The sequence below is a fragment of the Nuphar pumila genome, chromosome 8, assembly GCF_984573655.1.
Source record: "Nuphar pumila chromosome 8, dmNupPumi1.hap1.1, whole genome shotgun sequence".
Lineage (NCBI taxonomy): Eukaryota > Viridiplantae > Streptophyta > Magnoliopsida > Nymphaeales > Nymphaeaceae > Nuphar > Nuphar pumila.
Window position 1 is genome coordinate 124,747,319 of NC_143256.1, and position 72,089 is coordinate 124,819,407.

The 72,089-nt window shown below is 37.3% G+C and overlaps 1 protein-coding gene across 5 annotated transcripts; it reads left to right on the forward strand.

The window, feature by feature from the left end:
• The first annotated feature begins 23,621 nt into the window (after positions 1–23,621).
• LOC149830603 (protein argonaute 10-like) lies at positions 23,622–32,755 on the forward strand. Of its 5 annotated transcripts, none has more exons than XM_090016630.1 (24): positions 23,622–24,255; positions 24,378–24,429; positions 24,593–25,126; positions 25,381–25,589; positions 25,993–26,142; positions 26,272–26,405; positions 26,513–26,622; positions 26,709–26,815; positions 26,924–27,062; positions 27,176–27,292; positions 27,497–27,604; positions 27,717–27,788; positions 28,012–28,134; positions 28,626–28,785; positions 28,882–29,003; positions 29,212–29,349; positions 29,427–29,569; positions 29,764–29,826; positions 30,540–30,603; positions 30,704–30,839; positions 31,110–31,183; positions 31,326–31,420; positions 32,157–32,188; positions 32,454–32,755. In XM_090016630.1, exons 3-24 carry the CDS (start codon positions 24,701–24,703, stop codon positions 32,639–32,641), a joined length of 2,910 nt encoding a protein of 969 aa, XP_089872756.1. In that variant the 5' UTR covers positions 23,622–24,255; positions 24,378–24,429; positions 24,593–24,700; the 3' UTR covers positions 32,642–32,755. The 5 variants fall into 5 exon arrangements, with proteins under 5 accessions (XP_089872756.1, XP_089872757.1, XP_089872755.1 ...); XM_090016631.1 differs by having other exon boundaries at positions 23,653–24,255; positions 24,392–24,429; XM_090016629.1 differs by having other exon boundaries at positions 23,653–23,904; positions 24,392–24,429.
• The last annotated feature ends 39,334 nt before the right edge of the window (positions 32,756–72,089 follow it).

The window sequence follows — 72,089 nt, forward strand, 5'->3', positions numbered from 1 at the left end:
GTCGGGTTGCTTGGGTACAAGTTCCCATGTATCATTGAGATGAAGAGCACACATTTCCTCAACCATAGCATCACGCCACCTATCATGAGCGAGAACATCCTTGAGACTCTTGGGTTCAAGAGGCATAGAGATAGCAATAAAGTATCTGGGATTAGGTTTGACTATGCCATCCTGTATACGGGTCACCATGGGATGGATTCGAGACACCAGAGTGCTATCAAGTGCTATGGAAGTAGCACCCGTCGGGCGAGTACTAGGAAGAGAAGAGTCACACGGCTGAATATCCATAGTGGGGTGACTGGACAGATCGGTTGGAGACTAGTCACACAGCATAACTGAATCCACATAGCTAGAGTCACATGTCACATTACGTGGATCAAGAGAGTCAGTCATTGTGTGATCATTGTGAGCAGACCACTCTCCCAGACTCATGAACTCACTTCTATGGTTGTTAGCAGAAAACAAGAGTCTGGGGTTAGAGTAGAGAAAGACACTTTCATAAAAAAACAATGTGTCATGAGTATAGACTTGCCCAGTGGGAGGAAAGAGACATTGATATCCCTTATGATAATCACCGTATCCCAGAAAAACACATGGTAGTATTTTTGAGTCAAATTTATTGGTTGCATAATCCTGGAGGTAGGGAAAACACAGACATCCAAAGACCCTCAAACTTGCATAATCTGGTTTTTTGAGAAAAACTTTTTCATATGGGGTTGCCATAGATAAAGTTGGCATAGGTAGTTGGTTGAAGGTCCATGCTGCCATTAAGAAAGCTTCGACCCAGAATCGGGTTGGCAAGTTAGCATGAAAAAGCATGGTTAACCTTAGTTCAGTGATGGATCAATGTTTTTATTCAACCATACCATTTTGTTTTGGAGTTTTCAGGCAACTTTTATAGTGAACAATCCCGTTGGACTTTAAATAAGTCATGAGTTCATTACTCCCGAACTCACCCCCTTCATCGATTTGAAATATCTTGAGATGTTTTTCAAATTGAGTTTGAACATACTTATGAAATTCAATGAATTTTTGGCAGAGTTTAGATTTGTATCGTAGAGAAAATATCCAAGAAAATGGGAGCACTCATTAATAAAAACTACATAAAATCGAAACCCTTAATAAAAAGTAATAGGGACGGGTCCCCATAAATCACAATGAATTTTGCCAAATAGTTCTATGCAATGATCATTAACTGAAAGAAAAGGCAGTCTACTTATTTTTTCCATTTGGCAACTGGCACATATAGTACCGGTAGCCAATTTCAGTGTTATTGAAATAAATTTATTTTTGTCCAAAAAACCAACAACTTGTGCATGCACATGCCTAAGTCTTTGATGCTAGACGTTCCAACTTGAGTGTCTAAAATGAGAGGAAAAGAAAGTTTGTTGTTGATGAGTAATCTTGTTCCTTGGCCTGCCAAAAGCATACAGATCTCCCACTCTACTCTCTGTCGCCACCTGTTTGCCCATCCTCTTGTCCTTAATTACAAAACCATCAGATGAAAACTCAAATAAACATGGCATATCAGAAGTTAACTGACTAACGGATAACAAATTCTTTTTTATCTCAGAAACAACCACACCATTACTTAACAGAAGCGAGTAGTTACCATTATCAATTTTTATGGTACCAACGTGAGTAATATTCAGTCTGGCACCATTGTCAACCATAACTTTTTTGAATCCATAATACTTGAAGTAAGTGTCGAGATTACCTAGATTGGCAGTGATATGAAAGGTAGTTTCTGTGTCAGGAAACCATTCTTGATCTTGGCCATCTGCCAATTTCATGGCCGTAACAGCCTGTGAAACGTCATCAACTTGATAGGCATTGTTAAAACGATGCCAATAGTTAAGAGCACTATGATCCATTTTCTCACATATTTGACATAACACCTTTTTCCTTTCCTAGATTGCCTTTAGGATTTGGTGGATTAAAACCAGGTTTTGGTTTGTTCTGATTGAATCGTGTACCACCTTGGCCGACCTAGAGAAAGCCTCATCCTTTTGAGTTAAACTATTGCTTAGAGTAGAATCAATTTTTCTGATTGGTAAACTTCTGCCTAAAAAATGCAGAGTTTTCATTGACACCGTCTTCATGAACGGTGTGCATGATTTCTCGCCCTTAAAGCAAACCAACCACGTCATTATGTGATGGAATAGGTGGTTTTAGCATAATTGTAATAAAGGCATCATGTTCATGGCCTAGCCCATTGAGGAGTCAAAAAACCATGGTTTCATCTTCTACAGGTTTGCCAATGGCTGCAAGTTCATCACAATTTTTTTTTAACCCATTGACATATTTATTTATTGAGAGTTTTTTCTTCCGGTATGACTGCAACTTTTAGGTTAAAAAAAATTCTCTTTCTTTAGAGACATGAGCAGATGCTTTAATGAGAGTATTTCATACCTCACTTGATGTTTGGCGACCAACGACGAGACCCAACACTTCCTCGAAGAGAGTGCCTATGATTCATTCTCATAGCAACCTATCTGATTTCCTCCAGGCAATGAATTTCGGATTTGAGACTCCATCAATGGTTTGCGTTGGAATGGGAGTTTCTCTATCAACGAAGCCGATCATGTCTTGGCTCTCAATGAGCTCGAGCAACTGTGTCTTCCACAATAGAAAATTTGAGTGGTTGAGTTTGATGGTGACAAAATTTGCCACATTCAGATTGAAGGGATATGAAAACTTGATAGATCAATCGCTAGATATTGACACCATTGAAAGAAGAATTCTGATAAACCAGGATGCAAGAAGCTCTGATACCATAAAAGAAAAAGAATTACATACAATTTTTAACGTGGTTCAGTGTAAAATAACCTACATCCATGATACTTCACTCAACACTTCTGTTGTGAAGTTTTTTATTATTTAAAGATATTATAGGATTGTCGACTACACTTAGTCGACCATCTAGTTTTACCATTTGTTTACATTTGGTATTACATTTGATACTTGTAACTGAATTATCCTCTTGTTTAATATTATCGATAATCTCTAGATTATCGCTATTCTTGATCTCCTCCACATTTGCCTCACACGTGATCTCATCTTGAGTGTTCCATTTGACTCAATCGTAACCATCTGTTGGAGTCCCAGTGTGCTCATCAGTTGCACATTTGTCTCTACCAGAATCACTGTGTGAGTCTCATTGATGAATCCAAATTTATCTTGATCTTGATTGTAACCACATTTGATCATATCAGCGTCTCTTATGAGAGTCCCGTGCCAGATATTATCTCTATTGTTAACATCTATCCCAGTAGATGCGTTCAGTAAACAATACTTAGTTTGATAAAAAATATAATTTTTTAAGCTTTAAAAATTTATAAAAATCTTACACTGCAGATTTTTAAATCTTATAAATACTTGTGTGTTGGAATTGGATGATCCAAAAGTTGATTCCTATAAAATCAAGCATGTACAACACATTTGTGTGAGTTTTAAAAAAAACATGCAAAAACCCTTTCAAAATCCTGATAATATATACACCGAAGAGGAACTGTCCAACCAAAAGAAGGTACAAATTGTTCAGTATTTTTAAAAATTATATTTAAAAGCATTTTTTGACAAATATAACCATACAAATATGATCTTCATGATAAAAAACCTAACAGACTCTAATTGCAAACCTTTTTTATTCATATATTGTATTTTTATGATCTAAAAAACTTTAAAAACTTTAAACCGCAGATTTTTAGCACATTATAAAATCCTACGTACACATAAAAGAATCACTATAAGAGCCTGTTCTTAGGTTTTTTACCATAGAGATTACATCTTTGTAGTTATATTTGCCAAAAAAATACTTTTAAAATCAATTTTCTAGAGTTGTTTAGATAGTTTGTTCATTCTTTTGGTTGGATATATATATATATATATATATATATATATATATATATATATATATATATATATATATATATATATAGAGAGAGAGAGAGAGAGAGAGAGAGAGAGAGAGTCTATGATGCAGATCTGCATAGGTATCAATCAATTGAAACTCATAGGTGCAAGTTGTTCTGACTCAATGTAATCACGTAGATGTGTGAGAGATCAACTTTTGGATCGTATTTCTTGACCAAAAATACCTTAAGTTGTAAAAAAATTTAGTGCAGTTACAGCCTTTGGTTTATTAATCACCAAAAAGCTCTGCATATATACCAGATTTTGGTGATTCGAGAGTTAATTCCCATCAAACAGACCATGTAGATCATAACAGTAAGGTCAAATTCACTTAAAAGAAACCAGCAATAAGACATTGCTCATTTCAACTCATTAATATTGTATGCATATTCGAACCCGAGGCTTATCATATATATATATATATATAAAGAGAGAGAGAATCATTTTCCCTTATAGAAAAATCTTGAACTTTTGTAGGGAGAAAGATAAACCTTTATTGATTACATAATTGAATAGACATTTTTAATGTTCATAGCATGGGAGGAATATTCTAGGTGTCATGATTCAACCATTTGAAACATGAAATAAATGAAAAGGATAGCAGTGTGCCCGCAACCCAAAGTCCAAAAGGAAAGTGAAAAAGAGTCTTACAAAAGAAGGTGAAAACAGTCTCTGATGACTTCTTAATATTTATAATTTCAACCATCTAAAGATACTTGTCCTCTAGAATTGCTTTGTTTTTGCAGCTGCAACCCTTGAGCTAAAAACATGTTGTGGTTGCCATGGATACCATTAAGTGATGACTGTTTTTCCAAAAGGTTTAAGATTAAACAGGGGTTTTTAGTACTTGCCAATTCATTGACTAATCTCCATAAGTCTTTCCGTTGCTTTCAAAAGTTGTTCATCAGCCTGATCATTTGCTTTACCTCACACCTTGACATATCCTAATGTTTATAATAGTGTCATGATGTTGTTGAATCATTGTCACAAATATCGGGATATTTTGAAAATATTATGATTTTGTTGTCATTTTATTGGTCAAGAATGACTATATGAAAAAATGAGATATGTTCATAATATTTTTTATTTTAATACAGTGCAATTTATTGCAATATGTTAGTGATATTGACATTTTTTGTATTTTTTCTTATATGAATATGTATTCACAATTTTTTTTTATTTTATGACAATTTTTTCTAGTGGAGAAAATCTCATCCAGAGATTCGTGGCACTAGGTTGGACCTAATGGTAGACCAAGATGAATTTGACAACATTGTGGATCTTGAAATCTAAATCCATGGTTGCCTTTACAAACTTATACAAGCAAAAATTTAAAAAACGCATTAAAATGTTATTCTTTTCATGAAGGATGAAGAAACCACTCCCAGAGCAAGAGACTTGGCCGCTCCAGACTTGTCCTGCCAAACCTAAAGTCTCTTCAGTGGGATTTGAACTCAGAACCACCCATTTAGCGGCCTACTCCCCCATCCCACTGCACCAAACCCCTCTGAGGCAAGCACTAAAATGCTTTTGCTTCCTTTTTTTCATGCAAAATTGGGCAAGCATGTCCTTAGGGATGACACTTTGATAGGTGACAACAATATCGCATGGACACGATACAATGGTCTCCTTTCTTGTGTAAGCAACACAAGACACGTGGACACGCCATTGACATGTTTATACCGCCAACATCATTTGAACATTTTAAAATAAGTACATTGTTATATGTAAAACATCAAAAACATTTTTAATCAATTAAAAAAATAAAAATATATATTTGTGTAACCTTGTTTCAAAAATTGCACATTTGTGTCTCGAATGCGTATAGTGTCCGGATTCATGTCCATTAGGGGTGTCAATGGGTCGGGTTTGGTTTGGACCTAGGTGAAACCAGACTTGAACCTGATTTTCGGGTATGGTATCAGGTCCAGACCCAGTTCTAATCAGGTTGACTATAAGAAAAATTATACCCGGGCCCGATAAAAACTACATGAACCACCAGACCCAGTAAAGTCATATTTTTTTTTATCATTTTTACAATGAAAAATTGTGGGTCTTAATCAGAACTCGGGTCAGGTATAAAATTTTTCAAACTGTATTCGGGTTCATGTATTAATCGGACCTTCAGGTCTGGACCCGGGTCTTAATCGGGTCTTCTTATTTATCACCATACCCTGACAATATAGGGTTTGGTTTGGGTCAGGTCAGGGTAAACGCGACCTTTTTACACCCCTATTGTCCATGTCCAGTTGGCATTAGTTATCAGGCTCCCAAAATACCACCCACAATCAGGAGAAGTCACCATCAACCTAACCTAGAGTGAACCAACGGGTCACACTTGCAAAGACTTGGCTGGATGGACTCAACCAAGTGGGCAAGACAGTACCAACAAACAAACAAACCAGACCTGACCCAGTGACTAATAGATATGGGACCCACACGTATCGTATATCCATTTTTTGTGAAACCCAAAGCAGAAGGGCCAACTTGGGTTTTTGGTCAAAAAGAGAAAAGCTTGAACTCAAGCAACAAGACAGAGGGTGCAGTCCAGTTTTGGGGTGAAACAGACAAGACACCACAAACACGGATTTGCTTTTACAAATTCAAAATTCCCCAACGTACAAAATTTGGACCAATGGGATTCCGTATACACACGTGTCAACTTTATTTAGAAGATTTTCTTGTTTAATTACCATTGATACGGCAACCAAAATTAGCAAATTAATGATTATGAAAAGCAAAGTCTTTTCTTTTTCCTATTTTCCAAGCGTGCATTGGATTTCACCCAAGGTAGAAATGGGGTGTGCTTATTTATTTATTTATGGTGCGGTGGAAATAAAAAAATTAGATAGACCCATAAAGAAGTGACACGTGTATCGGAGGTGCCCCTCAATGGGACCAACGTGAGCTTTTTCTCTCTTTTTGTTTTTCTCTTTTCCCGGTTTCCACTGACCGTATATGCCTTCCTACTTTTATCAGCACCCTCAAAACTCCTTTTCCCCAACATTCCTTTTATTTGGAATGCATATCAATATTCTATTCAAGGCTTGTGAGTGACATAAAGGATCTCCTTTAAGTTACAATCATAGCCTTAAGATGCATTCTTAGGTATTTAGTGAGAGAAAGTTGTCATATGTTTAACCCATATAGAGAAATGCATTATTGTTAAATAAACAATGTTAAATAAAAGATGTTAAATGAGTTTTTCAGGGTTTTTTGTTTTATTTTTAAATTTTGATCATACAGATGTAATCTATGTATTGATTTTATAAAGATTAGTTCTTGAATTGTTCAATTCCCAAACATGGTTGGGTTTTTATAAGGTTCAAAAAATCAATGGTCCAAAATTTTTGTAAAATCTTGAGGCTCTAAATATCATTTTTTCATAAAAAAAAACACATGACTGAAGTGTGTATTTCTAGTAAATCAACTATGCCAACACATTTATGGGGACAAAACCACAAAAAAGCACCCAAAAGGCCAAAAAAAACCATTTAGCATGTTTCATTTAGCACAAATACCCATATCTATATAAGAAAAACCATACAACCAAAGGAGTATCCAAAATCTACAACATCGTACGATCAGACAACTCCCCTTCTCCAATGTTTGAGCATCTCATCGATCAGACTTCATATAATTGTTATTTAAAATTTATTTAGTAAGAAATATGCTTTTTGCAAAGACTTACCACATATAGGCATGTTTTTTGAAACATGAAAAATCGATGGCTCACAATACATTTAAAACTTTACAATACAAAGTATTGCCGGCCGTTGATTTTTGTGCTTTCAATAACACATTTAAACATCGAAAATTCATAATCCAAAACATGTTGCTCACTAAATGAATGATAAAAATCCAATGTATAAAGTTTGATCAATGAAAAACTTAATAATTAGAAAAGGAGCACAGTTGTTTATCATGGTTGCAGATTTTGGACTTTTCTTTGGTTGCTCCCCTCTCCCCTTATATATATATATATATGATTTGTTATCGTCGTGGGTAAGTAACCTCCGAGTTTAAACTTGTATAAGGAGGCTGTTTTGAATAAATCTGGCATCATGGATATGTTCAGCATGGACAAAATAGTAAGAATTGACCCTCAGAACGAATATAGCTGGTGAGATGAAAACATTGGTTGAACAGAAGGCCTAATTAAGTTTTAGCTTGCAGTTAATCCATTTGAAGCAAATTTGCTTGGGGAATCTATTTAAGTGGGAATGTATATCAAAGATTTGAAACCATGTAACTCTTGGTTAAAGTTTGCTGTATAGAGCTTTGATTACCAGAAAAGAAGTATAGAATACAGAAAATGATGATAAGAGCATACTCTTAAGAATAGTTCAGAATAATGTGGCTGCCAGATACAGAAATATGGTATATTGGCTATATGTCATAGAGTTCAACGAAGGGTCACTTACCAAAACAATCATTTATAACCTTTTACAGATGTTCTCTAAATTTAGATGTTGAAGGAGTGGGGAATCTGTTTTCTATCTGAATATAAATTCTTAATTTTGCGAATCCAACTTTAAGTTAAGTTGATGGGAGTTGTAGGGAGGTTGAGCTTATGTTCGTAAGATGGGGGTTTGGAGGCATCAGCCCCCATGCTAATTTTATGAAAAGTAGCTCTGTAATTTTACCTTAGACTCTTTGTTGTATACAATAATAGGAGTAGACTCCTTGTAATACTCATAGATTCTTTTTATTTAAATGAAGTAATTCCGTTATTATATTGTATCTCAATCAATAAAAAAAAGGCTTAATGCGGTCATGAACGTAGACAATTATTGTTGAATCATGCAAAATCCTTGTTCTTTTTGTGTTAGGTGGAATCGTTGTTCCCTAACATGACAGTGAACCCTCTTATGTAATACAAGTTCGGGTCATCCCAGTTTCAGTACTTTACTACACACAAGAAAAGAATGTACACTTATCTTAAATTCATCTATTGTCAGTTTCTTCATTCCATTTAGCAAGTAGCACGTCTCTCTAAATGGGTCTATGCAAAGTATGGTCGCAAGTGTTTGCAGTATATTGGTCGCTGTGCAAGCTCAAAAGATCTAGTTCTCTCACCATCCCTAAGATGGTCCCAACTCCCAACTTGTGAATGAAAATATTCAATATTTAACTAAAAAACAAATGTATTTCACTGTAGTAGTTTCTTCTGGCCTTTTCAAGAGATCCAAGTGACAAGAAAAATTCATCACCCCTAACCAAACAGACAAAAGCCAGTAACATCCACAAGAGTACACCATTTCCTCTTCCCCATGAATTGATAGTCACAATGGACAAGTCAGTAATTTTTTTAAAGCAGATCCATTTGTTACACATTTTCTTAGGAAACCACCCAGCAAACAAAATTAATGTTTATCCACCAACAAACCCATCAGTGGAATCATCAAGCTTTATTAGCCGCCTTGGCCCCATCCCACGTCAAAACCCTGTCTTTAGGGGTGTGGGTCGGGCCCAGGTAGAACCAGTCTTGGACTATATTTTTGGGTATGGTATCGAGTTTATATCCAGACCTGATAAGAACTACATGAACCAAACCCGTTAAAATCATATTTTTATCATTTTTATATTAAAAATTTGTGGGTCTTAATCGAATCTCAGTTTGGGTCCAAGTCTGGTATAAAATTTCACAAACTATACCTGGGTCCATGTATTAATCAGACTTTCGGGTCCGGACCTAGGTTTTAATCGAGTCTTCTTATTTATCACTTGGTTCAAGTTGGGTCGGGGTAAACAAGGCCGGCTGACACCCCTACCTGACTCTAGCACACACCACAACCTCTTCCCTCAACACACCATCTCTCTCTCTCTCTCTCTCTCCACTACAAGAAAATACGTTGTTAGCGACGGACGTTAGCGACGGCATCTTTCCGTCGCTAGTTAGCGACGGATTAGCGAGCGACAAATATTCGTCGCTATAATTAATGAATCTTATGAAAATAGCGACGGAAGATAGTCCGTCGCCTAGTCCGTCGCTAATTAGCGACGGATGTTGCGACGGACTGTTTTATCGTTACGATCGCACCATTTACCAACGACGTTAGCGACGGAACCTAGTCCATCGCTAAATAGCGACGGATGTGGCGATAAAATATAATCCGTCGCTATTTTCACGAATTTGATTTTACGTTGGCTTAGCGACGGAATTAATCCGTCGCTAAGTCGTCGCTAACTTTTGAATAACCCTAATCCCAGACAGCTTTTCCTTTTCTTCTTTCGCTGCTCCTGCCGTTCGCCGCTCCCGCCGTTCGCCGGTCCCACCGTCCGCCGGTCCCACCGTCCGCCGGTCCGGAGAAAGGTAACTCCCTCCCGTTTTCGGCAGGGGGTTAACCCCCTCCCGTTTCCAGCATGGGGTTAACCACTTGCCGTTTCTGGCAGGGGGTTAACCCCCTGCCGGAAACGGCAGGGGGTTAACCCCCTACGTGAAAACGGGGGTTAACCCCCTACCGAAAACGGCAGGGGGTTAACCCCCTCCCGGTTCACGCAAGGGGTTAACCCCCATTTTCACGCAGGGGGTTAACCCCCTCCTGTTTCTGGCAGGGGGTTAACCCCCGTTTTCACGTAGGAGGTTAACCCCCTGCTGTTTCCGGCAGGGGGTTAACCCCCTCCCGGTTCACGCAGGGGGTTAACCCCCTGCCGGAAAATGCAAGGGATTAACCCCCTGCGTCCCCTGCTGTTTCCGGCAGGGGGTTAACCCCCTCCCGTTTTCGGCAGGGGTTAACCCCCTTCCGGAAAACGGAGGGGGTTAACCCCCCCCCGTTTTCCGACAGGGGGTTAACCCCCGCGTTTTTCGGCAGGGGGTTAACCCCCGCGTTTTCCGGCAAGGGGTTAACCCCCTGCGTTTCTTGCAGAGGGCTAACCCCCTGCGTTTTTCGGCAGGGGACCCTTGCCCCCTGCCTTTCCGGTAGGGGGTCGACCCGGGCAGGGGGTCGACCCCGTCAGGGGGTTAACCACCTGCCGTAACAGGCTGGGGGTCGACCCGCTGCCCGAACAGGGGGTCAGTTAACTCCCTATGTTCCGTAAGGGGGTTAACCCCCTATGTTTCGTAAGGGGGTCGACCCCCTGCCGGAACAGCAGGAGAGTCGACCCCTTGTCAGAACAGTTTTTTTTCCGTGGTGACTTCATTTTAAAACAGTGTTTTTTTGTGCAGATTTTTCAACGGAACTCGCTTGTGCCCCGCCACCCGTGGTAAGTAAGTGACAAAAACAATGCAAATCGGGTAAATACCCATGGTGAGTAAGTGATGCAAGCGCATTACATGTTATTTAATTTATTGAATATAACACTTTATTGTTCACACACTCACTTAGTTGTTGATATCTAGGACTGCTTTGTTGGAGTTTGGAGATCATGCTGAGCATGATTTTAATGTATGAATATGGAAGTGTTCTTATTTTTGGAGTACGAAGTCCATGCTAGGCATGGTAGTAGTTAGTGGGATATTGAAGTGTGTTTGCTGCAGGTACATGTTTGACATTTGTTTGATATGAATTATTTCGATGTATTGCAATGTTTGATGTGATTGTATTCATGCTTACATGTAGTTACTTTCAATTTGATTATGTCTTCCATGTGAAATTGTATATTGAAAGCATGCTTCAAATGAATGTATCGTGTCATGAATAGTTTGCACATGAAAATATTAAGTTATCAATACATACATCATAATTCTTGTGATTGTATGACATCATATATTGCATGATAAATTTGATATTTTCTTCATCATAGCATTCTGATGGTTCTCTTTTAACTGGTTAGGATACTATTCATAACATCATACGACAAAATGACTGCAAACCGTGAATGGATGTATCGTAGGATAGTGGACAATGAGTTATCGCATGAATATATGGATGGTGTTGACAGTTTTATTGAATTTGCAACGATAAGTGTCAGTACAGTAGATCCCACAAGTCAGATTAGGTGTCCCTGCAAGATTTGTAAGAATAATCGATTTGTAGAACCTCATGGCGTTAGACATCACCTATACAGGAAGGGTTTTGTGACTGATTATCAGAACTGGACGTTTCATGGAGAAGAATTTAGAAACGATTTTGATGCACGGGTGAATGTGGTGCACGAAAATCCATATACGAATTTGATATTTGATGCCGCAGGAACAGAACTGGGTTCTGCTATGAGTTCTAGTGATGTAAGAACTGTCGTGGATGAAGAATCACCAAACGATGCAGCTAGTAGATTTTATGATTTACTTAGAGATGCTGATGAGCCACTTTGGAACGGTTGTGAGAGTCACACTATCTTGTCTGCAGTTCTTCAACTAATGAATTTGAAGTCCGAGTATAATTTGAGTCAATCATGTTTTGAACGTATGAGCATGCTATAATCACATATAAAGTTTTTTTGTCTGCCTTAGAGCACATATGAGCATGATAGAATCACATATAAAGTTTTTTTTACTGCATTAGAACACATATGAGCATGCTATAATCACATATTCAGTTTTTTGACTGCCTAAGAACACATATGAGCATGTTATAATCACATATTCAGTTTTTTGACTGCCTTAGAGCACATATGAGCATGCTATAATAATATATAGAGTTTTTTTATTGCATTAGAGCACATATGAGCATGCTATAATCACATATAGAATTTTTTTGCCTGCCTAAGAACACATATGAGCATGATAGAATCACACATAAAGTTTTTTTGACTGCATTAGAACACATATGAGCATGCTATAATCACATATTCAGTTTTTTGACTGCCTAAGAACACATATGAGCATATTATAATCACATATTCAGTTTTTTGACTGCCTTAACACACATATGAGCATGCTATAATAACATATAGAGTTTTTTTACTGCCTTAGAACACATATGAACATGCTATATATCATTTATGATAGAATCACATATAAATTTTTTTGCTTTGCCTGCCTTAGAGCACATATGAGCATGCTATAATCACATATTCAATTTTTTGACTGCCTTAGCACACATACGAGCATGATCGAATCACATATATAGTTTTTTGCCTGCCTTAAAGCACATCTGAGCATGGTAGAATCACATATAGAGTTTTTCTAGATGCCTTAGAACACATATGAACATGCTATAATCACATATTCAATTTTTTGACTATCTTAGCACACATATGAGCATGATAGAATCACATATAAAGTTTTTTTGACTGCATTAGAACACATATGAGCATGCTATAATCACATATTCAGTTTTTTGACTGCCTAAGAACACATATGAGCATGTTATAATCACATATTCAGTTTTTTGACTGCCTTAGAGCACATATGAGCATGCTATAATAACATATAGAGTTTTTTTATTGCATTAGATCACATATGAGCATGCTATAATCACATATAAAGTTTTTTTGCCTGCCTAAGAACACATATGAGCATGATAGAATCACATATAAAGTTTTTTTGACTGCATTAGAACACATATGAGCATGCTATAATCACATATTCAGTTTTTTGACTGCCTAAGAACACATATGAGCATATTATAATCACATATTCAGTTTTTTGACTGCCTTAGCACATATATGAGCATGCTATAATAACATATAGAGTTTTTTTACTGCCTTAGAACACATATGAACATGCTATATATCATTTATGATAGAATCACATATAAATTTTTTTGCTTTGCCTGCCTTAGAGCACATATGAGCATGCTATATTCACATATTCAATTTTTTGACTGCCTTAACACACATACGAGCATGATCGAATCACATATATAGTTTTTTGCCTGCCTTAAAGCACATCTGAGCATGGTAGAATCACATATAGAGTTTTTCTATATGCCTTAGAATACATATGAACATGCTATAATGACATATTCAATTTTTTGACTGCCTTAGCACACATATGAGCATGATAGAATCACATATATATATATATATATATATATATATATATATATATATATATATATATATATATATATATATAACTTTTTGTCTGCCTTAGAGCACATATGAGCATGATAGAATCACATATAGAGTTTTTTTATTGCCTTAGATCACACATGAGCACATGATAGAATCACATATAGTGTGTAATTTATTTCATTATATTTTGTTTATCAATACTGACTGTTCTTTTCTTATGTAGGCTGCTAGCGATAATCAACGTAGTGGAGCTGAAGGGACAGATAAAGACAATGAACAAGAAGACGCACAAAATCTTGGCGATGATTAGAGGACTGTGTTGAAGAAGTTCTATTTTTTTTATGTTTCCTAATTGTAATTGTTGAATTGTAAATAATTAAACTTCTTAATTTTAAGGTGGAACGATTAATTGTTGTAGATTCTTGTTATATGAAAATTTTTGTGTGGTTTGTTTTTTATTTACAGGAAATATAAATTGTACAGGAAATAGAAATTGCTCGGTATTTAATTTTCAAATAATTTTTTTTAATTTTTTTCCTGTTTATGACAGATTAGCGACGGAACCATCCGTCGCTATTCATATTAATCTAGCGACGACATAGCGACGGAAGTAAATCCGTCGCCAAGCCGTGGTCGCCGTTTAGTACCGGCGGATTGGCGACGGAATATAGCGCTTGTTATTCCGTCGCAATTAGCGACGGACCTGGCGACAAAATAATTCTGTCGCCAGTTAGCATCGAAATATTCGCGACGTAAGCATACTGTCGCCTCGTTGTCGCTAATCCGTCGCTAACCATGTTAGCGACGGAATGTGGTCGTCGCTAATCTACTGCTTTGTTGTAGTGCTCTCTCTCTCTCTCTCTATATATATATATATATATATATATATATATATATATAAAGTAATGATACTGTGTTCTTCAAGGACCTACTTTCACCTAATAGAAGCTTTAGAATGTCCAATTTCTTAAACTTTTTTAGTTGATAAAACCCTGTAGATATGATCTATACGCAATATTTAGTAAAAGCAAGTTTTGGATCATGTGATTGATTATAGTATATATGTATGTTTCCTTTGAAAAAAATCAATGGCTTACAATGTATCAAAATTTCATGACTTTAAAAATCCTACTTTTATGTCAAAAAAATATGATCCCCAAAGCATAATTTTTATCAAATAAACTATGTTGAGTACATCCATAAGGTTTAATTGAGAAACCATCATCAACAACAACAACAACTACGCCTTCATCCCAAAACAATTGGGGTCGGCGATATGAACCAAAAAAGAAAATCATTTTGGGTCTTCTACATGAATCCTTCTCCTCCAATCATTTCTATCCAATGCCATGTCCTTGGTGAGGTTCAAAGCATTCATATCCTTTTCTATCACCTCCATCCATGTCTTCCTAGGCCTACCCCGACCTCTTTTAACTAATATATTTTCTCATTTCTCCATCCTTCTAACTGGAGCATCATTTGGCCTTCGCCGAATATGTCCAAACCACTGTAAACGATTCTCTCTCATCTTATTTTCAATGGGTGCAACGCCTACCTTCTTACGTATCTCCTCATTCCGAATTTTATCTTTTATTGTATTTTCACACATCCATCTCAGCATACGCATCTCAGCTACACTTATTTTTTGAATATGATGTCTCTTGGCAGCCCAACATTCTGTATCATATAGTAAAGTGGGCCTAATAGTCGTCTTATAAAACTTTCCCTTCAACAGCAATGACATTCTACGATCGCACAACACTCTAATTGTACTCTTCCATTTCATCCACCCAACCTTTATCCTATGATTTACATCTCCATCAATTTCTCCATACTTTTGAATGATAGATCTCAAATATTTGAAACAATTATCCACCGGTATTTCTTGCTCCCCAAGCTTCACTACACTCCCATCACTACTTCGTTGCTTACTAAACCGACATTCCATGTATCTTGTCTTACTCTTACTTAACTTAAAACCTCTTGCTTCCAATGTCTGTCTTCATAATTCTAACTTAGCATTAACCCCAGCTCTAGACTCATCAATAAAAAAAATATCATCAGCAAACAACATACACCACGACACATTTTCTTGAATTGATCTCGTAAGCTCATCCATCACTATAGCAAATAAGAAAGGGCTTAAAGCAGATCCTTGATGTAACCCAACCGTTATAGGAAAATTGGTTGTCACCCCTCCACAAGAACGAGCATTGGTTACTACTCCTTCATACATATCTTTAATTATACTAATGTACTTGAGAGAAACACCTTTCTTCATCATTGTCCACCAGAGAACGTCCCTAGGTACTCTATCGTATGCCTTATTCAAATCAATAAAAACCATATGCAAATCTTTGTTCCTCTGTCTATTTCTCTCAATAAGTTGTCTAAGAAGATGTATAGCTTTCATAGTTGATCTTTTAGGTATAAAACCAAATTAATTCTCCGATATCATGACAACCTTCCTCAACCTAGACTCAATCACCCTCTCCCAAAGTTTCATAGTATGACTCATGAGTTTTATACCACGATAGTTTGTGCAATATCACTACAACAAAGCAGTAGCTTAGCGACGACCACATTCCGTCGCTAATCCGTCGCTAATCATGTTAGCGACGGATTAGCGACAACGCGGCGACAGTATGCTTACGTCGCGAATATTTCGATGCTAACTGGCGACAGAATAATTCCGTCGCCAAGTCCGTCGCTAATTGCGACGGAATAACGAGCGCTATATTCCGTCGCCAATCCGCCGGTACTAAACGGCGACCACGGCGTGGCGACGGATTTAATTCCGTCGCTAAGCCGTCGCTAGATTAATATGAATAGCGACGAAATAATCCGTCGCAAAAATGAAAAAAAATCAAAAAAATTTTATTTAAAAATTAATTACCGAGAACTGTACAATTTATATTTCCTGTACAATTTATATTTCCTGTAAATAAAAAACAAACCACATAAAAAAATTCATATAACAAGTATCTATAATAATTAATCGTTCCACCTTAAATCTAAGAAGTTTAATTATTTACAATTCAACAATTACAATTAGGAAAAATAAAAAAAATAGAACTTCTTCAACACAGTCCTCTAATCATCGCCAAGATTTTGTGCGTCTTCTTGTTCATTGTCTTTATCTGTCCCTTCAGCTCCACTACCTTGATTATCGCTAGCAGCCTACACAAGAAAAGAACAGTCAGTATTGATAAACAAAATATAATGAAATAAATTACACACTATATGTGATTCTATCATGTGCTCATGTGTGATCTAAGGCAATAAAAAAACTCTATATGTGATTCTATCATGCTCATATGTGTGCTAAGGCAGTCAAAAAATTGAATATGTGATTATAGCATGTTCATATGTGTTCTAAGGCATATAAAAAAACTCTATATGTGATTCTACCATGCTCAGATGTGCTTTAAGGCAGGCAAAAAACTATATATGTGATTCGATCATGCTCGTATGTGTGCTAAGGCAGTAAAAAAATTGAATATGTGAATATAGCATGCTCATATGTGCTCTAAGGCAGGCAAAGCCAAAAATTTTATATGTGATTCTATCATAAATGATATATAACATGTTCATATGTGTTCTAAGGCAGTTAAAAAACTCTATATGTTATTATAGCATGTTCATATGTGTGCTAAGGCAGTCAAAAAACAGAATATGTGATTATAATATGCTCATATGTGTTCTTAGGCAGTAAAAAAACTGAATATGTGATTATAGCATGCTTATGTGTTCTAATGCAATCAAAAAAACTTTATATGTGATTCTATCATGCTCATATGTGCTCTAAGACAGACAAAAAGTTAAATATATATATATATGTGTGATTCTATCATGCTCATATGTGTGCTAAGGCAGTAAAAAAAATGAATATGTGATTATAGCATGTTCATATGTGTTCTAAGGCATCTAGAAAAACTCTATATGTGATTCTACCATGCTCAGATGTGCTTTAAGACAGTCAAAAAAACTATATATGTGATTATACCTGAGAGGGACCTGGAATCGAAGATCCCCTATCCTGAACAGCGGCCTTGATCTCATTTCGGAGAAAGGGGGCGACGGTGTATTGGAAGTAGTTATTCAGTGATTCATTAATGATCTCGCGTACATCATCACCGGAAAGAATAGTCGGCTGCTTGGAGCTTATGTCGGCGCAAGAAGTTGGTGAGCCGTAACTGGAAGAACCAATAACTGGTGAAGTGTTCATATTACTCCCAAACCCGAACACGCGACCTTTTTTGGGTTCACCTGCTGCAGTCACCCATGCTGTAGGATCAAATGATGGATGCTGAGTAGCGTCTTCGCCATATCGCTCTACCATTTGTTGCTCATATGCCTCCTACAAAATAATGTTTAAAGTATTCATTAATAATTAATGATAACATTATGATGACTTGCATATATATTGCAATGATTATTAATAGAATTAATACATACCGTTGTCGTTCTCGCCTTCTCTGATACAAAGACTCCCGTGGTCTTCCGTTTATGTGTTTCTACAAACACATCCTTATATGGTACACTGCCTCCTTTTTCTGCTTCCTGCGAAGTTAAATGACAAAAGATTTAGTACACAAATTTGCAACAATACTTATAAAATTAATATTATATATTGATGAGTTACCATTTTCTTTAGGTGGCTCCCAAATGTCTTAGATCCACTTGTGTGTAGATGGGCTTCAGACATCTTCGATCGATTTTGTGAAGCCTTCGCAGAACGATTTTTAAATGCATCTCCCGCCCACATATCGCACATTTCATCCCAGTAATCTCTCCTGATAGTAATAGGACCATGGCCCTTCCACAGTAATGGATCATCTACTACGCCAGATGCTTTTTTTGCTGCAGTCTTCATAGTGTGCAGCATGTCTGCAAATCGATTGGCAGCCACCTTCTGCCACACCTTCCTTGCATCATTTTCTTCCACCGTAGTTGCAAAGCGATTCGAAGCCTACAAATATTTTCAGAAAGTTAGTAGACATTGCTTAAATAAATTAAATATGAAACACATTAACTATGAGGAACAACTGTATACCATGAATGAGGACCACAATCTGTCTAATACCTCCTTTGGGTACTCTTTCCATTGAGCAACTGGTCCTGGTAGATGTTGAAGAAGTGAATTCCTAATCTCCTGTACTACTTCTTGTGGCTCAAACCTCGTGCTGCACATGAATTGTTACACAGTAAATATCAATATAAAATATTTAAAAGATATGCAATAATTGAAAACAAAATACTTACGGTCGATTATCGATATACACTATTCGAATGAGTCTTCTTGTGCCAGCCTGAGAAGACCCTGTTTCCTGTGTTGGCTGTTGACTTGTGCGATCAACTGGTGTAGGTGGGTCGTGTACAGGCGCAACATCATCTGTAAAAAAATACACACCAAGTTCTCAGAATGTGCATTTGAACTAATCAAGCATCTAATTAGTTATATGATATACCTATCACAGGAGCCCGTGAAGATGAAGGTTGAGCTTGACTACTACTGGATGAGTGACCACTATAACCTCCACGAACCATATTCTAACAAATAACATATGTCATACAATACATTCAAATAATTCACATCAAGTATTACAATGCATTCAAGTCATTCACATCAAGCATTGCAATGCATTCAAATAATTCAAATCATTGACATCAAGTATTGCACTAATTCAAATCATTCGTTAATTGCATAAATTATAATACATTCAGATAATTGAAATCATTCACATCAAGTATTACAATGCATTCGAATCATTCGTATCAAGTATTACAATACATTGAAATAAAATTTTTAATCATTCACACCAAGTATTGCAATACAACTCACATCAAGTATTACAATGCATTTAAATAGAGGTTTGTAGTATAAGATTTTGCTCACTAGCTTGAGAATTCTTCCTCGTCACTAGTTTGACTTTCTTCTTCTTCTTCTTCTTCTTCATTGTTTGCCCATCCACTTGGTACATCATTTGGATCACATTCCTCTATGAATGTTTCATCAGCCAATGGAGATATGACATGCATATCATGCGCAACATCGTGACCATAAGCGAAGTCACAGACATCATCTGATTGATAGTAATCACTGTCTTCAGCTAACTCATCTTCTTGTAACTGATCATACTCGGGGTATAGTTTGGATTTCACCTTGCAAACTGCCCACCATTCATTTCTATCTGACTTTTTTATACTCGGATATGAAGTATAATAAACTTGTTGAGCTTGCGAGGCTAATATGAATGGTTCATATGTTCCAAACCTGGATTTATGATTCACCTCCACAATGCCTGAAGCTGCATCGTTTGGTGATTCTTCATCTACGACAGTTCTTACATCACTAGAACTCATAGCAGAACCCAGTTCTGTTCCTGCAGCATCAAATATCAAATTCGTATATGGATTATCATGCACCACATTCACCCGTGCATCAAAATCGTTTCTAAATTCTTCTCCATGAAACGTCCAGTTCTGATAATCACTCACAAAACCCTTCCTGTATAGGTGATGTCTAACGCCATGAGGTTCTACAAATCGATTATTCTTACAAATCTTGCAGGGACACCTAATCCGACCTGTGGGATCTACCGTACTAACACTTGCCATTGCAAATTCAATAAAACTGTCGACACCATCCATATATTCATGCGATAACTCATTGTCCACTATCCTACGGTACATCCATTCACGGTTTGCAGTCATTCTGTCGTATGATGTTACGAATAGTATCCTAACCAGTTAAAAGAGAACCATCAGAATACTATGATGAAGAAAATATCAAATTTATCATGCAATATATGATGTCATACAATCACAAGAATTATGATGCATGCATTGATAACTTAATATTTTCATGTGCAAACTATTCATGACACGATACATTCATTTGAAGCATGCTTTCAGTATACAATTTCACATGGAAGACATAATCAAATTGAAAGTAACTACATGTAAGCATGGATACAATCACATCAAACATTGCAATACATCGAAATAATTTATATCAAACAAATATCAAACATGTACCTGCAGCAAACACACTTCAATATCCCACTAACTACTATCATGCATAGCATGGACTCCGTACTCCAAAAATAAGAACACTTCCATATTCATACATTAAAATCATGCTCAGCATGATCTCCGAACTCCAACAAAGTAGTCCTAGATATCAACAACTAAGTGAGTGTGTGAACAATAAAGTGTTATATTCAATAAATTAAATAACATGTGATACGCTTGCATCACTTACTCACCACGGGTATTTACCCGATTTGCATTATTTTTGTCACTTACTTACCACGGGTGGCGGGGCACAAGCGAGTTCTGTTGAGAAATCTGCAAAAAAAAATGATGTTTTAAAATGAAGTCACCATGAAATTATTCGACCATATTAAATCATAAAACCTTAAAATACAAGAAAATAAATTATAAATAAACCAAAACATCATAAACTATAAGAAAAATAAACCATAAAATTAAATAAAAAAGCCACAATTTAAACCTTAATCAAACAAGGAAAAAACCTGCCCAAATCAAATACAAAAAAATCCTTAATCAAATTAACTAAAAAGTATTAATTAAAAAAATGTGATTTAAATCCCTAATTATAGAAAATAAAAATAAAAACTCTAAATAAATAAAAAAAACCTAATCAAATTAACTATAAAAGCCTTAATTAAAAAATTTTGATTTAAAGTCCTAACCAAATTAACTAAAAATCCTTAATTAAAAAAATTATGATTCAAATCCCTAATCATAGAAAATAAAAATAAAAGCTCTAATCAAATCCAAGAAAACCCTAATCAAATTAACTATAAAATGGCCTAATTTTTAAATTTTGATTCAAAGCCCTAATAAAACAAAATCAAATAAAAAACCCTAATTAAATTAACTACAAATAGCCTTAATTTAAGAAATTTGATTCAATTGCTTAATAAATGAAAATCAAAATAAAAAATCCTAATCAATGAAAATCAAAGAAAACTAAACAATAAAAATAAAATAAAAACCCTAATTTCTGAAAAAAGAAAAAAGAGAGCAAGAAACCAGGGGGTCGACCCCCGGCCAGACATCAAAAGGGGTTGACCCCCTGCCGGACAAGGCAGGGGGTTGACCCCTGGCCGGACACGGCAGGGGGTCGACCCCGGCCGGACAAGGCAGGGGGTTGACCCCCTGCCGGACATCAAAAGGGGTTGACCCCCTGCCGGGGTTGACCCCCTGCCGGACACGGCGGGGGGTCGACCCCCGGCCGGACATGGCGGGGGGTCGACCCCCCCCCCCCCCGGCCGGACACGGCAGGGGGTCGACCCCCGGCCGGACACGGCAGAGGGTCGACCACCTACCGGGGTCGACCGCCTGGCAGAGTCGACCCCCTGCCGGAAAACGCAGGGGGTCGACCTCCAATCCATTTAAGGTGAAATACGTACCTGCGGTTGCTCCGGGCAGCGACGGCGGCAGCGGAAGGTTGACGGAGATCGACTTCCGGCGAACGGTGGGGGCCGACAGAGAGGTCGACGGGATGTATAGGGCAGCCGAAGGAAGAGGGCGGCAGGAGGGAGAGGGCGGCGGGCGGGAGCAGCGAAAGGAGAAAGGAAAAAGAGGGCTGGGATTAGGGGTAATGCGACATTTAGCGACGGATTAATTCCGTCGCTAAGCCATCGTAATTCAAAAAACAAAAAAGGCGACAGAAAATATTTCGTCGCCTAGGCCGTCGCTATGTTGCGACAGAATTTTAGCCATCGCAATTCCGTCGCTAACTGTCGTATTTATTGCGACAAAATATTCTCTCGCACAATCCGTCGCTAAGTAGCGACGGATTTTGCGAGGGAATATAATCTGTCGCTAGTTTCGTAAAATTCTACAAATATAGAGATGAATTCATTTCTCTCGTTAATCCGTCGCTAAGTAGCGACGATATAACTCCGTCGCTAATCAACTATTTTTTTGTAGTGTATTGTATATCACCCTTATTTTTATATAGAGGCACCAAAGTACTCTTCCTTCACTCATTAGACATCTTATTTGTCCGTCAAATCTTGTTAAAAAGATTTGTCAATCATTCTAAACCTTTCTCTCTCAAGCATTTTCAAGCCTCGATAGGTATACCGTCTGGGCCAACTACCCTTCTTGATTTCAATTTCTTCAAAGCCTCTGCAATTTAATTGAGAAACCATGATTTTTAATATATGAGAGTAGGTACTCCTAAAACACCATATCATCTCTTATATATATAATGCTATGCCACACATACTAAAAATAATGGTTATAAGTTGTGTCTTCTCAATCAAACCTTATCCATGTACTCAATATAATTTATTTGATAAAAGTCATGCTTTGGATCATGGCTTTTGGATATAAAAATAAGTTTTTTAAGTCATGAAATTTTGATACATTATGAGCTATTGATTTTTAAATGTCTTAAAAAAACATACATGAGAAAAAAATTCTAAAATTTAAAGCTTTATCACTGCCACATATATATATATATATATATATATATATATATATATATATATATATATATATATATATATATATATATATATATATATATAAAAGGAGAAGCAACCATACCGGCTGAGGGGGATCTCCCTATTTATAAAAATAGAGAGACAGAAAAAGGCTACAGTCGACAGAGTTAAAAAGAAAATGATCAAAATATCTTTTTAGAGAGAGAAGGGGGGGGGCGGTATTGAATTATCTGTCAACACCTGCAACTTCGAATTATTCTTCTTCCGTGTATGATTGCTTTTTTTTATCCTGGTCCTTTGGCTTATCACCTCCCTATACTTTTTATGCATCTAAGGCTACGCAGTCAGAAAAGGGCAGAAAACGTCCACCCCATAGCGACTTCATTTTCCTACTAAAAGCACTTCCATACGCTACTTCCTACACGCGAAAATGATACAGTCTCTCTCCACGTTTTTGTTGTTATTTTCTCTTTCTCTCTCTCTGTAAATCTCTCTTGCTCTACCTAGCAATGCTGATCTTCATTGTTACCCACACTACCGCTACTGCATTGCTTGGTTTCTGAAACTGAGAAGGAAAACTACTGGTCTTTTCAAAGTGGTCTCTCTCTATCTTTCTCTCTCTCTATATGTATATAGTTGAATTTGGTTTAGTCTGGTTTTATTGGTATACCATAATTTTTTCTCCATTTTTGAGTTGGGTGGTCTGTTTTTTGGGACTATTTTGTCCTTTGTTGAGAGTGGATTGTCTTGCAGATGTTTCCTTCTCTTGAGTTTGTTCTTGTTGGGTTTTATAGCGGTTGTAATTGTGGGGTGCTCTGGTTTAGTGATGATGGTCAATGAAAATATTTAGATTTCTTGAGGCTTTTTTTTCTCTATGGCGGTTTGAATTTGTGGAAAGATACTGAGTTATGTTGTCACATTGGTTCCGTTTTGTGAATATAGTGGGAAGGTAAATGAACCTATATCTAGTTTTGCATGTTGGTTTTTGCATTTTTTTTGTTCTTCTGCATGAGACTGTATTTTGTTTATACTTTATACTGATTCTATTGCATATGGTTATTTGACACTCAGATATTGTGCTGTAGGAAGGAATAAAAGAGGAAATCTGCTTATTTGTTTTTGGGTGAGTTTGTTCTCTCTAGTGATATAATTCTTGGTATGTTGTTCTTTTACCTTTTCTGCAATTCTTTCATTGCACATCCTTGTTTGATTTCCGTTCTGTCTGTTTTTCGTTTCTTTTACTTTCTTATTTTCCTTACAAAACTATTGTGGTTATTCTTTATCAGATGAACTGAACCAAGGCTAAGAAACATAGGGTGGTGTTATTGGTGACAGCATTTTTTTTAATACAGACTGTGGAGTGACTCACCCTTTGTATTGACATTCATCCACTCATGCCTCTAGCACAGATGAAAGAAAACACAGAGTATCATGTAGTAATAAGGAACCATGTCCAAAACCCATCAAAAACCCTCCAAGCCAACAAGGGTCCTCCCCATGAGCCCCTTCAAAATGGCAGAGGCAAAAGAAGGCCCAGAGCCAAGGGAAAGCCAGTGCAAGGTGACATTTTTCCACTCCCTGAGGCCAGAATTTGCAGCATTGAGGCGCCGGTTTCTGTTAAAAGCGCCCGAGTCCCGACACCTGAAGTTATCACCAGCAATGGAGATGAAGTGGTGAGCATGGAAGTTGGGCCTCCTGCTTCTAGCAAAGCTCTCAGGTTCCCTGCTAGGCCTGGTTATGGACAAGCTGGGGTGAAGTGCTTGGTGAAAGCCAACCATTTCTTTGCTGAGCTTCCTCAGAAAGACTTGAACCAGTATGATGTAAGCTTGAAAACATCTCGTGTCCACTACATTTTTAGTAAGAGGGTATTAAATGGTACTAGTTTCCTCCTTTACGCTTTATCCTTCTTCAATGTAGCATATCACTGTGTTGGTGAATTTACTTGTGAACAGAGAGGGTATTTCTTGTGGGGTGATAGTTTCTTATTTCTTTTTACTTGTCCGGAGAGGTATTTCTTGTGGGATGGTAGTTACTTGCTTCTTTTTACTTGACATTTTTTGTTTCTTGCTTGTAGGTTACTATAACTCCTGAGGTGGCCTCAAGAAGTGTGAACAGGGCTATCATGGCCGAGCTAGTGAAGTTGTACAGAGAATCAGATTTGGGGATGAGGTTGCCTGCCTATGATGGAAGAAAGAGTCTGTACACTGCTGGAGTACTTCCTTTCACTTCAAAGGAATTCAGTGTTAAGCTTGTGGACGAGGAGGATGGAGTCCATGGTCCCAAGTAGGGCTTTTTGTCTTGTCATACTGTAATGTCCTCCACATTTTAATTTTTTCTACTCATAACCGTGCAGCTTCTTTAATAACATGAGAGAGAGAGAGAGAGAGAGAGAGAGAGAGAGAGAGAGAGAGATGTTGATGATGACCCACCCACCTGCTCTTTTTGGTTGCGAAATTTTCATTTTTCAGTCTTTCTGGTGAAAACCAACTTTGAGCTACTTGTACTGCACAAAAGTAGCAAAAAGCAGAAATGCAGGATGATAAAAAGGTTATTTCGTAGATGAATTACCCGTAAGGCACTTAATTAAAAAATGGACTAGTGTTGGAGCTGAATTTATCTGAGGTTATGCATATTGGGTGCTTTGAACTAGAACTAGATTTGGCTGACTCTTCCAATTATTCTTCAGAAGAGAGAGGGAATTCAAGGTTGCAATAAAGTTCGTTGCTAGAGCTGATTTGCACCATTTGGGTGAGTTTCTGGCTGGTAGAAGAGCAGAGGCTCCACAAGAAGCTCTTCAAGTCCTGGACATTGTCCTTAGAGAACTATCAACCCAAAGGTGCGATTTTTTAAAAGTGAGTTTCTATTTTTGAAAATTTTCATCTAATGAAGATTTTATTTATATTTATTATTATTATTTTTTAGTTAAAGTTCTCCAATTTTTCACTCTTTGGTTGCATTTCTTCAGGTATTGTCCTGTGGGCAGATCATTTTATTCACCTGATATCAGAAGACCACAGCGGCTTGGTGAAGGTTTGGAGTCATGGTGTGGCTTTTATCAAAGTATAAGGCCTACTCAGATGGGACTCTCTCTGAATATTGGTAGGACGAATTTGGCGGAGATTTGTGTTGTAATTTGACATTAACCTTCAAAATGCGTTTCTTCCTGTTTCTGAGCTTCTTTTCTGTATGGTTGAAAATTTGTGCAGACATGTCCTCTATGGCATTTATAGAACCACTTCCAGTCATTGAATTTGTAGCTCAAATTTTGAACAAGGATGTGCTGGCAAGACCTTTGTCTGATTCAGACCGCGTGAAAGTAATAATCTGTTCTCCCCCGTGGCTTTGTTTTCCTATTTAATCTATTGATGAATATGAACATCTTTTATTTGAAAACATTATCAGATCAAGAAGGCACTAAGAGGTGTAAAAGTTGAAGTCACACATAGAGGGAACGTGAGAAGGAAGTACCGAGTCTCAGGGTTGACATCACAACCGACAAGGGAACTTGTGTAAGAAAGTTACACTATATTTGTGCCTTATTTCTATAGATGAGTTGATGTGTATGTTCTGTAGAATTCAACTGGCTGAATGTTGCATGCTTTTGTCATGTCCAACAGGTTTCCAGTTGATGACCAATCAACCATGAAATCTGTAGTTGAATACTTTCAAGAGATGTATGGCTTCACCATCCAACACACTCAACTTCCTTGCCTTCAAGTTGGAAATCAAAAGAAGGCTAACTATTTGCCAATGGAGGTGTACACATTCATCCCCCACCCACCACCCACCACTATTGTGAAGAAGTTGACTTTCATTGGTCTTTTAGTTTGTCAGTCTCTAATTGATGGTTGTGAAATGTGTATGGTTAGGCATGTAAAATTGTGAAGGGCCAACGGTATACCAAAAGGTTGAATGAAAAGCAAATTACTGCGCTTCTCAAAGTTACATGCCAGAGACCAAAAGATCGGGAAATGGATATTTTGCAGGTAGGTGATTTTTAAGAGACCTTTTTGTTACTGCTTACCAGTTACCACTTAATTAGTCAGCTATTAACCAATTAGATTGTTGTTTTTCTAGCCATTAGAAAAGATTCATTACTTTTGGTTTAACTCTAACATTAGTCATTTGGCCTTCTTGAGAACTGATAGTAGTTTCAAGTTTTCTTACCAAACTTACTTGTGCATACACAGACTGTCTATCACAATGCATATGACCAAGATCCGTATGCAAAGGAATTTGGGATTAGAATCAGCGAAAATCTTGCTTCTGTTGAGGCCCGGATTCTGCCTGCACCTTGGGTAATTTTCTTGTTCATAACCATTAGCAGAGCCGGACAGTTTTGCGAGGGGGTAGAGGGTGAGGTTGAGGATTTATCCTAAAATCTTCTACACACTTTTACATGTTTTCCAGCTGAAGTATCATGAGACTGGAAAGGAAAAAGACTGTTTGCCTCAGGTTGGTCAGTGGAATATGATGAATAAGGTACATTTCTTTCATTTTCCTACTTTGATATCATGCAATCTAGTCTAGTGGGGCCACTTATTTTGTATTGATCCGGTGATGCACATGTAAATACCAAGTATCTTACTATTTTCTTGTTGCCTTGTGAAAATAAAAGGTTTCTTTCATATGTTCTCCTTATCTTTGTTTATTTTAAAAAATCCTTCCTTTATAACATTTTGATCTTTTGTCTCTTTCATAACAGAAAATGATAAATGGAAGTAACGTTAGCCATTGGGCATGTATCAACTTCTCGCGCAGTGTTCAGGAAAGTGTAGCACGCAGCTTTTGTAATGAGTTGGCACAAATGTGTCGAGTATCTGGCATGGTAATTGGACAATTTCTGGATCATGGTAGCTCTGACATTTATGATTTTTTATGAGTATGTTCTAGGAGTGTTTTATGCCTGCTTAGCATGTGAAAACCAACATATAAGCATGGGATCAATGCAACTCGACTTGAACATGGCTGTGCCTTCATTGGTGATCCCTGCTTCTTGGATGTTTCCCCCCAAGTCTCTGGAAACCGGATGATTTGTGGCTATGTTACATGGATGCTCCATTTTTTATCTGGATCTGTGTCCCTTTACATAGTATTCATATTGGAAAGCTTCATAAAATTGGCTGCCCCTGTATCCACAGCTATATCCATGTGACATATTCTTGGGATCATGCCATGGATAGTAACTTAATTTGTGACTTAAGGCCCCAAGTGCATGGGAAATTATTCTAAGCTTTTGTTATCTCCAGCACTTTAAAGATAACTCTGTTGAAGAAAATGTGTTTGTAACTAAGTTCATCTTGTTTGTTTTTGTTACAGGAGTTCAACCCCGAACCTGTTATTCCCATATATGCAGCCAGACCTGAACACGTGGAGAAAGCTCTTAAACATGTATATAATGCATCCATGAACAAACTCAAGGGGAAAGAGTTGGAAATTTTGTTGGCCATATTGCCTGACAACAATGGCTCTTTGTATGGTAAATTTCCTCCTTTTCTACTGCTACTTGATACTCCAAGTTCTTGCATACAATCTCAATTGATTAAAACTCAAAGGAGTACTGATTTTGTTGCAGGTGATCTCAAACGGATATGTGAAACTGATCTAGGCTTAATATCTCAGTGCTGTCTCACGAAGCATGTATTCAAAATTAGCAAACAGTATCTGGCCAACGTCTCACTGAAAATTAATGTCAAAGTAAGAGATTGGTGTCCTTGTTTAATTACCAAAGGCTGTCCACTTAATTATTTATGTTCCAGGCCAACCCAGGCTCTCTTATGGCCAACTGCAACCTGGGTTGAGTGGCTGCTACATGTCTATGTCAGTCATGGGGCCCATTAACTTTCAACATTCTACATGATCTAACTGTAAAATTTATGCTACTTTTCTATATTTATTCTCGCAGATGGGAGGAAGAAACACAGTCCTTTTGGATGCTATTAGTTGGAGAATACCATTGGTTAGTGATATACCTACTATAATATTTGGAGCAGATGTGACTCACCCAGAGACAGGGGAAGATTCTAGTCCGTCTATTGCAGCTGTAAGTATGGATATCCAGAATCACTTTGTACTATTCTTCCAGCTTGTTACGATTATTCATTCCAGTTCTTGTTACAGGTTGTAGCTTCTCAAGATTGGCCAGAAATTACAAAATATGCTGGATTGGTTTGTGCCCAAGCTCACAGACAGGAGCTTATACAGGACTTATACAAGACATGGCATGATCCGGTCCGTGGCACTGTTAGTGGCGGCATGATTCGGTATGCAAATTTTTTCGATTGTAGGCCGGCTTGATTGACCATGTAATATTAAAATTGTACACTTTCCTTTTCTGCACAAAGTTTTCCTTGTAATGCTAATTAAGTGGTTTTAGACACCTTTTTTTTTCATGATTGCGTAAATTTGTTCCTGGATTGCTGATTAACCAGTTTGCAGTTAATGTTGTAATTTTCAGGGATCTCTTGATTTCATTTAGAAAAGCAACGGGCCAGAAGCCTCTAAGAATTATATTCTATAGGTTTGTCACTAGCTCCTTACAAGAAATGGCTACATGTGTATGTATAGAAGATGTAAATTTGCCCAATATTGTAGCTCACTCACTTCTTAATGGGCTTCTTATCATGTTTAGATTGATATAACCTGGAGTGCCAGATTAACCCATTTCATGGCATCAATCAAGAGGTGCTCCATGATGAATGTAACCCTTTACATGTTTTGAAGTATCAGTCACCAAACACTTTGAACTGACCATGAATCATAAACACCAACATCAGCACACATACACACTCACGCACACACATTTATGCACTCACGCACAAACATTTCCATTGGTAAAATTTTCATAACCAACGGCCCCACTAGATGCCAACTCTCATTTGCATCCTAGCTTGGAACTGGTATGAGTCTACTCCATATGGAATTTGCAGGTTTAGCCCTGTCTCTGGTGTCTATCCTGCTTCCACTGGGAGAAGGGGCTAAAATTCATTGGCAGATGGGGTTCCATAAATTCTCTGATCTTTTTCACTACAAACGAATAAACCAGAAATAAGTCATGAGATGTTCTGCATCGACTTCTGTTTTTTGTTCTATTAGGATGGAGCTTTGATAACGTTATGTAAAAAAGGGGAACACTTGTTTGTAACTTTGTATTCAGTATTCAGTCCCTCATGTTGTCTGGGAAGGATGTAGTTTGGAGGTTGCTAGGATTTATTTGTAATATCTTGCAACCAGGGATGGTGTGAGCGAGGGCCAATTCTATCAAGTGTTGCTGTATGAGTTAGACGCAATCAGGAAGGTAAGCAGAGAGCTTGTTTTGCTTTTCAGGTAGTTAATTATGCTTTTGTTTTTCTTTTAAGCTGCATTTAGTAGGTTTGTGGTAAAATTTGATTATACAGGCCTGTGCCTCCTTAGAACCAAATTATCAACCACCTGTAACCTTTGTTGTGGTTCAAAAGCGGCATCATACAAGATTATTTGCCAGCAACCATAAAGAGAGAGGAAGCACAGACAAGAGTGGCAACATTCTCCCTGGTAAGTTCTCTGATTGAAACTATGAATAATGTGTTTCTGCATTACATGCATTCTCGTGTACTCCTTTGACATGCAGCATTTTCTCAACTAAATTCTTGATGATTAAGCTAAGGCATGTGCATGAATCGTATCTATTTATGTTGTATACACTTGGATTGATTGGTTTCTGTTTTGCTTATGCTTGATAATGTTGAGCATATAGAAGCATTCATGCACATATGTGCATGCATCAATTCTATAACTGAAATCTTCGGCTGTCAAACTTTCTAGGCACTGTGGTGGATTCTAAAATTTGTCATCCCACAGAGTTTGATTTCTACCTGTGCAGTCATGCTGGGATACAGGTCAGTAAATGGTAACTATATCTGAATATTGCTTAGGTGACTGTTGGAGATATTTATTGGCTGTTACATTTAATCTTTTGTTACAGTAACAGACACCATATGGATTTTACTATGCTGAAGGGTTCATCTCTGTATGTAACAGGGCACCAGCCGGCCTGCTCATTACCATGTTTTGTGGGACGAGAACAATTTTACAGCTGATGGGTTGCAGTCATTGACCAACAACCTGTGCTATACGTGAGTGATCAAATGCTTGTGTGTGCATGCGACCATGAGAGAGAGAGAGAGAGAGAGAGAGAGAGAGAGAGAGAGAGAGAGAGAGAGAGAGAGAGAGAGAGAGAGAGAGAGAGAGAGAGAGAGAGAGAGCATTGCACATTGATTGGAGTTCAAGTAAACCCATGATGTGGATCATCCAATCTTCATAATTGAACAGCCCTCATTTATCAACTACTTCATTGTCATGCAAGCTACACAACCTTTTGAGATCACAAAGCTTGAAGTTTTCAATCACTCTTGATGTTAGTTAAAAACCAAGATGATCATCAAGTGTCAAAATTTTTTCTTTGCACAAGTAATTAACTGTGCCATCTTGGCAATTATTCTTCTGAGGTTCATGATAGTATAGACTTCATGTATACTTCAACGGAAGGCAGATCAAAGGTTGCTTATCCGAACTTTGCTTGACTCCACCCTTGGTTGACCCAGTGAGAACTCATGCACATCCATCATATTTCAATAGAATACCATTTGTTGTGTTTGCATGTGGGATGAACTCACATATGTTATACCAACCTGTGATTCTGATTGCAGTATTGAAAATATTAAGGCCATGCTTGTCTCTTATCATTTTGGCACAAACTCTTACATGAAATGTGGTTTATATTGCAAAAATGAGCCTTCAAATGCTGATATTCTCAATAGTGAGCTCATTCAAGGTGTTTGAGCTTAGGACTTACATCTGAATTTTTTGCAGGTATGCTAGATGTACCCGCTCTGTCTCTGTCGGTAAGTGCTTGTTGCTTGTCTAGTTATATAATGCTGATACACTCGTTGGGGTATCGAGTTTGAGTCAGGTTTCATTTGCATCCCTTCACTCCAAGTCTCTTGTTTCATATTCAAAGGGATGCTTATAGGACTTTTCAGTTCCCTGAGCTTCCTAAGGTTCATGCTTGGTAGTTTGTCAAGCGTAGCCTAAACTGGTTATGACAAGTGAAACTAAGAAAATACAAGGGGGATCTCATACTTCTAATCATTGTTTGTGTGTGTATAGTGCCCCCAGCATACTATGCTCACCTTGCTGCATTTCGGGCGAGATTCTATATGGAGCCCGATCTGTCAGAGAATGGCTCAACACCGGGCAGACGGAATTCAGCATCAACCCGAAATGGTCATTTGGCTGGTGTCCAGCCATTGCCTGCTCTCAAGGAGAATGTGAAGAAAGTTATGTTCTACTGTTGAGGAACTGACAGAGGTCCTGGCTCTTGCTCCCTCATCGATTCTTTCATTGTATGTTTGTATGAATTATTCATGTTTCTCTTTTTCATCTTACGAATGTCCACAAGCTTTTATCTCTTATGCGTGAGGTTTAATTTTCCAGAGTTTGATCTGTGTGAGACAAATACACAATTTTTTCCGTGGAATGGCCTAAACAAACCGGGTTTGTCGGCATGAATGAAGTAGCAAATCAGTGTTTGTGGGCCTCATGTTGGATTGGGATCATAATCCTAGTTCCAAACATTGCAGAAAGGAAGAAAAATGGACATGCTTTTACTGTATGTCATCTGACTTGGTATTCTTAGGAATGACCAGACTAAAAAGGATTGAGTTGAGCCCATTTGCTTCAACAAGCCTGCGGGAAAAACCTTTCGTGTGAAATGGCGCATAACTTGAAAAAGAACCATGCACACTTTCCCATGTGGAAGGGCTTTTCATATGAAAAGGCCAAGCCCCGTGGAAAAGTGCAGAACCCACCACGATGCCACATTGACCGACTGTTTTCCTATGGGGCGTATTTGTTACATGTCCTGCAGAAAAGGGTTGTTTTCTGTAGGAAAAGGGTGTTTTCTCATGAAACAAACGGCCCTTGTCCTACTTTGGCTTGAAAACTGAGCCTGCATGGACGTTGCATGCAATGCACTCACTACATTGTGCTTGGTGCAGTGGCTTTGTTTTCACCCACTTGATTTGATTGTTGCATTTCCCTTGTCGTAGGGGTGTCAACCGATTGGACCTTCACTGGACCCAGGTCCAGCTCTGAGGTGCTGGTACCGTGCCTGAACCCGGTCCAACCGGGTCTATTATAGAACAATCAGCCTGAGTCCTATAAGTTGTGCGTTAGGATTATATAAACCAAGCTCGGTCCATACATGGTAAAATAATATTTTTTATAATAATTTTTTTCTTTTGAAAAGCAAGCTGGTGTTAGTTTGACCCCTACCAGTTATACAAATATACCATTGGGTTTTGAACCTGCAACGTCCCAACACACGGTGACATGCACTAGCTGCTCCTACCAGACAAGCGGAGCCCCGTTGGTAATATAGATTTTTTTGACGCACAAACACTGATTTGTTACTTCATTCATGCCGACCAATGACGAAGACTTAACATTGAAAATTTGCAGATTTTAATCAGAATTCAGCTTGGACCAAGGACTGGTATAAAATTTTATAAACTTTACCCGGCTCCGTATACTAATCAGATGAACTTGACATATTGACACCCCTACCTAGTCAACCATAGTGCCCCTATATTGGTTCTACCTGCTTCGGTCACTATGGTCATTGACCATGGCAGTGTGCTGAAGCCTAGTACTTGGTCTACTATGAATCAATTTTTCTGAAAATCAGTAAACCATATGAATGCTATCAGGCTAGGCCCTACAAGATTAAGCCTGAGATTAGGGTATCAGATGATTTAATGGTCAGTGACTGCTTGCAGCTTTGGAATGATAACATCCATTGAACATTTACAGGACCTAATTCCATAAACTACTTCACAAGACACATTTATGAGCATGAAAAATGCATCTCCCCAATTTTTTTTTTCCTTCTCTTATCTAACAACTAGTAACCCCACGCCCCGCGGCCTCAGGATACTTTGGTAGGAGGTAGCTTGATTTGTCTTGAGATGAAGAGACATCTAAATTCGAAACCAGGAATGTGCATCCCATGCGCAAGCCGAAGCACAAGGGAAAACTTTCCTAGTGAACAAAGGGAGTATTCATGGACTTTTACAGCGAGGAAGCTGGCACAGCTAGCATTGCCCCCAACATTAGAAAAAAAAAGAACCCATATCTAAGTTTGGTGTGACCTCAATTTTCAAGTGAAAGATGGATTCAGTGACTCATCAACACAGTAAAATTCCAGACTCCATGAAATGAATTTTGAGTTTTCAGATTCACACTCCAAACAAGTCCTCAATATTGGTCCATTCACCTGCAGTGTATGATTCAAGGAAAACCATCTGTCTGAACTGTCAAGTTAGAAGCTTGGTTATCATAACCCAGGTTAGTTGTAACCCACTAACAAAATCATCACTTACACCAGGGCTCCACTCATCTGGTAGGGGCACCTGGTGAGCGTCACCAGATTCATAGGGCATCACAAGTTCGAAATCCATGGGTTTAGGTCATTTGCCGCGAGGACAAAATTTAGTGTACCCTCTGATGAGCAAGAGGAATGTGGGCTTTTACACCAATGAAAATAATCCCATTATACAGAAAACAAGTAGTTATCTCGTTGAATCATATAATCCTACAATTTCATAGACCAAGGTCATCAGATGGGTAGGAATCAAAATTAAAATGATAAAACAAATATTAGAGTTTAATATATGTTCTAAAGTTGCAAATATCATTAAAAACCATCCAATTTTCGTTGTTATAAAAATGGGGCCCTTAATTATCGAACGTATCGGACCAAATTAAAGGATCCGTTGTGTCTTGTTCAGTTCTAGAGGATGCCGCCACTCAAACTCGAACCGAGATTTTCTAGACTGCTTAGTAAGAACAGCGTGTCTAGCTAAGCCATCCCCAAAGAGGAAACTAGCGATCTAGAAAGAGTGCCTTCTTGTTCCATCAAATTCGTTTAGAAAGGTTTTGTTAAGAAACAAGCATATGAGATGAAGATTCCTCAATTTTCATCACAGATTAAAGTTCACTAAAACTTGATGCTTCAAGAATCAAGTCACCCTGTTTATATATAGGTTGACAACGGTTCGGATTTGGCTCAATATCCAAACAAATCCATATCTATTGAGTAGGAGCATCCAATTAACAATTGGATTTGTCCCCTCTCAAAAATAAAAAAGGAATATGGGTTCTTCCGTGTTAAAATAGATTCTGAATCTTACGTATATTTGGTTCTGATTATGCGTAAAAGCTGTCCAATTTGCTATTTTACCCTAGTTGGATTCGAATTCTGTACTACTCTTCCTCATTTGACTCTGAAACCGAATTTCCTGGTTTGCAACCATTCTGGCTATTTTGGTCAAGCAATGATTAAGAACACTAAAACTGTGAAGGCCGAATCAATAACAAATAGATCTATGGTGAAGGAATTAGTAATGTGTTTGGAAAAGTTGGTACAAGAAGCTCTAGATACACTTCATAATGGGACTTATAATCTTAGGTAGATGAATATAAATTTTCGATACCTTCGCTAGATGAAAACTAAAGATACAGGTTCAAACCCCAGTGGTACGTTGAATAATAACTGGTAGGGGTCTGCCTAACCCCAGTTTGCCTTCACAAACTGCACATCGGCAGGCCTCCATTTGGTAAAACCCTTGACGTCCCCTTGCCCACCAAAGAGAACAGCCAACTTTGGCCTTGCAGTAAGAGATGGCCCGTGAGTTTTGAACTCATGATGTCTCGTCAACTTGGTGACATTCCTAAGCCACACCTACTAGATGCTTACAGCCCTTGTGGACACTCATCACCTCTCAAGTTACACACAGTGCCCACCCTGACCCAAAAACTCCCTAACAAGGGGGATTCAGGTCAGGGGTGGGCAGTGCCTACCCTGATCCTTTATGCCCCCCTCCCCCACCACTCTCTCTCTCTCTCTCTCAAGCCAAAAATTTCTCCAATGGAGGGGTTTTCTTGGGCTGGTAAACGATCTGAGCTTGGACTGTTCAAACTTGGCTCATCAAGGCTACATCCCTGATCTTTGCGAGCCAATCACGAGCTGACTTTAAAAAAAGTATTTTTTAAGTATTTTTTAAAACATAATATATGAAATATATGTATAATACACATAAATATATAATCCATGTACAAAACATACATAATATGTGTAATCAGATTGGGAGCGTGGATAGAATGAAGGCAATACCGAATTGTATATTTTATGTGTAATCAGGTCAGATAACCGTTGGATATAGATTAAGATGCAAATCTGCACAACGAATCTGAATCTGAAGTTTGACTTCTCGTCATTCTTCTTATTGTATTTCACAATTAATCAATACATTCTGAATACTTTTCTCTAAAAACAAAAATAGATTCTATTTGCTTTATGAAACTCAACCAATCAAATTTGGATTTGTTTAGATACCCAATGTTGTCAGTATCAGTATCGGTTCTGAATCGTTTGGCCAACGAATTCAGATGAATCAGCCGGATCCTCAAGTGCATCAGCTAAATAATAATAAAAATATATTTACTGTCAATCACACATGTTAAAACTATTAAAATAATGTAAAAAAAATTTAATTTATAGTATTTTTATATTTATTAAAAAATAGCCGATTCAGGTTAGTATCGTATCGATTTTATAATCAATTTAATTTCTGCCGATATGATACTTATCGACATCCTTAGGTACATGTTCATGGTCGATGGGAAGGGACTTGCAGGTTGTACTAGTCTAAAACCTTCTTTTATTCTTTTTGCAAGTAACCTCCCTTGGGACTTGGATGCATGCTGCATGCTTGACACAGTCTGAGGACTTCACCATTGCACCAAGCAATGGCCTTCAATTGCATAACTTGATTGTCCATTGAAATGTGCTATTTAAGAAACATGCTCTCATTAAATATTCAAATCCACCAAAAAGCGAACACAAGTTAAATTATATTCAAAGCATATTCCATATAATTTTCTTGAGAGACAAATGTAGAAAGTTAAAGTGCACTACAAAAGATTCCAACCTTCGGAATAATACATTCTTATTTTTATTATTGTTTTTTTTTAAAAGAGAAAACCCTAGCCTCCATCACCCACCACACATTGTCTGACCTCCTCTTGGTAAAACCCTTGAAGTCTCCCTTTCTCATCCAGGAGTATACCCAGCTTCGACCTTGCAGCAAGGGATGCCACATGTGAGTTTCCAACTTGTGACGTCCTGTCAACTTGGTCACATTCATAAGTCGCCCCAACCAGATGAGCGGAGCCCTTGTGGGCTATTATTGGTTTTTTTAAATATAGCTGATGGTACTGAAAATCCAAGGTACCAACATTTATATGTTGCATTAACATTTTTAGATATTTGACAAAAGAAAATCTTGTTGTTGTTTTGGGATGAAGGCGTAGTTGTTGTTGACAAAAGAAAATCTTAGTTCAGGTGATGGTACCCCAGAAAATGATGCCTTACCCGATATGCATATCGGTAGAAAATTGATATGCTGCAAGCCTGAATCAACTATTTTTTAATAAATATAAAAAATACAAAAAATATTTTTAATAGCATTTGAAAATTATTTTAATGGTTTTAATTAACATGTCAGATTATAATTGACACATAATAATTTTTTATTATTTTTGGGTCGGTGGCTAAACGATTCAGGGCCGATACCGTTACATCTCGCCTGCTAGAGAGCTTGCTTAACATTAATAATCAGGACTTTTCTGTAATTTATTTTACTTAGCATGGTTTGACATTGGTTGTAATGATATGAACCTATCATTAAATTATTGAAGAAAGAAAGAGCAATCCAAACATAATATCTTGTCGGGTATATGACTAATCAAAATAGAACAGAATATAATCCTTGAAATCTCTTAGTCAAAAAACCATGTACCTCCTTCAAATTTGGTTCAAAACTTTCATAAAGATATCTAACAGTTAAAAACAGGGTACCATTTTATTCTATTGGACACCATTTGCTTTTTGAATATCATGATTATTTAAAAGGCCATTCCACCAATTCCATAATCAACAACTCCACTATTTGGCATAAATTTTAGCTAGATTTTGTCAATATAATATGTGTGTAGTAAGCTAAAGCAAAGAACATATCTTGCATAAAATGTGGTATATATATAATGATTCTCTAAGAAAAGGATAAAGCTCGTACGTTAATATATTAGTGCATAAGAGTATCTAATATTTTTGTTTGAATTATTGTTAGACGATATCTCAAGAGATACCTTTATCATATCACAAAGGCTACATTCCTTTTGTAGTATCAATGACCAATAAACCAAACCATTTGACATTCTCCTTGTTTGTGCGTGTGTAATGACCACGTTGTATAATATCAATATAACGGCATTAAAAACAGGATAATATCGTGAAATTCACGTAGTTTTCACTTGTGCTGAAAATGGTGAAAATAAATGAATAAAAATTTCAAAAATAAGAAAAATAACAAATATAGGAAAATCTGAGAGGAAAGGGAAAGACTCATTTTCTCTTCTAACTGATGGCAGAAAGTGAGTCTTGTGATTGACATGGATATCTTCTTCGGTGCCTAAGCTTGAGTGCCTCGCCTTCCAACTGCGCCTACCACTGAATTGAAAGTCACCCTCGACTTCAAGCTCTCCCGCAAACCGAAACTTACCACGAGCTAGAAAAACCATAGGCGGATGCATCAGTAGTCTGATTTCTGTTGGGTTGGAGAAGGAGAAAAACGAGTTTCAAATGAGAGGAAGCACTTCCCAAGTGGACAGTGGAAGTCTCTCACTTACCAGGAAGATCTATCAGGGACTAACGACCTGAGAGACAGGCTATTATTACATTTTAGCATGATAATAATAAAATTATGGTATAAATCAGTATATATATATATATATATATATATATAGAGAGAGAGAGAGAGAGAGAGAGAGAGAGAGAGAGAGAGAGAGAGAGAGCATCTAATTACTGCAAGGACACCTGAAAATGATGGTAACATAACAAGTGTGTGAAAATTGTGATTATAAAAAAAAACTGTATTTCTTTTTTAATGTTTAAAACTTTAAATAAAACGACCTTACTGGTTTGGGTCAGAATTGGGGAATTTTCTAGGTAAACAAGTCATTGCAACTAGGGACTCTCAGACTAAAAGAAACATATTTATTTTTTATCTATTTTTTTTAATAGGAAGTGCCATAAAACATATCCTAAACCGTTATGGACATGAACCAGACACACCAACTGTGCTTGGACGCCAAATCTCTCTACTCATCCCCTATGCCATCCCTATCGTCATACCCCTCTGGGATCTTATTTTTGCTAGTTGTTTTTTTATCAATTCTGTCCCTTCAGTTGGATTCAACATGGTCAATTTGATAGGAATTGATCCTCGAATTACGTTTTTGACAAAAGATTATTTTTTAAATAAAAAGTTTGGCATTTTTGCAACCATTGATTTTTGGGTAGCCAGAACACAGGTTGAATTCTAGTGATTCAGATGTTGGTACTCATTAAATGGACCATGTAGATCACATATAGGAGTCAGATTTGATTAAAACAACTTGCAAGAATAAGATCCTAAGATGGGGTGTGATGATAGGGAAACCACAATCGTGTCCATCCACCACACAAACTTCTATTTTACATCATCTTCATTGTTTTCTTGAGTAGAAAGGAAAATTTTATTCAGAAAATATTTCGGTAAGATGCTGAAATGACTAAGTGATTTTGTCAAAGCAGCAACTGGTGTACATGAGATCCAACCCGAACATCAGCTACCCGACTCAATAACTGACAGAGTCATAAAAGGTCTCAATAGCGGTTTGCCCATCCAAGTCCAGTCCCCTTCCGGCCAAGCCGATCTTGCCAAGAAGAAAATATCAGGCTGAATAAAGAATATGATATTGTCAAAAGACTATCCTTCACCCCTGAACAGCTTATCATTTCTTTCCTCCCAAACTCTCCACCAAGCTGCCTTCAACAGCCGAAGCATGGCGACTGCCTGGGGGCAAGGGGTAATCCCACAGAGTTTTATGCTACCAAGACAGCGACCGTCAGTATGGCCGGCAAAGCCAGCGTGGCTAGGTCTGCGGGTGGTTTCTCCGTATAAATATATAAAAAAAAAAGCCGGCCATGAAGCCTTAAATAAAAATTGAAAAGCCCAGCAAGACCATAATAAATGTGGGGACGATGCCAAGTCCGATTCACATAGGCTGCATCATCATTATTGTTGTAGCCATCCTTACAACCATAAATTTTAGTTCTTTCATGCCAATATCATATTATAAGTATTATATATGATCTCAAGTGGTTAAGGCTGTTCTTGGAAAGATAGTGAAACCCCTATTGCCAAGGATAGATTCACCTTGGGATCTTACCGTGGGCTGGACCAAGCATTTTTTTTGGAGGCTAGGAGCCCAGGACACTAACCCGAGGTATATAAGGCTCATTAAGTGACCCCTATTCCTTGGCAGGTTTCTAGTCATCAGAAAAAAAAGAAGGTATACATGCAAGCCAAGAGTGTAGAGTCTCTCTCTCTCTCTCTCTCTCTCTCTCTCTCTCTCTCTATATATATATATATATATATATATATATATATATATATATATATATATATATATTGGTAATGATACAATGCTCCGGGAGTTCCTACTCTCACCTAATAAAAGCTTTAGATTTTCAAAATTCTTAAACTCTTTTTGTTGATCAGACCCTATAGATATGATCTACAAGCATTAATTAGTAATTAGTAGAAAACAAGTTTTGGATCATGTGATTATAGCATAGATGTATGTTTTTTAAGAACTTTAAAGATGTATGTTTTTTAAGAACTTTAAAAATCAAACGCTTGCAATGTATCAAAATTTCATGACTTAAAACATCATATTTTTATGTCCAAAAAACATGATCCAAAGCATCATTCCCTTCAAATAAACTATGATGAGTACATTCATAAGGTTTAATTGAGAAGATACAACCTACAACCATGATTTCTAATATGTGGGAATAGGTATTCTTGGAGCACCATAGCATTACTATTTATATAGATAGATAGAGAGACAGAGAGAGAGAGAGGGTAAATATTGACTAACCTTGACGGTACTTCCTTAGCAAAAAGAGTTGTTTTCTTTAACATTTTCTTTGTTTTTTGCAAGTCAAGCTCTATGGATATAGCCTATGTGGTTTATTCAATTAAAAACATATATTAGGTTGTTCGATTTTCATTATTACAGGCAGGTCTTTTAAGAGTTTCAAAAAATCAATGATTATGCACTACGATTTTTTCTTTAAAAAAAAGCACTAAAATTTCATGATTGAAAAAAATCATATTTTTATCTAAAAAACCACTCAATCTAAAGAGTGATTCCTAAATGAACTGTGCTAACTGTATCAGTGATGTCACATTGAGAAAATAAGACATGATTTTTGCAAGATATTGTGCCTTTGAACTGCAATACCATGTGGTCATACACTGTCATTTGAATGGATCTGGCCACCAAATGTTAGATTTATCCATACCAATGTCTTTAGCATTGTTTATTTACTGTGATAGTAGTTTAATCATATCCAATGCACCATAAGAATCGATTTCCAACATGGTTAACAATTGGCAGCTTAACATTCCTAAAGACAATGAAGGTTTAAAGGGTACACAAAATATCACGTGAAAGTCAAGTTTAACACATGAAATTAGTAGTTTATTTAAAAAAACACATGAAATTATTAAATGGAGCACGCTAAACATGATCCAAATGTTAACTTTTTCTTTTAGAGATCAATTTGATCTATTGCAAATCAAGTATCACCATATATATTGGTGACTAGAATAACTTATCGGGAAATATGTGAACTGGAGCGTGAACTAGGCATTTTCACCCTGTAAATGTGTTCGGGATGAACCATTTGGTAAGAATCAACTGTTAGATCATTTTTTTGATGAAAAACACTAATTTTGGGTGCTTGAATATTTACAAAAATTCTGAGCCATCGATTTTGAAGCATTAAAAGATCCTGTTTATGCATTGTACTCGGATGATCCAAGAGCTAGATGTTGAACATCAGACATTCAGCAGTTACTGTATTTTGTGTTGAGGCTTGCTGATTTCTTCTTCTGTCTTTTAGAAAAAAAAAGAATATTCTATTTATTTATTTTTCAATTTTGTGGTGACTCCTCATCAGTCATCACCCAAATTGGTTCCAATCATCCCCTATGTCATCCCTATCTTCATATCCCTATTTGGGATTTCCATGATGCATGTTGTTTTGAGCAAATCGGGCTCTGTAGATGTGATCTACATCATTCATTTAGTGAAGATCAATATTTAAATAACCAAAATCCGACTCGTGTGTAAGATTTTTTGGTGATTCAAAAATCAACAGTTGACAAAACACAAAATTTTGTGATTTTAAGTCATGTTTTAGTCAAAAAATACAAACCAAGTGTTGATTCTTATTAAATCGACCATACTGAATCTAGGGGTGGCAATCGTGTCGGGTTGGTGGGTCGACCCAACGGGTTGGCGGGTCAGCATACCTCAACCCGAACCCGACCCGTTTATTAAACAGGTTGGCTGTGGCAAACACGAACCCGACCCGTTTAATAAACGGGTAACTCGACACGACCCGCCAACCCATTTAATAAATGGGTTGGGTCAGGTCGGGTTGGCGGGTCGACGGGTTGGGTTGGCAGGTCAGGTTGGCGGGTTGACCCACCCGCCTAACCCGTTTATTAAACGGGTCAGCCGGGTTGGCGGGTTGGCATACCCCCAACCCGAACCCGACCTGTTTAATAAACGGGTTACGCGGGTCGACCCGTTTATTAAACGGGTTGGCTTAAGCCCAACCCGAACCCGCCTAAGAGGCGGGTTGGCGGGTCGTGTCAGGTTTTGCCACCCCTAACTGAATCCATCTATATGGTCAGATTTGATCAAAACAACTAGCACATAAGATTTGAGCGGGGTATGAAGATAGGGAATGACATAGGGGATAAGTGGAACTGGACTGCAGACAGTCTGCAGTCATCACCGCTGTTTACACATGTTTCACAATGTTAAACAAATCTAAAAGAAGACAGATTTTCAGCTGATTGTATCCATTAAACACTTTCCAAAAAAAAACAGATTTAAGATCCATTAAACCAAGATAGTCAAGAAAGTAGATTGAGTAATCCTTATTATGGTATCAGATTCCTTCTCCGTGGCCGTCCACATAGCATGTGCAAATTTTGAAAGGTCTCTATGATTGCGTAATGTATGGCCAGATGTGGATTTATAACGTCAGATGTACCAGAAAGTTTACCACTAGATCAGATTGCTTCACATAACAGTGGTGCATAGCTTGATAGTAATAGACCTTGCCTTCTACCAGCTTGTCAGTAGGAAGGACATAATGAAAATAAAGAGCTATAAAGATGAAAATGGAAGTTGTTATGCCATTTTTTCTGTTTATGAGTTCACACAAATAAATGTATTCTAAACCACAGGATAGTGAATAAGAATGTCACTAGGTAACATGCAGAAACACGATTCACATTCTAGCTCAAACTAAAATAAATGTGCATAAATATATATAAATGAGGCTATATGTTTTGATCTTGATATTAAAAGTTATAGTCCAAAGGTCTGTTTTAATCTCTGGTTTTCTTAGAGCCAAACCTGTGAGCTTGGAGATTGTATATGGATGTTCCAAGGGAAATACCACATGAAGCATTTGAGGCCTAAAATTGATGTTGTTTTTTTGCATTTCTGCAATGTTCATTTGTCTTTCTTTTATTGGCAACATGTATTAATCTTTGATTAATAGAATCTGACAAAATCTCAACTGGGCTATGCTCTCTTTCTCTTACACACACACAAAAAGTTCTCTATATATATTGTTTAAATAAAACCATGCAATATATAGCAACAATCTCAACTGAGCTAGGTTCTCTCTCACACACACACACGCACCCACCCACAAAGTTTCGCTATATATATTGTTTAAATAAAACCATGCAATATACAGCAACAATCATGCTTCACCAAATCCAAAACTGAAACATGTGTATGCATGAGAGAGAGGCTGCACTTTCGGTGCACTAACCAAGACAAAAAGATGGTGTTCTTGGCAAGTGTGACAACACCACAGCATGTCAGCATCTATTGTTTGCTTGATATTGGCGAAACAAACACTGGGTACACAATGGACCACTTAGCTAATGGTTCTTCTGTGGATTCATGCCCAGTATAATAAAATGGCCTTCATCCTGCACAGCTTTCTTCATCATTGTGCAAGTCATATATATATCAATCAGTTGTGCAGCTGTTAGCTACCAATTATATCTAGCAACCTGAATCAAAAGGACCATCACCAGATTCAGACGAGTGGGGCTACACCTACAGTATAGTTGGGGTGATCGTCACACCCTAGCCTTTCCCTATTCAGTTTCTCCACAAAGCTAAAAAAGCGGTGGAGAAAGAGGAAATCCAATAACAGAATTTCTATATAAACTTATCCTAAGAACAACATCTCTCAGTTTTCCTTTTCATCTTTTTTTTTTTTTGCTTTTAGTTCCAAGCATCAGATTGTTTTCATCAAATGGTAACACGTATAACATGATAGATGCTATTGTCTCTCCACAAGGACAGTCTTCTGTACATTTCCATGAAGCATGACATGGGGACATCACGTTAAGGGAACGCCCTTGTATATTTGGTCCACTTGCCACCGTCATGGCGTCCAGACGAGTCTAGACAACAATTCCAGGTGGTACTTCACGATCAATCCTTTTTATGACTCACCATGGTACTTATCTTCGTTAAAACTAATAAATTGGCCATATTGGATGCATCCTAAAGATTTGAAATTACAACACAACAGAAGGTATCATTCTTTATGGGTTTTGGAGAGAGAGAGAGAGAGAGAGAGAGAGAGAGATGAATAACGGTTTATGCTAGACTGACATGGTGATACAATGGGTTTCTCTCTTTTGCTTTTTGCTACCAATGCCTTTCCATGCAATGGGAAACCTGTTCCTGTTTTGCACCTCAACAGTATGGCGTAATGAGGAACATTACCTTCTCCCTATTAATAAACGGTTAAAGAAGGAACTAGAAAACGTAAAATATGAAGAATATTGCCGTTTGGCCTTCTTGGCTTTGCTTATGAGCCAATGGCCAAAGGAAACCTAAGAATAGGAAGAAAGAAAAACAAGAGATCGAGAGAAAATGAAGCCAAAATCACACATAAAATAAAAGGTCAAGAAAAAGTACAAGAGTTCATTATTCTCTTTGATATTGATAAGAGAAATTGAAAGTTTGATGTATGGGGCATATTGCTTCAATATAAAAAATCATCATAACCCAAATCTAGCAGCGTGGGCTAATGAGTGATCAGTCTTTTAAGAGATATAGCGAAAAAAGGAAAAGGCTGAATTAGAGGGGCAGCACCCTGATCAAGGAGAAACTGAAAAAGCATCACTAATTGTGATATGCAACTGCACGCCTGTGACTTCTGCACAACTGTTCTAACAGTAAGTGGGCACAGAGAGAGAGAGTATTTTATTTCATAATCACATCTATCTTTTTTTTAAGGAATAAACACATCTATCCTTAATATGAGGGATACGGATCGATATAAAGCATAGGAACTAACAGATCATAAATCCAACATAATAGATCTAGGCCTGATCCGTGAACAGTGTTAATTCTCATGGGTGTTTTGTAATTTTATCAAGGCATGCAGGGTAGATTTATTACTGTTTATTGAAATAAAGGGAAATATCATCTGAATAAATGGGGAAAACACCAATAGAATTTTTGGCAAGAAGTATTTGTAAGGAAATCATATATACATGAACCACGAAATCAATTACCAAATTATAATTTGCGATAAAGAAAGATTGGTATGACAGATCTCTATGTTTTCTCCAAGTTCTTTTTTGTTAGAAGATAGATAACAGTCAATCTATTATGAAAAATATATGTCGATATTGATAGCTCAGATTAACATACCATTAACCACATAAAAATAAAAGAAATAGGAATTACCATGGCTGTTGGAGATTTGAAGTGAGACAAGAAAGAAATCGTGCAGATATTAGCGGATGAAACTGCAGCATGATCTGTTCTCCTTTAGAGAGAGAGAGTCAGATCATGCTGGCAGCTTCAACCCCTAAACCTTCACCTCACCACCATCATCAAGAAGGCCGCCGCCATAACCATTGCTACCATCTCCAACATCAAAGATGAATAATAAGGGCGTAGAGAGAGAGAGAGAGAGAGTAGGGTTTTCTCTTCTGCCTTGGATGGTGTTCCTTACGGAGAGAGGAAACTCACTTTGATGGGAATAAATAGGAGGATAGCCACGAGTTTTAGGGATAAATTTTGAGAGAGAGAGAGAGAGAGAGAAGGACTAAATATGGTGGTCCCAGAAAAAGCGAGGGAGGGGAAAGGGATTGAATACTATTCATGTCGACGCCACTAGGCATGCAGGCTAGCGTAAGTTTCTAAAATTACCCCACCCATCGTTTTTATTTTTAACCCTCTCTCTCTCTCTCTCTCTCTCTCTCTCTCTCTGCGTGTCTTACAAGATGGGATAAAAAACACCAAAAAATGTTAAAAACATTCAACCTCCCGGGGACCATCTTCAGCACGATAATTATAAAGAAAACTCGACACCTAACAGTACATGTGACTCCCTCTCAGAGAGAGAGGGAGACGATTTTACCTCTACATTAAGGCTGGTAAACGAGCTAAGATTGAAGTGTTAAAGCTTGTCACATTCTTGTGATGACCGAGTTAGAGCTCATAATAATCTCGAGTTAAATGATTCGGTTTCGAGCTGTCTTGTTTATAAAAAAAATACATTGGTTTAGAGACGGAAGAAATATGATAAACAAAAAGTACATGTAAAATATATCTAAAAATTATTTTTAATACTTAATAAGCTTAAACGAGTGGAGCCTAATTAACTGAATACCTATTGTTCATATTCAGCTTGCCGAGCCTATTTTACGAGTTCAACGAGCTCTTTACGAGGCAAACATGAGCCGAGTCACGAGTTCCAAGGAGAGTAAGGCTCGACTCGTTCCCAGACCTACTCTCCATAAATTTCATATGTAGAATGATTTAAAGGCATTTTCTATAGGCACTGTACCTCTGTTTAGAGATTACGACATTTTTTGTGAACAGAATAGCCTCAAGATTCAACAAAGTATTGAGATTATACAAATTTATTTTCGTGTGTGTATATATATATATATAGAGAGAGAGATCCAGAGAGAGAGAGAGAGAGAGTTGCATGCCTTAGTAGCATGGTGTCTATGTTGAGGGATGAATGCAATAGATAACCTCTTATGTGTCAAAAGCTACCACTGTGTTTATGTTGAGAAAGGCAAATAATTAGTAGTTGAAAGGCATTGACCGCAACTTGGCGATGGTGACGGATTTCAATGAAATAAATAAATATTTTTTCTATGGAAAATAAATAATTGTTGGGAGATGGCATCTTATGGGGTTTTGAAGAGATCAATATGTAGGTGCTAATTAAAGCTGCCAGCAGGTTGGTTGCAATCCGCATCCATATTAGTCATTGGATCAGATATCCAAGCTGAGAATGGAGAACAGATCGGAAATAGGGGTGCCAATGGGTTGGGTTCGGTTCGGGCCCAGGTGAGGCCAAACCCAAATCTGATTTTAAATGCTAGTACTGAGTCAGGACCCAGGTCCAATCGGACCCACCATAATGGAAACCATGCCCGGATCCTATAAGGATTACACCAATCTGATCCAGTAAAATAATTTTTGCATCTTTTTTACAATGAAAATTTGTGGATCTTAGTCGAAACTCGGTTCAGGCCTGGGTCTGGTATGAAATTTCACAAACTATATCCAGCTCCATATAACCCAGATTCTAATCGGACCTCCTTGTTTATAACCAAACTCTGACCCTATAGGGTTTTGTACCGGTCAGGAAATCCTGACATGGATATGATCCAGATCCATGTCAGGATAGATCCAGTCTTTCTTGATGTTTGGTTCTGGATCTTGAGCATCCACATATGGATTTATATCCAGACTTTTCACCCCCGTTGAATCCAAAACCCATTCCAGTGTCCTACAGCTCAATGTTCTGATAGGGGTCTGAGTATGGATTTCCTTAGGTCCAATCCAGATTCGAAATATTCCTCTGTGGTCCTAACCCAACGGCCTCATGGGTTTTTTTAGGCTACTTTCATTTTTCAATAATATTTTCAGCCCCTTCCCCTCCTCTTTGTGTAACAAATTTGAATGTACTATTTAGAGTCCACTAAAATCCATTTCATTTTAGCTTCTTCTTTGTTCATTTGTGGGCAACTTGACAAGCTTAATGGAATCTGAAATAGTCTGTCTTGCAGTTATTTTTACGCTATCTGTGATGCAATTGGGTATTTACAAGTGAAAAACTCAAACTACTAGTTCTATTAAAAAGTGGCACTTTCATTTCAACCATATCTCATGGCTGGTCTCCTTGCTTTACAAGGTGTCCCTACAAACACATTTAAAATTAATCCCCCTTTTGAATAATGGGGTTGTCATTTATGCTTCAATACAAGAGTATGTTACTTTCACTTGGTCCCTATGTGACTAGCCACTCTTTTTAAAAGCACTACTTCCCTTGTTTCCATTAGGACAAAAGATGCTATTACTTTATGCAATCCCTTTTGTCCACTTATTGAAATTACCTCTCCATTTCCTCTCATTTCAAGGTTATAAACAAACTAATAATTCAAATAAATCTTTCTAAGATTCGTTGACACCAATGGGTCAATATAATAATATATTTCGTAGGGCTATGGTTCTCATCCATTTCGCAGGCAAGTGATTTGTAAAGAATATGTCTGACTTCTTATTTTTCATAGTGGCACTTCAATTTGTGTTAACCATGAACTCATCTGACTAGTGTTAAAATAATCATTAAAAAAGTAGGGTTTTCTTTTCTAATCCGTTATGGGGGACTTGCTTGTGGAAATAACAATGGGGAGTCAACCTTTAATATCTTTAGCAAGAGAACATATTCAATGGGTAGAAAACTAACAAACTAAGATTAAGTCTCTCTCTCTCTCTCTCTCTCTCTCTCTCTCTCTCTCTCTCTCTCTCTCTCTCTCTCTCTCTCTCTCACGCACGCGCACACGTGCATGGGTGCTGACACAAACACATCAAGGCTCTCATAGGCACTGCCTTTTAAAATTCTTGAACATAGAAGTTCATGAGCCTGGAAGAGAAGATCATAAATATTTCTAGTTCCAAGATGAATTAGAAATTCGTGAAATGTGGTTTGTGCAAGACAAAATCCAAGTAGAAATTAAAAGTCTTTCAAAATTCTGTCGACTTTTATGATTGCACCATCTCCAACTTCTTCTTCTTCGTATTATTATTATTATTATTATTATTATTATTATTATTATTATTATTATTATTATTATGATGATGATGATGATATTGTTATCATTCTTATTATATCGTTATTGTTATTTTATTGGTGGGCAAGATAATAAATCATGAACAATGGCGTCAGAAAAACTTTGCATGAAAATGTATTAGAATTTTTCATAGTGATTAGCTACAGTATTATCTATGGTAATTATCTATAGTAAATTCCATTTGGTAACTGTTGTAAAATGTGCACCCTTGGTAAGTTGTGTAGGTAAATTGTTTGTATCCTTATCTAGCATGATTCAAGACTTGATTCTTTCCTCCATTTTGGAGATTAGTTGCTACATTCAAGGGGAATGATATCTCCATTGTAACTTCCCTGTACTCTTGTATATAATCATTTTCTTAGAGCAGAAGTAAGAAATAGATAATTACTATAAAAAATTCTAATAAAATGGAGAAGATATTTGTGTGTTCCATGACAACCAAGAGGTCCTATTAAGTTCTCCTAGCTAGTCCTAGTATATATAGAAGAGGAGATCAATCACTAAATCAATATCTGCTTTAATTCTTATACCGAACCCTCTTTTGGATACCACAGACATGACCAGCTGCTATGTGGGCAACTTTTCAACGAGGCTTTTATAACGACCATTTTAGCAAATGTACTATACTGGGTAAAGTCGCTAAACTTTATTATTATGATAGAGAGTCCTTAATTTGAGTCAAAATCATCATTTGCTGACAAGATTTTATAATCTTGATTCTGTAAATTAAGTTGAAATGTGCCAATAATTAGATCTAATTAAGAAGAACTTGTCAAATTTGTGCCTGTTGTCTTTTGAATTTGACACCCCTAAACCTCTACTTGTTTCATAGGTTTGACCCTATTAAAATAATATATGGTTGAGGTTATTGCTAGGGTTTCTAATCTTAATGGGAGATTTGAGTTCTCACTCTCTCTAAATAGAGGGTCTCACTTTAAGTAGGCGCACTACGTCAAAAAGTAAGGTTTGCTTATTGTCTTCTTTTCTAACCAAAAAGCAAACTGATATTGCAATAGTTTGCTCCTAAACCTAGAGTAGGCACAAATTCTGAGCCTAGCTTGGTTGCAGTTCAAGTTCGATAAGTCGACCACCATTGTACCTTTTTTTTAAAGATTTATAACCCGAAGAAACCGCAGCCAACATGAAGACCTGGTTGCGCTGGCTCAGCCTGCCATAGCTACGGTCGCCATGCTGGTGATGTAGAACTCCGAGGCTAGGAACCCCCCCCCCCCCCCCCCCCCCGGGGGGCAACCACCATTGTACCTTATTCCATCTTCTTCTTCCATAAGTTCATCAACAAGGTAGCATGGTGAAAGACGCATAGTACTGTTTTCTTCCATTCTCTAATGCTGTTAATAAAACATTGATTTAATACCTAATTTATCAATAAATTGGAATATTTTTGGAGCCATAATTGGATAGCATCTGACCCACTCAATTTACAGGAGTCATAACTCAGCACCTTGACAAAAGATTTCTACCAATTTTGGTGTGTTAGAAAGCTCATTTTGTTCTCTATATTTTACCTATTGGCATGAACATGAAATTAAGCTATTAGAATTTTGATGGATTCACTTATTCATTAAATGAACTAAGCAATAAATCTCAGACAAATATTGAATGTTAGGTGATATTTCATTGTCTAAACTCATTGATAAACTAATAAAGGGATTTTCTCAACTTGAGACACAACTAATTAAGTTGTTCAGGACCAAACTTGCTTGATTAGGTCTCAAAAGATGTTTTATAGTTAGTTTTCTATATTAGTTGTGATATTATTATAAGCATTTAAATCTTATTATAATTTGTGTTTTGCTAGGCTTATGTTAAAAATGCGTAGGTTTTTTTATCATTTTGCATAATAAGGTTAAACCTATAGTCTTTATTTAAATTGACAACAATAGGCCTTAATTTTTGCCACAGGTGAGAATGTCTTCACCTAAGATGGTATAATATCCAGCTGATATCCCTTGCTAGTGGCTCAATTTATGTTCTGTCATGACTAGACCTAATTTGGTGCTTCACATTGTAGGGCCAAAGTCTTTTCAAGGGTGTCCTGCAACATTCTATTAGCAGGTTTTAAACTGAATGCTTTTAGTGATGAGATGCCCTTTTTGTTGGTAAATAGTGCAACTAAATGCCAAAGTGAATAGACACCTAAAAATGTAATGTAAAGGTAGTTCAAGTTATTCACACAAATAGTGAAACTCAAAGCCGTTCCTAAAAGTTTCATCAATGGGAGCCTTTTATTCTATTTGGCCATAAGTTGGCAAAACTCATATCACATCTAAGAGTTTGCCATCTCTTAATCAATTAGAGAGAGAGAGAAAATAGTAACTGGGTCTGTTAGACTTGAACATGAATGAGTGGCTAGGGTTAGTGTGAAGTTGGTGTTTGTCTAACGTGCCTATAATCCTGTGGTTGGTATAGAACAAGGTGTGTGTACGGAACTGTTTCTTAAGAAAATTTTGTGCCAATTTTCTTTCATTCTTTCTCTTCTTCTTAAATATCTTACTGTACTTGGTGTTTGAGTTCTAGGGAAGGTAGTTTCTTTCATTCTTCTCCTCTTTTTAATATCTTACTGTACTTGGGATTTTTTCACTATTACAGAAGTTAGTTTCTTTAATTCGTCTCTTCTTCTTAAATATCTTACTCTATTTTGAATTTCACTAGTAGAGAAGGTAGTGAACGGACACTATGAGAAAAATTGATGCTGCCTATTGAGGAGCATCCACATGTGATTGTTTTGAATGCCACATACACATGGGACATGGACGTTCGATATGGATATACGAGTGCAATTTTTTTAAAAAAAAACAAGACACGAGAATTCAGATTTTTATTATTTAATCGATAAAAATAATAATTTTGATATTTTAATATGTGAAAAGGCATTTTTTATTAAAACATTATTTTAAAGCAATTAAAATTTACAGAATATTGTCTAAACATGTCATTGCGTTTCACGTGGCATGCCACGTGTCATGTTGTGTCCCTAGACATGGGATGGCGTCCTTTATAGCGTGTCCCTGTGACATTGGTTTCCTCTAAAAGTTGGACATTCAAAAACCTTGTAGTTAAAGTCCTTAAGCAGATGAAACCCACTTTTTATGATGATTAGGATTGGATCTGGGAAAAGACTTACCCAGGACCAACCAATAGGGTACTTATCCAGATCCAACAGATCTGGTACTAAAACCATGGGGTTTGAAATTTTTTGACCCGGTTGAAGACTTGCCGGAACTTGGATCCAACCCTATCCAAAGCAATTAGGTGAATGAACCAAATGAGGCTAGCCATGGTCCATATCTTATCTGGTTGGAATCAAATCCATCAACAGCATTAAATTGGTTGATCTGAAAGCATGAAATAGGTGCTTTTGCTCATTAATTAGTCCCGGATTCGGTTTTCCTAAAAGGACAGATCATGGCAAGATAGGGTTGATTTTTTATTAGGTTAAACTTTGGTGATGATGTTGGGCCTCAGCGTCTAAAGATAATGTGCTTGATGATGAAGAATAGAAGCATCTATTTCTTCAAATTTAATTGCATTAAATGGATTAGGCATGTCAACGTTCTCTACAAGAAAAATGTTAATTAGCGACGAAAATTGGTGACAGATTATTTTCGTAGCCAAGTTGCGACGGCTTAGCGAGAGAAAAATGGTCGTCGCTAAAATTCAAATTTGGTACGGATTTAGCGACGGAAATATTCTGTCTCATACTCCATCGCTAATTAGCGACGAAAAAGTTCTGTGTCAAACTCTGTCGCAATGTAGCGACGGATTAGCGACATAAGTTTTTCGTCACTAAAGAAGTCACTACTTAGCGACAGAATGATTTCGGCGCTAATCCATCGCTATTTTCGATATAAGTTCGTCTAAGCCGCAACATTCTCTCTCTGATTTTCCCCAAATCGAACCCTAACCCTCCCGTCTCTGCCGATCCTCTTGTCCGACCACCGTCGCCCCTTTTCTGGCAGCTCCACCGGTGCCTCCTCTCCGGACGACCGACCCCGTTCGGTCACCTCACCCCCCCCCCCTCCCTCTTGGTTTCTCTCTCTATCTCAAGCCTCCTTAATCGCCGGAGCCCCCCGTCCACACTCCCTCTCCTCGTCGGAGCCCCCCATCCGCGCTCCCTCTCATCGCCATCCACACTCCCTCTCTCCCCTTGCGTTGTCTCATTCTTATTCTTTTTTTTTGGCTTGGTCCGGCAGGGGCCATCGGCCCCTGCCTCCTCATTTTCAAGAGCCGCAGGGGCCTTTGGCCTCTGTGCCCACACCCCTTTTTTCGTCTTGGTCCGACAAGGGTCATCGGACCCTGCCCCCCCCCCCCCCCCCCCATTTTTTTTGTCTTGATTCGATAGGGGCCATCGACCCCTGCCTTGTCCTTTTCAAGAGTCGTGGCCCCTGCGCCCCCCACCCCTTTTTTTTGTTTTGGTCTGGCATGAGCCATCGGCCCCTGCATCCTCCTTTTCAAGAGCCGCAAGGGCCTTTGCCCCCCCCTTTCGTCTTGGTCAGGCAGGGGCCATCGGCCCCTGCCTCCTCCTTTTCAAGAGCCGCAGAAGTCTTTTGGCCCCTGCACCCCCTCTTTTTTTATCATATATAACTGTACTTTGCAGGTGCATAGTTGAGCTAATTGCGCGATGCTTAGAGCTAAGCATCACATACAACTAAAAATGAAATGTAAAAAGAAATAAAAAAAATGCAAAGGCAATAACATGCAAATTGGGTAAATACTCGTGGTGAATAAGTGATGCAAGCGCATCACGAGTTATTTAATTTCTTGGATGCAACAATTTTTTGTTCACACACTCACTTAGCTGTGGATATCTAGGACTGCTTTGATGGAGTTCGAAGATCATGCTGAGTATGATTTTAATGTATGAAAATGGAAGTGCTCTTATTTTTGGAGTTCGGATTCCATGCTAGTCATGGTAGTAGTTAGCGGGATATTAGAGTGTGTTTGTTGCAAGTATATGTTTGACATTGTTTTGATATGATTGTTTTGAATATATTGCAATGTTTGATGTAACTGTATCCATCCTTGCATGCAGTTATTTTCAATTTGATATAATTTATAGGTGATGTTTCGCCTGCACATGACCCACATACACCATCTATTCATACACATCACGAGACAACGCCAGATGCAGGGTCTTCTCAGTCTGACACACGATGACTCATTTAAATAGTGTATATCGATAGTCGACCATAAGTATTTCAGTGTCACTTGTCCAATACTTATCTTATAAATAGTGTATATCGACAGTCGATTGTTAATATATATCAATTCAGTCGATTAATAAGTAATTCATATTGTAATAATTACTTTGTAGGAATCATAAGAGCAACAGATGGTAGAGTGATATGGCGATGACTCCACTCAGCATCCGCCTTTTGATCCTGCAGCATGGGTGACTGCAACCGGTGAACCCAAAAAAGGCCATGTGTTCGGGTTTGAGAGTAACATAAACACCACACCAGTCGTTCCCTTCTGCAGCCAGGGCTCTCAGAGTTCTCCCGCCAGCATCAACTGTCACCTTCTGATTGACCCTGCTATATCTTGGGATGGTGTATGTCAGCGTCTTGAAGACAAAATGCGTGACTTTTTATATGAAGTCATTCCCAACCTTGTCCATAATGAGTTGTGCAACTTTTTTCGAGACAGGAAAACTTTGTCTGAATTCAACATGAGCTCCGGTGCCCGTCAGGTATAAAGTTTCATGTAATTTGTTTCATGTCGTTAGATTTCAAGCTAGTATATGCATGATTGAACACATATAAGCATGATTTCATCACTATACAAAATTTTGACTACCTTATAACACATATATCCATGATTGAATCACTATGAAAGTTTTTTTACAACCTTAGAACACATACAAGCATTCTTTCATCACTCTGACAACTTTAGAACACATATGAGCATGATATTAACATATATGAAAGTTTTTTGACTGCCTTATAACGCATATATACATGATTGAATCAATATGAAAGTTTTTTGACAACCTTAAAAAACATATATGCGTGATTGAATAACTATGAAAGTTTTTTAACTGCCTTAGAACACATATGAGCATGATTGAGTCACTATGAAAGTTTTTTGACAACCTTAGAACACATATGAGCATGATATTAACATATATAAAAGTTTTTTGACTGCCTTATAACACATATATGCATGATTAAATCAATATGAAAGTTTTTTGACAACCTTAGAATACATATATGCATGATTGAATCACTATGAAAGTTTTTTGACAACCTTAGAACACATATAAGCATGATTTCATCGCTATGAAATTGTTTTATTGCCTTAGAACACATATATGCATGATTGAATCACTATGAAATTTTTTTACTGCCTTAGAACGCATATATGCATGATTGAATCACTATGAAAGTTTTTTGACAACCTTAGAACACATATAAGCATGATTTCATCACTATGAAAGTTTTTTACTGCCTTATAACACATGTATGCATGATTGTGAAACATAACACATTTATTTGACAGCCTTATAAATATTATATGCATGCGCGAATCACTGTGACATTTTTTTGACAACCTTAGAACACATATCTGCATGATTGAATCACTATAAAAAAAATTTGTCAGTCTTAGAATACATATCTAAATTTTGTTATTGTCCTTCACTTTATTGCTAGTCTACGCATCATTCAGTCATTTACTTTGATTGCATTAAACTAGGTGCATTGCATATAATTTATTTCATTATATTTTGTTTATCAATACTAACATTTCAGCTTTCTTGTAGGATGCTGGAGATGATCAGTGTAGAGGAGCTGATGGAGGCATGGATGAAGGGGCAGATCGAGACAATGAAGAGGATGATGCCCCGAATCTTGGCGAGGATTAGATTCATCTGTTTAATTTGTTTCATGTACTTGTAACTAATTAGAACTTGGCAATGACCAGTGTTATTAAAAATGTGCCTCAAGGCACAAAAAACGCGCCTCACCTCAAGGCAAGGGCCTTTATGCCTTTAGGCACATGTATAAAGCGCAATACCCTTGAGGTGTGTGCCTCATAGGCCTTGAGGCGCATGCCTTGAGGCGAGGCGCACCTCAGACTGAGGCATGCATGCCTCAATTTATTTGGTCAAATGAGGGTCAAAACCCCCATTCGACCAAAAAATTAGGGCTTAAACCAAGCCCTACCGACCCCTTTATGTGTTTTTATTTTTTTTCTCACCCCCATCTATGTTTTTTTCTCATAGCCTTCTCTCCCTTATGGCTCTCACAGGCTCACAACATCCTCTCTCGTGTGGTGGAGCCCCGAAACAGGTATGGTTTTTTTTTGCTCTCTCGTTCTCCTCTTCTTCTTCTTATCTCTTCTCTCGTCTCTTGCATGATACAACATTCTCTCTATCGCGTGTGATACAGTCGCCCCTCTCTCTTTTTTCATTTTTGCTTTTTTCACCCCTCTATTTTTTTCTCATTTTTATGATGGCATGTGATAGATTTTGTCTCTCTTTGTTTTCATACGATGCATTCAACTATTCTAATTGATAAAATATTGTAGTTCATGCGCATATTTACGGTGTTTATTTTTTTTTTTCAATTTTTAGTTCATGCACATATTCACAGATTTTGTCTCTCTTTTTGTTGTAGTTCATGCACAAAAAATGCATTCAACTACTCTAATTTATTCTTTTTTTTTCAGTTAATGTGGAAAACCATTTCATGTTATGTTAAAAACTTTGGTCAATTTTTTGCCAGCCACCAATAAAAAAATGGCTAGCATGGCACCATGTGTCATGGGCTATTACATCCCAAGTTCCCAACCATTTTCTGATCGTTGAATGTGCCAACCAACTTGATGAATGATGGGAGGCATGGCAGGGAGCATGAAGGGTTGAGAAGCTAGCTCCAATAAGCCTGGTTTCTCAAATGAAAAAACTGGTTGGGTCTGGTTTTTAATAAATCATGATTTCAATGAAAACCTGCCTTATACTGTCACCCAAACAGACATAATCTGGCTGGTTTCACTGAAAAATCAAGTTTTAAAACCTGCTTTTCAGTGTCATCCAAACGAACCCTTGTTTGGAGGGTAAAAAACACAAGCTTTGGGCATAATTTGAATAACCCCTTAGTAATTTTTTTGTCTTTCAACAATGATGTTAGTGACAATTACAGTTTGCGTGAAAGTTATGTTTGTAAGTCACCTTTTGCCTCTTAAAAGATTGTACATTTTTTGTGAATGCAACCTGACAAACTAAGAGAATTGTAAGAAGAGAAAGTTGCAGCTCATCATCAAAGCCCATGAGTGTGTTATCTATAGTTTTGAGCAGTTTGCAGCAGCAAATTGCTTTTATACAAGCAATTTGTTTTTTGTCCACAAGGATGCTTACTGATATTCTATGTTGTAGTTCATGCACAAATGTACGATGTTTATCTTTTTATTTATTTTTTTTTAATTCAAGAAAGCATACAACTATAGAAAGTGAAACAATTCTACTTTTGTTGTTAATAAACTTGCTTCAAAGTGATAATTTGGTTGTTCGGTAATGTCGTATGAATGTATCATAGCTAACCATTGTAATTCTTGGGTCTATTTATTTTTTTTTTTGCAGTTGAACAATGAGAAAAGATATAGGATGGGATCATGGAACTAAAGTTTCAAATGCCACTAAAGATCTCAAACTCGTAGGACATGTAATTTGCAATTACTGTCATAAACAAACTACAAAAGGCATCTATAGGTTAAAGCATCACTTAGCTGGCACAAAACATGGTGTAAGCATGTGCGAATCGATTCCACCTGATGTGAAAAGATTTTTTCAGAATCATCTTAGGGATCAGAAGCAAAAAAAATAAGAAGAACAACAAAACAATTTGGATATCAGAAGGAGTGTTTATTTTGGATCATCAACAGGTGATAATTTGAACAAAGAAATTAATGGATCATGTAGTGATGCAAAAACAAGCACAGGTGGTCCTATGGACCTCTTTGTGAATAAAGAAGCAGGACAAACCACAATAAACACTGCTTTCAAAAGGGATGAAAGAAAAAATGTATGTCGTGCCATTGTTAGATTTTTTTATTTAAATGTCTTATCATTTAATCTTTGCAACAGTCCATATTTTGGTGCAATGATAAAAACTATTGCAAATTATGGGCGAGGGTTCAAACTGTCTTCTTATCATGAGATCAGAACGTGGATTTTGAAGGATGAGGTAGATTGTACTCACAAAATTTTAAAAGAGTTCAAAAAAGAATGGCCAAAGGTTGACTGTAGCATTATGGAAGATGGTTAGACAGATGAAAAAAATAAGAAACTTAATTAATTTTCTTGTGAACAACTCATCTGGGACAATATTTTTAAAGTTTGTTGACATAAGCGGCATGAAAAAAACTGGTGCAAATTTGTGTAAGTTGTTTGAAGAAGTTGTTAAAGAAGTTTGTGAAAGTAATGTGGTGCAATTCATTACGGATAATGCATCAAATTATGTGACAACTGTAAATATGTTAACAGAAAAAAAACATGTTTTTGAACACCATATGTGGCGCATTGCTTGGATCTTATGTTAGAAGATATTGGAAAGATATCAATTTTTAAAGATATAGTGGAAAAGGCAAAAAAAATTACAAGATATATTTATAGTTATGCATGAGTATTAAATTTGATAAGAAAGTTTACAAAGAAGAAAGAACTTCTACATCCTGCCATCACTCATTTTGCCACAACATATCTCACGCTTCATAGTATTGGATGTTATAAAAAAGAGTTGAAGTCGATGTTCTTATCTTCAAATTTTAGATCATCTAATTACTATAAGAAATTAGATGCTAAGAACATTTCTTATATTATTCTTAATGATCATAAGTTTTTGGCTGCTACATCATATGCAATTAAAACTACACTGCCTCTCGTGAAAGTGTTGTGATTAGTTGATGCAGATGAATCTGCTATGAGATTTTTGTATAAGGCAATGGATAGAGCAAATGAAGAAATTGTTTTAAATCTTGACAAGGTTGAAAGAAAATATAAACCTATTTGGGATATCATTGATAGACGATGGGACTTGCAACTTCATAAGCTTTTGCATGTAGTTGCCTATTATTTAAATCTACATTTTCATTATGCTGACAACTTCAATCCGAATGGAGAAGTTATGAGTGACTTTTATGATTGTGTTGAGAAATTGGTTTCTGATGCAAATGTTCAGTTGACAATTATAACACAAATTGATGCATTTAAAAAGGAAAAGGCATTTTTTGGTAGAGAGGCAGCTGTTACAACAAGAAAATAAAAAAAGTCCTGATAAGTTTACAATTATGTTGTTATTTGTTAATATTTTTGTATGTTTTGGTTAATTATGACATTCTTAATATTTTTATCAATTTTGTATTATTTTATTTGAATGCAGCTGATTGGTGAAGTTCATTTGGACTCGAAAATCCTGAGTTGATGAATTTTGCAATTCGCAATCTAAGTTTGACATGCAGTGCATCATGCTGTGAGAGGAATTGGAGTACTTTCTCATTGGTTTGTGACTTTGTATTTTATTTGTGAAATACATTTTTTAAGTGTAATTATCATATAATTGATTGTCAATGATTTGAAATTATACAAAATAGATGAATAGACATGAACAAGAGAAGATGAATGCATTGATTTTTGTAATGTACAATATGAAATTAAGAGAGAGAAATATGAGGAGGAAGGCTACCAAAGACCCTATATGTCTAGATCATATAGACTCAGACGATGAGTGGATTGTGGAGAAGGAAGATCCATTGTTGCCTAGTGATCCCAATTAGTTGGAGGATTCATGAGTGGATCCGAATTTCGACATAAATGCCATTGAGCATGTGGCTATTGAAAAACTTACTTCACCTCATGATTTATAAAACTGGTTCTAGGCAAGACAGGTCTTCAAGACATCGAGATAAAGCTAAATTTCTTTTACCTTGCTATAAATATAAATATATTTTTAAATTACATAAAGTAAGTATTTAATACATGATTTTTTATTGCAAGAAAAAGAAAAGCAAAAGAAGTGACCGAGGATGTGGAGGAAGAAAGTGCAAATGATGAAGAGTCAGAGAATGAAGATGAAGGAGAACCTATTTATATGGACTCCTCAGATGATGACATTTAAGACTTAGATATTGATGATGACGAGACACAAGAAAAACCTAGGCCCTAATTCATATCATATAGCTATGGCCATTTATATATTTTTTCAGGTCTTTCAATTGCAATTGTGAATGTTAACACTCTCATTTTGAAGAGTTTTGGACAAATATATTAACATTTGGTTGTTAATGCCAACATGCATTTTCTAATTATGACATTATATTGTTAATGCTAAGATGCATTTCGTTGTTAATGTTATTTTTTAAGTTAATGAACGCCCATGTTTTATTTTTTATATACTTACATAGATCAAGTTGTTGCATTAATGTTACTTTTACATGTTAATCTCATATTTTTTCAGTATTTATTTGAGATTTTTTATTTCCTGTTGGTTGTTGCTTCATCAATAAAGATATTTTTATATATTTATAATTTTAGATATTTTTTATAGTTTAAAAAAAAAAATTTGAGGCTTACGCTTTACGCCTCGAGGCTTACACCTTGCCTCAGATTTTGGTGGAGTGCCTCGCTACGCCTCAATGCTTTTCACAACACTGGCAATGACTATACTGTAACTTATAACTTGTGTTGAATTTGTTTCACATGTTTGTATACGTATTTTTTATGCGTACTTTGGTTTTTATACACAGGTTATATAAATTGTATAACGAGAAATTTTTTCGATATTCATATTTAAAATATATATATATATATATATATTTTTAAAATTTACGACGAATCACCAATTTAAATCAGTCGATGTTTTGCGACGGAATTTAATCCGTCGCTCAATTGGCGACATACATTAGCGACAGATATGTATTCGTCGTTAAATTTTAGTGACATAATACATTCCTTCACAAAACCAAATCAGTCCTTATTTAGCGACAAATTAATGACAGACATTATCCGTCGTTAATTAGCGACAGATAAATTTTGTTGCAATTTAGCGACTAGGATTATGCGACGACTGATTTCCGTCGTTAATCCGTCGTTGAACATGTTAGCGATGGATTAACGACAGATAGCATCCGTCGCTAATCCACATTTTTCTTGTAGTGGTTGGGCATGACCCGATTCCAAACCAGATTGGATCCTGCCCGGGTTCAGTAGGTTCCACTAGCTATTTGGGTTGGACCCATAGGAACCAAGTACTATATGGACTCATGTATAGTTTATAAAATTTCACAAGAGACTGAATTTCTACTCAAGATCTGATTAACATCTCCAGTTTTCAATGTAAAAAGTATAATAAAAATTTAATATTTTGTTAGATCCACTTCATGTTATCCATATCCATTCCCAGGTATGGTTTCACATATGCTAGGTGCACTCGGAACCAGATCAAGACCTGGTACAAGCACTTTAGAGTCGGATCCATGTCTGGACCCACACAAGTCCGAGCCGTTGTCAGCCCTAAGATGAGTACACTAGATCATTGATTATTTGTTCATTGGTTTCTTGCATAATGATGCACATTAAAAAAAAAAGATAATTTTTCAGCCATTTATTTCTCGTGAGATTTTATATCTTTTGGAAACTCCAATTTTATTGAGAAAAAAATCTTGGCAAAATAAAATAGTAAACATATAAGAAAAATACAAAATATGTGAAAAGATAAAGCAAATGCATGCTTTCTCGTATTTCCTGATAAAATGTCATAATATTTTCAATTAAATGATATTAACAAGATATTTTTCAAGAATATTGCCAGCATATGTCAGATATTCTTGCCCAATTTTAAGGATTGATTACGACTTTAGAGGTTAGGTTATCAATGCATTGGGGACCATTTACACCTGGATTCTTGCCCAATCAGTTGTAAAAAGTGGATAGGTGGAGCTGACCCAACCAGTTGGACCGAAGGTGCATCCCAACCCAATGTGAATCTATACCACTTGGGTCCAAATGGGGTCCATAAAGTCCATCTTAAGGACCCCAGAGTGCTGACCCGCAACCAGAAGAAGACAATTCATAATCAATAATCTACTACTTTTTCCTCCATTATTTTGATTGGTGGAGCACGACCCAAACTGGACTTGGATCCAGGTTTAACGAACTGGACCAGAATAGTCTTAATTGGATCAATAAGGTTTTTGTTGGACTCTGACTTTGAACCAGTTCTGGATGCAGCTCCAGAGACTGTGCCCTAAGACCACACACACACACACACACACACACACACACACACATGTCTCATTCACAGGCTTTCTCGGCAAGAGAAAATTCACAATATTTCAAAAAATGGTTTTTAAAATATTAGTAACAATTTTTTTAAAATATAAAATACAAAAATTGTAAAATTTCAAAATATATAAAGTGATAACAGGTGAGATTCTGAACGCATTGCAATATTTTCGGGATTTTCATGGCAAATGAATATTGAGGTAGTATCACAAAATTTAGAATATCTCGCCTTTTTTCTTTCTCGAGAAGAAGAGAATCAATATGTTAACCAAAGAGGAAATAAACAAAACATATAATTGGAGTAAAATATCTCACAGATATTTGTTACATAGCCTTGATTTTGGAATACGTCAAGGTATTCACACAATTATTTTCATCAGGAGACTTGTTAAATTCCGCATAGAAAAGCCTAGAATAAGTTTCAGGTCTTCAAAGTCACTTTGGAATGGGTTTCTGAAAGTTTCCAAACGGGATTTTCTGCAATCCTAGACGCCCAATTTTGATATAACATGTGTACGTTTGGTACGACCAAAATCCTGGAGATTCAGTTGCTCAGACTTCAAATTTCAGGAAATACAAGGAATGTGGGGAAATCTGGATATCATGTGTCAGGGCATGTGAGTCTACGCGTGCACCTTGTATTGGGACGTTGCAAGTTCAAATCCCAATGATATTGTTGTATAACTAGTAGGGGTCTGCTTAACCCCTAGCTTGTCTGAAAAAAAGATCAAGGCTGTTCCTTACCAACTGGGGTTCCGCCTGTCTGGTAGGAGCAGCTAATGCACGTCACCTTGTATTGGAACCTTGCATGTTCGAATCCCAATGGCACCGTTGTATAACTGATAGGGATCTGAGTAGCCCCAACTTGCCTTTAAAAAAACAAAAACAAAAAAAATCAAGGTTGTGCATTGATTTAGGGCAACAGGCGGGTCAGACAGATTCCATACGGATCAAATCTGGGTCTGACATCTGGTAGGTCTTAAAATTTGTCTTGTCTAGACCCAGACCATATCTGGTCGCAATCAAGGTCTGTTTCTGAATCTGGATCCTTCTTCACACTGACCAGCTCTCTCTCTCTCTCTCTCTCTCTCTCTCTCTCTCTCTCTAAGCAGCTTTTGCAAGAAAAAGTTGTCATATATGGGTTTGTCTTCCCCAGGCCTTGTGGGCCTGAAATTGATTATATCCAAGTAATCCCATATGGATCTGGGTTTGGATCCAACTCAAAGGATCAGAAATATTGCAAGCAAAATGGAAATGGTTTCTGTTGGTATCCATTATATAACAGTGTTTACACGTGTGCGTTAGAGAGAGAGAGAGAGAGAGTCCAAAAATGCATAATCAAGAGATTCGGATATGGGTGTGGTAGATCTCAATCCATATGAGAAGATCATATAGGCATGTCAAAGGATCGGGTTTGGGTCACGCACTGATCAGACAGAATCCAGTTGATCTCATATGCAATAGGATCTGGATTCGGTATTACCTTTTCCCAACTAATTCCACACCCGATTCTGGATCCAATTAGGTTAGATCGAGTAACGCCTTACCCAATTTAAATCTCAGTCTCACCCATTTAAATCTCTACTTCCGACCATATTAAATATAAAAAGTGAAGAAATAAGAGCATGACCATTGGGCTCAAATATGGTTCTTTTAAGGTAAGGTCCAGACCCAGACACTATCCAACCACACATAAAGTTCTAACCAGGATCTGACTAGGACCCATATAAAGCCTAGAAAGGGGATGATTTCACTCTGTTGATATCTGACTCACTGGTCCAACACATGACGATGATGATAATGATGTTGATGATGATAAAAGTTAGTATGGTAGCACATGACAGTATGGCAAGTGGTCACATGACTTTGTTTTCATCTACTAAGTTTATTTTCCATAAGCATCCTATCCTTTCAAAAACAATAAAGCCAAAATGTTAGTTGTAGGTAATGTTGTTAAAAGCCCCAAAAGGGTTTGCCGTAGTGGGATTGGGGCCTACACCTCTTGGTTCAAAATCCATGGGCGTCACCCCTTACGCAAGCCAAAGTATGGCGACTCTATGGAGGCAAGGGGTAAGCCCACAGTACAGCAGGAGGAGCAAATGCAGCTAGGTCTCTGATCTTTGGGGTGGTTTCTCCATGTAAATATAAAGAAAAAAAAAAAGGTAATGTTAAAAAAAAAATGATAATGTTGTTAAAATCGGTTCACTAAGTGAATGGGATTTTGAAAAGAACATTAAAATCGGTATGAATTGAAAGAGTCAGTTCAGTTCAAGGATTGGTTTTTTATTTGATTCTGCTTTTTTTGTATAAATATATTTCAAAGGATCTAAGTAAATCGATTCAGGGTACAATCAGGCAGATTTTGCTGATTCGACAAAAAAATCGTCTGATTTTGAAAAAGGGCCTAATTTCATCCCTGTATCGTTTCGAGTTTCGACAAAGAACCGATTCGATCTGAATTGGTTTAAGGCCCATGCATGGAGAGTGTAATGTTCCAAACTGACTATATAACATTTGGTGATAAAACCATGTGCTTAAGTTCAGTTTGATGTAAACATCATTCAAGGAAACATATAGCAAAGTTTGAGTAAACAATATACAAACAATGGTTTAGTTAGGCTGTCAAAGGAGTCGGGTCACGAGCAGAAAAGACTGGACATGGACCTACTTGGTGGTCCCAATCTTATTCAGATTCGTTAGGACATGATAAAAAGTCCTGGCCAGACCTAAATCCCATTTTGGGTCTGTCTGGCCCATTTTCAGACCCAACAAAACCCTAACTCAAAGCTCATAATTTTGGGTTCTTTTGGCAAATCTTTAAAAACTTTACTTTTTTTGTCCTACTTTTTCTTGAGTAAGACAATGTGGCTTCCACTAATCCTACCGTAGAACTAAACTGCCAAGTCCAGCTAGCACAGTGACAAAAGCTGATAAACAAAATAAATTTTCTGAAAAACTAAGACACGTACACTGAATTTTTTTATAATTCAAGAGAAAAAAACCCCATCACCGATAGTACATCCAGTTGGTAAAACCCTTGAGGTCCCCTCTGCCCACTGGGGTGTACAAAGGGTTTTAAACTTGTGACGTCCTGACTTGGAGACATTCACAAGTAGCCCATAATAATCGAGTTAGGTAGCACATAGATTTTTTGTTTTTGATATAACAACTATTTTTGATATTGTAATATATATAATATATTAATTGTTAACAATATTATTAAAATATTAAAATAATTCAAGATGTCTTGCTTGGTGTGCCCACATGTTATGTTTGTGTCACCTAATCACAAGTAGGGCTGGTAAACAAGCCGAGATTGGGCTGTTCGGGCTTGGCTCATGAGCTGAGCCAAGCCTGAGCTCGTTATGAGCCGTGTTTGGTGTTTTCTTTAAAAAAGCATTTTAAGTGTTTTTAATCTTGAAAATACATAAAATATATGTACACCGATTCAATTTCCGAGCCGAGCCTAGCCAGCAAGCTGCTCGTCTCATTTTCCAGCCCCAATAACAAGAGCTTAAATAATGTGTCCCTGTGACATAGCTTAAAGTGGCAACTCAAGTGGTAACATTTCACCTATAAGTCAAATATGCCATGATAATATTCACAAAAGAGCAAAATTTCTACTTAAAATACTGTTGATTAATGTCATGATAAAATTTATCTTCCAGTTCAAATCACAGTAAATTTGACTGTTCCACTTCTATTGAAGTTCATATATATATATATATTGGCGGACCTGTAAATATGTGCTGCAGATAGCAGCACTAAATCAATTGCATGAGTCGTGGCCTTTCTGTATTTCATCACAGCATAATTTATTAGGTTGGAAGGGCTCGCTACCCTTTCTTTCAACAGTTTTCAAGTTTTCCCACCATTAGAAAATCATTATCTTAATGGCGGCATGCATTTTAGAATATCAGCATCTCAACAAAGTCAGGAAATTCATTTATAGCTCTTGCAATCTGAACAGAACAAAAGTATTACCAGATCATACTTAATAAAATATATAATTGGAAACTGAATCCGAGCATGCTGGCTACCAACTGATTATGATATCATATACCATCATAGTTTCAACAATTACAAATTAGCATACTAACTAGTCCACCAAAGTGTGGAGGTTAACATGTATTTTTGAATGAAGTACTCTCCCTCGTGGAACCAAAATAAGGTCATGGCCAACGTAGAGCATAAAATATGATGATAACAAAAATGACCAACAAGGTCAAGAATTTAAAGCTACAAGTGGAACTGCAGACTATCTACTGATCCATATCTTTCTGATCGATTAGTATTTCCTCTCAGCCAAGACCACGGAAATGACCACTCATAACATGACCACAAACAGCAACGCACATGACCACCAGCTGAGACAGTGATCAGAAACATGAGCGAACCTTCCATTTTATGGCAAAACCGGGTTCCTCTGTCAACCCTTAGACTAGATTTTGGCTTGCTTGTGTTATATAGGGCTTTGTTTTACAAAAGAACAAGGAGCATCACTTTCAGGTATGAATTTTCCACAAGCATAATCCATAACCAAGGCGAACAGGCATGAGCTCAAATAGCATGTGCATGATACTTGTCAAGCGCACTTTGGATCCAGGAATTTCTGTCCAATTGAGAGATATCTCAATGATGGGGGGTATTAAGTCGTTTGCATAAATCCACCAATTCAACATCAAAGCACCACCTGAAGCAAAAAATTAATGTTTATTAAATAAAGAAAATTATTAGTTCAACTAAATGCAAACTTTAAGCACCACCAACCAAAAAACGCAATTCAATGCAATTTTAGTTTCTGGCTTGATCAGGATGTGAATTATACAAGTCAATGACATAACAAACTATGTCAATGATATAACCAACGGTGTTCAGTATATGCAACTGACATGGGGTGCATCTAATGGCAGGTCACATTCTGCGCCATTTGATGAGTCCAACATATAAATCAATCCAACTAGCATTGGATCATCTTATACGTTTTAAAGGTGTAAGGAACAACGAACCATTTCAAAAATTATAAACAAGGATTTTTTTTTTAAAACTTTAGGAGGGTCTCAAGCCCTCCTCGCTCCCAGGATCCCCCCTTGGTACTCTCTCGCCCTAAATCTATTACGTCACTGACAATTAAAAGTTTCAAAATAATCCAAGCCTTGTTGCTGGTTATAACACCTTGTCTGGCCTTGTATTTATTTATAATCTCATTAAATTTATGCTTAAATATGTCATAGGAGGAAAGAAAATCAATAAGATGATGAAACCAATGTGTAAGCATATATGGAGCCAGCAGAACAACTGCAACACAACCTAACTGCAACTAAGATTCTCTCTCTCTCTCTCTCTCTTTTATATATATATATATATATATATATATATATATATATAGTCACCTATATCCTTAAAGGTAATTTCTCGACAAGGGTATTTTTTGGAGAGATTTTCAAAAGTTGATAAATAATGAGAAAAGAAATTTTTGAGAGTTTAAAAATATAAATAAAAAGCTAAAAAATAATAAGTTTTGCATTGTTTTTCTTTCAAAATATAAAAAAACATGTTTCAAAGGTTTTAAAATATAAAAAAAACAAAAAAAATAAAAAATGCAAACTTAAAATAAAAAAAAAAGAAATTTTTTAAAAATATCACAACATTTTTACAATAATATCCACTACAAGAAAATTACTAATTAGCAACAGATTTTTTTTGTCGCAAATTTGCGACGGATTAACGAGAGAAAACTCTTTGTCGCTAACATTCGAAATATCTGCGAAATTAGCAACAAAAAAATTTCTGTCGCGAATCCATCGCTAATTAGCGACAGATTCGTGGTGGAAAAATTATGTATCAAACTCCATCGCAACTTAGCGATGACATTTTTCCATCGCCAAACATTACAAGAAAAATGCTAATTAGCGACAGAATTCTCGAGGGAATTATTTTGTCGCTAATTAGCGACAGAATAAGCGAGAAAAATTTTTCATCCCTAATTAGCGATGAAAAAATTCTGTTGCTACTTTTCGATTTAAACCGACCCATCTAGGGTGCAAAATTTTTCCGCTTTCCCCGTGCGGAATTTAAACTGACTCAAAAGTCGTTCGATTAAAGCGCCGAACGACGTGCTTCTCTTTCAGATCGTCCGACTTCCCCGAGAAGCCTCGCAGGTGACGGTCAGAATCTGAGGCCACCGAGGTTCGCCGAACGGGAGAACTCTCGTCGAAATAACAGGTGATCCGCAGCTGCACTTCACATGCTAGCTCCTTTTATACTGTGACGTTCAGCTGTATCATCAGCATCATCATCCTCGTTGTCGTCGTCTCCTTTTTCGGAAAAGCTTGATCTCACTCTATTTTGTCTTCGTCAGATCTCTGACGTCTTTTTTATCGGAATGCAACTTTACTTTTGAGTGATTTTTTATCAGGTAAGTTAAGCAGAGCTTGTGTTTCCTTGGTTTTCTTTGCATATTTTCGTTATGGATGAGATATGGCTTTTGCTTTTCTTTGCAGTGGCGGACCGGGTCGGACAAGTGGGGAACCAGGTCGAGAAGGTGCTGAAGAGCGCGCCGGTTCTATGCAGAAGACCCTGCAGTGGCGGGTCGGGCCGCTCGGGTCTAAGACCCTGTGCAACACCTGTGTGGTGCGGTACAAGTCCGGCCTATTGCTTACGGAATACCGCTCGGCAGAGAGCAAATTTATTTTTTCAATTTAGCAATAGATAATATCCGTCGCAAAACCAAATCTATATTTATTTAGCAACGGTCTCATGATGAATCATGTCCGTCGCTAATCTGTCATAAATTAGCGACAAAAGTAGTGACATATAAGTTCTGTCGCTAATTAGCGATTAGAAATTTGTGATGGATGTTATCCATCGCTAATTCGTCGTCAATCCATCGCTAAAAAATTTAGCGATGGATAGCGTCCGTCGCTAATCCACGATTTTCTTGTAGTGATCGCAATATTTTGTTTATGGCAATATTTTAAAAATATCACGATATATTTTTTGATATTATCGGCTATTTTGAAATAGCTGAGATATATATATATATATATATATATATATATATATATAGAGAGAGAGAGAGAGAGAGAGAGAGAGAGAGAGATTGGTGAACTTACACAAAGCATCAAGTTCACCAATTTTTATAACCGTAAATACATTTAATTCACTAATAATCTCCTAATGTAGATAGCATAAACTATTTTTTTAATAAATTTATAGTGCAATTATATTTATTGAAATAATTGTTGTGCTCTCTAAGTGTGATTGTTTTCTCCTTCTTCCTTACCAACGAATGACAAGTCCTTGTTAAAGTACTCTGATGAGAAGAAAAAAAAGGCGCTCACAGACTTAACAGCGACAGAGAGAAGTTTGATCCAAACTCATTCAGAGATAAGTTGGGGTTATTGATTCGATTTAAACAGCACTCCTTGTAAATTAACTAAATTTCTGGGATGCTACCAAAAACAAAGCTCTAGTATGGCATTTTGAAATGTGCCAGGTGTTCTATAATTGAAAATCAGACAACTATAAATTATGCGAGTAAAGAAATGTCGTGCTTGTATATGCGTGTTCGAGTATGTGCAGGTGTGAATGTGTGCACCACAAATTTGGTATCTAAGGTTGCATTATTTGTGCATTTTTTTTTTGAGTTTTGCTTCAAGAAACTGCCTCAGACGCATAGACCTAACCATGCTGGCTGAGCCTGCCATACTACTGTGTCTGTCCATGTCAGCCTAAAACTCCAAGGGTAGGGGTGGCAAAATCTGACACGACCCGCCAACCTGTTTCTTAGGCGGGTTCGGGTTTGACTTAAACGGGTTCGTGTCATAAACGGGTCAACCCGCCTAACCCATTTATTAAACGGGTCGGGTTCATGTTAGGGGTATGTCAACCCACCAACTGTTTAATAAATGGGTTAGGCGGGCAGGTCAACCCGTTTACCCGAACCCAACCTGCCCGCCAACCCGTTTAGCCGACCCTGATCCACCCGCTAACACGAACCCGACCCGCCAACCCGTCTGATAACCCACCAACCCGTTTACCCGACCCGACTCATTACCCATTTAATAAATGGGTCGGGTTCGTGTTTGCCACAGCTGACCCATTTAATAAACGGGTCGGGTTCATGTTGAGGTATGACCCACCAACCCGCCGACACAACCCGCCAACCCGACCCGATTGCCACCCTTATCCAAGGGCATGACCCCAAGGAGTCACGAAGCTTCAGCTTATGCAGGGTCCAACAATATAGGCCTCATCCCACTACCCAAACCCAAACCCAACCCCTTGTGTGTGTGTGTCTTTGCATTATTTGTGCATGTTTGAGTAAATCTGACAAGACAGATGGATTAATCATAGTTCGTTACCTTCGCAGCAACCTTTAAATTAATACGTTTAAATATTATAAATAATTTAAAGAAGAAAACAGAGAATGGTTTAAATTGCACTGGCATATAATTATGAAGAGAAGGCACCTCACATCAAAATTATTGAATTGAAAATTGCACTGACATATAATTATGAAGATAAGGCACCTCGCATCAAAATTATTGAATTGAAAACATGACTTACACTAAATGGATATCTTAAACTCATCAGTCTCCTGCACAACTTCCACACACACGTAGGGGTGGCAAAATCTGACACGACCCTCCAACCCGCTTCTTAGGCGGGTTCGAGTTTGGCTTAAACAGGTTTGTATTGTAAAGGGGTCGACCCGCCTAACCTGTTTATTAAACAGGTCGGGTTTGTGTTAGGGGTATGCCAACCCACCAACCCGGTTGACCCGTTTAATTAATAAACAGGTTAGGTGGGTGGGTCAACCCGTTTACCAGAACCCGACCTGCCAACCCGTTTACCCAACCCCGACCCGCCCGCCAACCCGTTTACTCGAACTCGACCCACCAACCCGTTTACCTGATCCGTTTATTAAATAGGTTAACTGTGTCGTGTTGGGTTACCCGTTTAATAAATGGGTCGGGTTCGTGTTTGCCACAGCCGACCCGTTTAATAAACGGGTTGGGTTCGTGTTGAGGTATGCTGCCCACCAAC

Coding starts and splice junctions, on each gene's coding strand:
- LOC149830603 (XM_090016630.1), top strand. CDS start 24,701: ATGCCTCTAGCACAGATGAAAGAAAACACAGAGTATCATGTAGTAATA. Junction 29,570..29,763: donor GTTAGTGGCGGCATGATTCG/GTATGCAAATTT, acceptor TGTAATTTTCAG/GGATCTCTTGATTTCATTTA. Junction 30,604..30,703: donor AGTTAGACGCAATCAGGAAG/GTAAGCAGAGAG, acceptor TTGATTATACAG/GCCTGTGCCTCCTTAGAACC.